At 35.3% G+C, this 71,895-nt stretch overlaps 5 protein-coding genes and 1 pseudogene across 17 annotated transcripts; 3 read left to right on the forward strand and 3 right to left on the reverse strand.

The window, feature by feature from the left end:
- Positions 1 to 5,149: 5,149 nt before the first annotated feature.
- LOC103964718 (probable inactive 2-oxoglutarate-dependent dioxygenase AOP2) lies at positions 5,150 to 12,144 on the reverse strand. The gene is made up of 4 exons (XM_048564310.1): positions 11,830 to 12,144; positions 6,684 to 6,795; positions 5,855 to 6,179; positions 5,150 to 5,547 (listed from the first exon to the last, which is right to left on the reverse strand). Exons 1-4 carry the CDS (start codon positions 12,089 to 12,091, stop codon positions 5,290 to 5,292), a joined length of 957 nt encoding a protein of 318 aa, XP_048420267.1. The 5' UTR covers positions 12,092 to 12,144; the 3' UTR covers positions 5,150 to 5,289.
- Positions 12,145 to 24,923: 12,779 nt separating this feature from the next.
- On the forward strand, positions 24,924 to 26,993 carry LOC103964716 (eukaryotic translation initiation factor 3 subunit G-A-like). The gene is made up of 2 exons (XM_009377683.3): positions 24,924 to 25,346; positions 26,303 to 26,993. Exons 1-2 carry the CDS (start codon positions 24,995 to 24,997, stop codon positions 26,830 to 26,832), a joined length of 882 nt encoding a protein of 293 aa, XP_009375958.1. The 5' UTR covers positions 24,924 to 24,994; the 3' UTR covers positions 26,833 to 26,993.
- Positions 26,994 to 30,088: 3,095 nt separating this feature from the next.
- On the forward strand, positions 30,089 to 34,539 carry LOC103964715 (methylsterol monooxygenase 2-2). 2 transcript variants are annotated; one of them, XM_048564795.1, is made up of 8 exons: positions 30,089 to 30,301; positions 31,057 to 31,126; positions 31,668 to 31,805; positions 32,743 to 32,888; positions 33,059 to 33,178; positions 33,307 to 33,519; positions 33,627 to 33,707; positions 34,223 to 34,539. In XM_048564795.1, exons 4-8 carry the CDS (start codon positions 32,824 to 32,826, stop codon positions 34,302 to 34,304), a joined length of 561 nt encoding a protein of 186 aa, XP_048420752.1. In that variant the 5' UTR covers positions 30,089 to 30,301; positions 31,057 to 31,126; positions 31,668 to 31,805; positions 32,743 to 32,823; the 3' UTR covers positions 34,305 to 34,539. The 2 variants fall into 2 exon arrangements, with proteins under 2 accessions (XP_048420752.1, XP_009375957.1); XM_009377682.3 differs by lacking the exon at positions 31,057 to 31,126.
- Positions 34,540 to 40,785: 6,246 nt separating this feature from the next.
- Positions 40,786 to 42,871, reverse strand: LOC103964713 (probable protein phosphatase 2C 24). Its single transcript, XM_009377681.3, has 4 exons — positions 42,203 to 42,871; positions 41,796 to 42,107; positions 41,566 to 41,671; positions 40,786 to 41,482 (listed from the first exon to the last, which is right to left on the reverse strand). The coding sequence occupies exons 1-4, from the start codon at positions 42,680 to 42,682 to the stop codon at positions 41,166 to 41,168; spliced, it is 1,215 nt and encodes a 404-aa protein (XP_009375956.1). The 5' UTR covers positions 42,683 to 42,871; the 3' UTR covers positions 40,786 to 41,165.
- A 19,210-nt stretch (positions 42,872 to 62,081) lies between these two features.
- LOC103964712 (receptor like protein 22) lies at positions 62,082 to 65,956 on the reverse strand. Of its 12 annotated transcripts, XR_007250917.1 has the most exons (9): positions 65,681 to 65,952; positions 65,266 to 65,403; positions 65,085 to 65,137; positions 64,436 to 64,545; positions 64,223 to 64,369; positions 63,484 to 63,695; positions 62,961 to 63,100; positions 62,793 to 62,855; positions 62,082 to 62,315 (listed from the first exon to the last, which is right to left on the reverse strand). XR_007250917.1 is itself a non-coding variant. In XM_048564312.1 (6 exons), exons 3-6 carry the CDS (start codon positions 65,093 to 65,095, stop codon positions 63,341 to 63,343), a joined length of 573 nt encoding a protein of 190 aa, XP_048420269.1. In that variant the 5' UTR covers positions 65,096 to 65,137; positions 65,232 to 65,403; positions 65,681 to 65,956; the 3' UTR covers positions 63,146 to 63,340. The 12 variants fall into 12 exon arrangements, 2 of the variants coding, with proteins under 2 accessions (XP_048420269.1, XP_048420268.1); XR_007250919.1 differs by having other exon boundaries at positions 64,223 to 64,545; XR_007250924.1 differs by lacking the exon at positions 64,436 to 64,545 and having other exon boundaries at positions 65,232 to 65,403.
- A 3,705-nt stretch (positions 65,957 to 69,661) lies between these two features.
- On the forward strand, positions 69,662 to 70,686 carry LOC108865353 (annotated as a pseudogene).
- The last annotated feature ends 1,209 nt before the right edge of the window (positions 70,687 to 71,895 follow it).

Here is a 71,895-nt window from a genome sequence, read left to right on the forward strand (position 1 = left end):
CAAGATTGTTGGATAAATATCAGCAATCAATGATAATTTTATGTATACTAATAAATAATAAATAAATAAATAACAGAGTATGAACAATGAAATAATATTAAACAGAAATATTGAAGATCGAGGCTTGCATATCGCAATATCCTTGAAACAAAAATTTTGTTCCTACTCAGTGCTTATAGTTCTATAGACGTTTACTTCACCAAGATTCAATGATCAAGTCAGAATTCCAGCACCAAAAAACTTGACTTCTGGCGAATTTATTTGTGGTACTCTCAGTATGCTTGGTATATAAGGATTGATGATTTTCAATGCTCTAAATGATATGCAGATGCATGTATTTATAGTGAACATATGTCTGTTCGCAACAGACAAGTTTTTGGGAGGCGACTGCTCAACGTAAGGGGTGTGTTGTTCCATTAGTTTCTCAGATATTTTCATACGCTCTTAGACTTCGTCTGAAAAGATGAGTTTGTTCATATAAAAAATAATTTAATTAATCATATATATTAATTATTAATTAATTATCAATTAATTAGTACACCCTAAAGCCTAGCCCCAAGGTTGAGCCCAATTTCATTCTCCATGGTCCATCACTCCAATCACTATCTATTAAGGGACAAAGCCTTATAAAGTGAGGAAACCTTTTGGGAATGGCCAATGTGGGACAATGAAATTTCTACTCAAAATTTTCACCAGTTACAACAGTATCTAAGCTCCCAACAAAAAATAATAATATCTAGTAAAATACATTGCAAACAAACTATCAAGATAATGAGTTGGAAATACCTATCTTACTAAGAACTGAAGGAGCAAGAGGATCAATAGAATAGATGAAGTCAATAGTACAAAGACGTGTGAGATGAAATTCAATCAAATTTTCCACAGGAAACATGAAGCTCGTTGAGCTAATTGTCATTCCAGATCACTGCATGATCCAAGAGCACTAATTGATAGTAGATCCAACATATAATATAGCTCTACTCTTCAACACATAGATCTTGAAGAGATCCAATCACCAAATTATAGAACTTGAAAATTAATTAATCAAACTAACCAACCAAATGAGCTCCAACTACACCCATCACATCGTTTTGTTTATACCCATAGCACCATCATGGCTACACTGTAACCTAATACGGCTATACTGATACAACTCAAAGCTCTAATCACGTCCAAAATTGCTCCAAATTCTTATGCAAGAGGTGTGTACTGTTAATACTGGGCACTTTTAGGCCCGTATAAGAGTATCAGACATGAAGGGAGCCATGAAGAAGCCCAAGGCAAAGTTATGAAGGCCAATAGCCCAAGAAGCTTGGGGTGGGACACACCCAAGCATGAGAGACCAACAACTCGTCACTCTTATGCATTAAATGCCGAGACAAGAGCATGTGGCAAACTAACAGCTTTATCGCACAAGCCTCTAAGGAAAGGTCTACTCAAATGTCATTCGTGCTACTTAGTGACTCGAAGTCAACTGGAGGGACCCAAGATGGGACACAAAGCAAGTCGAAAAGGTGCTTGGAGGGATTGGATTGGATAACCAAGACCGACTGAGAAAGATGGTGCACTTTACTCTGAGAACTTGAGTAGCTTCGACTGGACACCAATCACTTCACCACCGAATGTCAAGTTGGCAAGTGAAAAGATGCCAGTAAGCTAGTCTACATATGTGGCGCAACAAATGATAGTGGGAATAACCCAACGCAAGGGTTTCCTAATGGTCTATATAGTGAAGACCCCTAATACCGGGGCCAAACAACAAGACATAGAAATTATATGTATTAGACAGGTGCTATTTTAGTCTTGCAATCAATAGAATTTGTGCAACATGAAATTTGTTTAATCTAAATAGAGGAGGGATATTTGAATTCGAAACCTGAATAAAAGACCTTATGTATTTTAGTAAGAAATTTACCGTCGTGAATAAAAACCTTATGTGTAATCAATTACGTGCCCTGATTTTTTTTCATGATAAATGATTGGATCATAATTTTTTATCCTACGATCAATGAGATCATCATTTTGTTTTGGGAAAATTATAATCAAACATGGAATTTAGATGAAAAGTTTAGTATTGAGACAATTATATTATAAGAACAAAAGTTGTTTACGAGTTTTGATAGGATTACCACACTATATTCAAATAAAAAGTTAAAATCATGGCTTAAAACTATATTACTATGATATTTTCTTTCAATATAACTGGATCTTCCTCTAAATCGTATAGAACTTCATATATATGAACTGACAAAAACGAAATTAATATTTATATGGTAAAACATAAGGCTAGATATAAGGCTGGGTTTAAGATAAACAAAAATATATATGTAAGGACCAGCAAGTTTTGAATCCATGCTTGTTTGAAACTAACAAATTATACTCACCGACCCATGTTAATCTTGCACATAATTGATATACATTAGAAAAATTTTCGAATGGACCTGACCCCAAGTGGCTCCGTCACTGATCAGACTAGACCATCAGTTATTCAGGATATTTGGATGCGCTCTTGTAATTATTTCAATACTATTTCTTTGTGAAATGTTTCTAGAAAGGCTAACTTTAGACGGATACATAAAGTTTCTCGAAGTTTACTACATATCTTTATTTAGATTAATAAATTTAGGTCGGCAGGGAATAATTTATAGACCTATTAGTTGGACCTACATGTCAATAAAATGTGAAAAAGATTTCAATAATTTATCATGCCAATAATAAGAATATAAAACACACGTGAACTAAACTACTTATTGACATGCAATCGACATGGATGCATGAATTTCAAGCCTGTAGAATACCTATGCTAAGTCTAGAAGCTCGGAATCTTGCATTCACATGCTGGAGAAATTTTATTGTCAGGTATTATTGACATGTACTTAAAGGATGAGTATTTCTAAGTGAAAAACTATATTCTATAGTAAAATGATTTTCACACGGTTTTTTAGTTAGAATGATTTATGAGATTGACATAATTTTTTATTTGGTCCATGAGATTTAAAATTAATAGAATTGGATCCTGAGTTTGTTTATGGTCAAGCATTTTGGTCCTTATGTTAAAAAATTTCGTTAATAATGACAAAATGACAAAAATACCCTCAATTTTGTAAGACTATTTTGGCCCATTGTTTACTAATTTGAAAGTATTTTTGTTATTTTGGTCCTTGGTTAATAGAGATTTTACAAAAAGGATTTGGTATTACAAAAGGAATGTGCAGCAGAGCTTCTAAAATTGACAAGAAAAGGCTTTTTTATGATGGATCTATAACTTGAAAAAGGATAAACAAAACAAAGCTATCTAATTTTTTGGTGTCAAGTTCAGAGTTGAGTGTGTTGAGAGAGCTTTCTACTTGCAATCTTTGCTGCTTTTATAGACCTTTTAGCCCGGATGTCCAAACCTTCTCTTTTTTTAGTGTACTTCCCTCTCGGTGATGGCTTATGGAACAAAGTGAGTCAGCATTTGCTTTTTTATATTTACCTATCCTTGCCATGAAAAAGCACTTTTTATTGAGGGTGAGATGCCCTCTACCCCTTGTCACTTCCATCATAGCAAGTCCAGCAGGGCCTTTAGCCCGATGGACCGTGGATTGCACAGGAGCAAATTGCTGGGGTGATCAACTCCAGTCCATGCGGGCTTCAGTGTAGGAGGGGTCTTGAGCAATAGGCCTGGCACGAATCGGTGACCCGAAAGTCCGAGGTGGGCATTTACAACGCTGGAGTTGCTCTCATAGGCTTGTTGCCTATTAGCTGCCAAGTAATAGTATTAAATTCACCATGGGTTGCCTCCTTCACCAGCCGAAAGCCAATAAGTTTTTTGCAAACTTGGCCTTTACTGAATTGAGCCCAATATTAGTTATTCACTCAAATAGGTTTCAGTAATGGTGATTTTTGATCGAATCGAATTGGAAGCAGATTTTCTAACCAAAATATTTCAAATACTATAAGGTTGACTCATATTCCTATATATCCAGCGAGCCTAGATAGCTTCATGAGTTTGGCTAATTGTTAGATTGATTAGTTTGCTTGTATTTGGATCAATCTTTATTTGCAAATTAAAGTTCCATTAGAGACAGCATGGATTACTTATATTTGATGCTAGAACAGTGCATGTTAGAGCAATCTTTTGAGAAATGAGAATGACTGGTTTTAATTAGGATCTTTCCACTGATAATTAAATAATAGTATATATTTGATCCTAAAAAAGGCACACAGAAAACCATGCTAAGCAAAAGCACTAAAACAAGCGAAACCATTTTTACCAAAAAAAAAAAACAAGCGAAACCATGTCAAACGCAGGTCATCAGAAATAAATAAACACATTTCTTTTAACTTCTCATATACTTCTGTTGAATCGTGTTCGTTGATTTTATTTGATCCATTCAATTAGATGGCCAAATATTAAAGAGAGATGAGAGAAGTTAAAAGAGGTGTGTGAAAATCACATATAAATAAGTGGAGCAGGAAGACCTTATCTGCCCGCTGCAATTACTCTTAAAGCTAGAAATTGTTTTGCTATTGACGCTTCAATCCATCCAATAATCAACTTAACTGTTATTATTTTTTAAAAGGAATCAGCTAGTGGCGAAGCCACGACAGTCCATCCTTCTAGAGATTAGAAAGACTCTTATAGGCATTTCAGCTTTTTTCTAACCACATATTAGGTCACCATGGTCCATATTTCTATATGTATGTAGGTTAAGGATTTTATTATAATAAACCCTTTTTTGATGTCCATATAACATTTGTTAACAATTCAACATCAATATGACTCCATATACGAGAAAGACAGGTCAATTAAGAAAGAGTTCTTTTACAGGTAGGGACCAAAATGTTACTTGCTCTAAACTAGAAGGTGTAAATTGTAATTAACCCATTTCTAACACAACAGATATTGCGAGTTAGGAAATCAAACAAAACGATCAAATACAGTAATGAATGTTCTCAATCATCTGAACTATAAACTACTTGCGACTTGTGATAACTTTTTCCTACTGATTTCATTTGTACTGGTTTGGACTTTGTTTATTGGGTTGCCTTCTTTCCGGCCTTGCTTTTTTCTTTTGTGAACAATGATAGGAGAGGTTTAGAAAGCAAATAATTTATTTACACTTGCAGGAGGCTTTGTATGGTATGGGTGTATCCTTCAGTGACGTTTCATGCCAATACTACAATATATTACTATCCAGCATCAAAACAAAAAAGTATCAATACTACAATATATTACTATCCAGCATCAAAACAAAAAAGTATTATTATCCAGCATCAAGGTTGAGTCCTACTCAGTCTTGCATATTAGGCTGTAGAATTTGTAACACCACAAAAGGTCTTGAGAGGAGAGACTAAATTCCGGGCCTCACCTCGACTGTGAAACCTCATATACTCAAGACTAACCAATGGGTTATAGAGCAGTGGGTGCCTCTCGTCCACCAGTTCTTCTGGTACCTGTATTATTCCGTTGTTGAATGTAAACAACCCAAGTGAGTACCTCGTCTTATCTCCACAATGCTTCACTCGATGATGACATGCTTTTATTCTATCATTTCTCCATACCTAATCAAACCAAGTCAAAATAACAAAAACAAAATTGTTACTATTTGTAGCACGCCCACATCAAACAATGCGTAAATTAGTGTATTATCACCTAACTACCTGACATTTTTGTATTTTCCTCACATTTGTATATGAAATAGGTGTATGTTGAATTGGTCAGGTATATATTGTTGAAGACAAAAATATAGAAATAATAGAATAATTAAAAAACTAATAGGGAGTTAACTGAGCTAAGTAGCACTAGTATATATGGTAATTGAAAGCTAAGTACTTGATGGTATTTAATTATATGGCAATGGGAACAAACCTGCAATCCATCACCGGCCATGAACAAGAACTGTGAAGGTGCGGACTCAATGTTAATCCAGTCACCATCCTTGGTCTTAACCTCCAAACCACCAACGTCGTGTTGAACGACGATGGTGGTGAAGTTCTTGTCTGTATGGCTCGCAAATCTCAAGGTAGCACGATCAGCTTCCTCTGGTTTATTATACTTGAGGAATCTAAGAAGGTGGCTGTTGGCACTAGCAACAGACTCGTACTGCTTTTCTGCTCCATAGCTTTCAAATAGCATTTGTTCAACTTTGCGCTCCAACTCTGATAATAATTGGGCAAATGAATCTGTAGTTTCACTGCAGCAAAACAAGAAGAACAAAAAATTATAACTATGTATGATTCATTTTAAACGAAATTCAACGTTTGATTTATGTTTAATGGGTTGTGTTCTCTTTTTAGACATGTTTGACACTGCTTCAAGTAAAATTTATGCTTATGCTTTTATTAGAAGTGCTTTTTAGAAATACAGCTGGAAGTGTTTATTAATTGAACAAGCAACTTCTAAAAGCGCTTTTATAAGCGAGAATTATTTTCATGTTTTTCTGAAAGTTGCAGTCATAAATGTTTTCGCCGTCACGTAAGCGTCTTTATTTTTTTCTAGAAGCAATAATCCTAAATATGACTTTAGAAATAAGAAAATAATTTAGTTATGTTGGTAGACTAGGAATTAGACCATCATCTAGATAATAATCAACAGGATCAACAGATTCACAGTTTAGAATGTAGACAATTTGGCAAGAGAGCATTTTGTTTTTAATTTAACCAACATGTAAAATACAAAGAACACTACAACTGCTTACCAGAAATTGCTCTTTCCATCGGGCCACATGAGATTTTTGAACTTCTGAGTTTCTTGTGGGGATGTGACATTATCAATGGCGATACCTTCATAGAGTGGCATGAGGTGGTTGGGTCTGTTAGTGAAACTTGATTTCTCCTGGGTTTTCCACGAAGAGGAAGAACTTAACAGAAAATGAAAACAACAGAGATGGAAGAAGCTGAAACGAAAAACTTTCTCTCTTGTTCTCTCTTGCAAAAGTATTGCAGAGGAATAATTTGTACTATATGGAAAAAGTGAGCACTAACACTCCTTTACATTAACTGATGGCCTTAGCTTTAGGACCACACAAAACTCTACTTTTAATCTTAGTCACTCATCTAACTAAATACATGGATCACACACCACATGGCTCTCATGGCCTTACAACTTGTAATTTTACACTTGACAAATATGCTCAAGTGAATACACACATTAAACTCATCTTATTTCTAATACTCAATCAGCTAGAGACTTATAATTCAACACTCCCCTTTAAGTCTTGAGCTGATTTCACTCCAAGCATGCTCCTGAGATAATTAAACCGATCTTTAGCCAGAGGTTTTGTGAAAATATCTGCCATCTGTTCTTCTGTGGGACAGTAGATCAAATCAATGATTCCTTCTTGCAGTGCATCTTTAATGAAGTGATACCTTCTGTCTATATGTTTGGTCTTCTGATGAAAGACAGAATTCTTGGTGATTGCAATTGCTGAAGTGTTGTCACAGTGCAAAGGAGTTGCTTCAGTTTGAAGTTCCCCAAAATCCTCTAGAACAAATCTAAGCCAGATTGCTTGTGCAGTGGCATTTGATGCACTTATGTACTCTGCTTCTGCAGTGGATAATGCCACGCAACTTTGCTTAACTGAAGCCCAAGAAAAAACTCCACTTCCAAATGAAAATGCATATCCAGATGTGCTTTTGCTATCATCTGGTGATCCACTCCAGTCACTGTCGCAGTAGCCAATCAACATTGTCTCCTTGCCTTTTGTATACTCCAAACCATAGTCTAGAGTCCCTTTGATGTATCTGAGCACACGTTTGGCAGTTCCAAAATGTTTGCTGGTGGGACAGTGCATAAATCTGGCAAGCAAACTGGATGCATACATGATGTCAGGCCTAGTAGCTGTGAGATATAGAAGACTTCCCACAATGCTTCTGTACAGCTCTTCACTTACTGCTCCACTTCCATCATCTTTAGTTAATTTCTCAGTTGCCACAAGTGGTGTGATCACAGATTTGCACTCATTCAGACCAAACTTGCTTAGTAAAGAACTGGCATATTTTTTCTGATGAATGAAAATGCTAGAATTGGTCTGAATTACCCCCATTCCAAGAAAATGATGGAGAAGACCCAAATCTGTCATTTCATATTTTCTCTTCATATCTTCTTTGAATTCATCAAGCATCAGTCTATCACTTCCAGTATAAACTATGTCATCCACGTAAATAGAGACAATCAGAATGTCTTGCCCCCTTGCTTTGATGTACAGTGTTGGTTCACTCAAACTTTTCTCGAAACCACACTGTGAGAAGTAAGTATCGATTTCTCCATACCAAGCCCTTGGAGCCTGCTTTAATCCGTACAAGGCTTTATGCAATCGATAGACTTTATCTTCCTTTCCCTTGACTACATATCCTTCAGGCTGATCCACATAAACCTCTTCTTCCAATACCCCATTCAAAAAAGCTGATTTTACATCAAGTTGATATAATTTCCAACTCTTATGTGCTGCCAAAGCTACAAGGGTCCTGATAGTATCCAATCTTGCCACTGGAGCATACGTTTCATTGTAGTCTAGACCTGGCTTTTGAGCATAGCCCTTTGCAACTAATCTAGCTTTGTTTTTTAAAACTGATCCATCAAGATTCAACTTGGTCTTATAAACCCATTTAACTCCAATAACAGGCTTTTCAGTTGGTCTATCCACAAGTTTCCAGGTGCCATTCTTCTCAATCATAGCTAATTCATCTTCCATTGCCTTTAACCATGATTTATCTTGAGCTGCATCTACATAACTTTCTGGTTCCAGAATGCATGAGTTGCATTGAGCAAGAACATCATTCAAATTTCTCCATTTTAGAGGTGAGTGATCATAAGTTTCTGGAATCTGTGCAGACTCAGGAGTGCAACTTTCTTGTTCTTGTGCATGAGAAGAAGAACTAGGACTGAGAGAACATTCTTCAATCGCACTCATCTCATATGAATTCACACCAACTACATTTTCAGGTTGATCCTGAATGTAGGTTGCAGCAGCAGAATTTTGTGAATTTTCTTTCCAATTCCAGGTCATAGATTCATCAAAAACCACATCTCTTGACAAGATTAACTTATTGGTACATGGGTCAAATATTCTGTATCCCTTCTCACATGTAGCATAACCCACAAATACACCTTTAACACTCTTAGCATCTAGCTTCTGTCTTGTCTCAGTAGGTATATGAACATAGCACAGGGAACCAAAAATCTTGAGATGTGCAAGACCTGGTTTTCTGCCACTATAGGCTTCAAAAGGGGTTGTATTTCCTAGTGCCTTTGTAGGACACCTATTTAGAATATATACAGCTGTGTGTACAGCTTCAGCCCAAAGAACATATGGCATACCTCTATCATGAAGCATAGTCTTTGCCATTTCAACCACAGTTCGATTTTTTCTCTCCACTACTCCATTCTGTTGAGGAGTATAAGCCATGGTGAGTTGCCTTTGAATGCCCTCAATTTCACAGAATTTAGTGAACTCAGAAGATAAAAATTCTCCACCCCTGTCACTCCTTAGACTTTTAATTTTGAAACCACTCTGCAGCTCCACCATTGACTTGAATCTTTTGAAGTAATTTACTGCATCAGATTTGTATCTGAGAAAATACACCCAGATCATCCTTGTACAGTCATCAATGAGTAGCATGAAAAATTTGTTTCCAGCCAATGATGCATTCTGCATAGGACCACAGAGATCAACATGTATAAGTTCTAGAGGACAGCTTGCTCTCCAGGCTTGATCCTTTGGAAACCATTCTCTGTGCTGTTTTCCAAATTGACATCCTTGACATACATCCTTGGTTGCTTCTAGATATGGAAGACCATGCACCATATTCTTCTCACTGAGTTGCTGAAGCCCTCTGAAATTCAAGTGGCCTAATCTTCTGTGCCAAAACTGAGTAGAATGCTCCAAACTAGCCTTCAAAACCAACTGATTATCTTTCACCAGAGAAAGAGGATAGCATCGATTTTCCTTCTTCTTAACCTTGATGATAAGATTTTCAAGTGAAGGTCCATCATATATGTTGCACAAACCTCCTCCAAACACTAGATAATATCCATGCTCATCCATTTGCCCAACGCTCAATAAGTTCTCCTTTAAACCTGGCAGATGCATGACTTCCCTGATATACCTTTTACCTCTATTAGTGTCAATCTGCAAAGAACCCATTCCAGCCACATTCACTAACACACCAGTAGGCATTTGCACCTTTCCAGCAACATTTGTATTTATGTCAACAAGGAGATCAGCATTCCCTGTCATGTGGTTACTACAACCACTGTCAACATACCAATTTCCATTGATATTTGTTTCTGAAATTGCACTATTAGCATAAAACAGATTTCCTGACACTTCCACCTGATTTGCAGAATTTGCCTTTTGCACAATCTTCCCTACAGTGCATTCTCTAGCCCAATGACCAAACTTATCACAATTATAACACTTAGGTTTCCCCTTATATCGACATTCACCAAAATGATACTTAGAACACACTCTACACAGTGGTTTGACAATCTCTTGACTCATTGACTGTGACTGATATGTATTTGGTGCAGGACTAGTGAAAGGTTTCTGTTGGAAACGAGGTTTCGAATCCCATTTCTTTCCCTTAGCATTCCAATTCTTCTGGAATTTTGATGAGCCAGGTTGAACTCCACTTCTATTTTGCCCCTTTGGACTTACTGAGAATGATGCAAAAGCTTTCTCAGTGGTATCAACATTATGCAAGTCAAATCGTTGTTCTTGACTCTTCAAAATCGCAACAACTTCTTGCAACTCAACAGACTCTAGACACTTTGTGTTTTCTATAACTAAACAGATGGAATCATAAGGTTTACTTAGACTAATCAGAACCTTCTGCACAAGTCTCTCATTAGAAAGGGATTCACCAAATGTTCTCATCTGATTAATTAAATCATTCAATCTTGTAAGATAACTAGACAGAGATTCATCATCTCGCATTCTAGCATACTCAAATTCTCTTCTAAGATTCTGAAGTTTCACGGATCTAACCTGATCACCACCATGATATTCTCCATACAGTAGATCCCATGCCACCTTAGCTGAGTCGGCGTTGGCAATCCTAGGAAAAATCTGATCAGAAACCGCATTCTGTATAATACCTAGAGCCTTTGCATCTTGCATATATGCTGCAACCATTTTCTCATCGTCTTCTTCTCCCTCTGAGCTTCCTTCAGCCTTCTTCTTCTTTGACTCTGAGATCGTAACCCCTTTTTCAACCAATCTCCATAACCCATGAGATTTGAAAATCGTCATCATCTTAATCCTCCAGAACTCGTAGTTCTCACCGGAGAAGATCGGAGTTCTCACCTCAGAACTTCCAGACCCAGCCATCTCTTAGCTTAGACAAGACGAACACGGCAACTTCGCTTGAGCCGGAACGAGCTTAAGTGTAACTCAAAATGCTTCACAGTTTACGCCCAGATCTCAAACGATCGAACTAGGCTCTGAGGCCATGTTAGTGAAACTCGATTTCTCCTGGGTTTTCCACGAAGAGGAAGAACTTAACAGAAAATGAAAACAACAGAGATGGAAGAAGCTGAAACGAAAAACTTTCTCTCTTGTTCTCTCTTGCAAAAGTATTGCAGAGGAATAATTTGTACTATATGGAAAAAGTGAGCACTAACACTCCTTTACATTAACTGATGGCCTTAGCTTTAGGACCACACAAAACTCTACTTTTAATCTTAGTCACTCATCTAACTAAATACATGGATCACACACCACATGGCTCTCATGGCCTTACAACTTGTAATTTTACACTTGACAAATATGCTCAAGTGAATACACACATTAAACTCATCTTATTTCTAATACTCAATCAGCTAGAGACTTATAATTCAACAGGGTCCAATATACCCACGATATGGTTCATCACTAACGTTCTTCACTTTGTTTTCCAAAGGAACCTCAAACAAATCTTTGGCCTGCCCAAAGATATTGTTCAGAAGTTGTGCAGAAACTTGATCGTACTGCGCCACGAAACAACCGTACTCTTCGAGTGCATATCGAACTTGTTTGGAGGTGGACAGCCAAGAACTTGAGCCAGGCTTCAAGGCATCGATGGAGAAATTGATGGTAGGAAGCTTTGGAAGTGTTAAGGAACCCATTAGTTTCACTGGTACAAAAGATGCTGTGCAGTACTTTTCTGATCTCTACTAGGTGAGGAAACTGATGGGTGGCAAAGTGAGATGTTTCATGCTGCTTTTATAGTGGTCATGCAATTTGGGTCCCCTATAGTCGTAATAAATTAAAATGAATATTAGTACGTCGAGCATGTAAATATTCCGGTCATATTTTTTATTTTTATAACTTTATGTGGTCATCAGGTTTCATCATTTTGAATTTTTGAATTTCTTATGTTGTCCTATCATGTTAACTACATTTCACACTCTTTATTTTTTAGTGAATTTCAAAATAGATCACAAGGTTTTAATTTTCTTATATTGTCTCATAAGCATTAAGGTTTTAAAATTGTATCAATTTACACATTTTGATTGACTAAGGATTTGAATCTTCATTAAATTTATGACATGGTGAGCATAAAACCTGTAACTGGATCGACATGTAAACCACGTTGCACCACATAACCTAAAAACTCATCAATTTAATGAATAATAGATGTTCAAATAAAGGAAATGTGTGTTTAGATACAATTCAAAACCTTAGAGGGTAATGCGAAAAAATTGAAATCTTATGTTTAATTTAAAAATCACCTCAAACTTGAAGATATAAAATGTAATTAGTCTTTTCTGTTAAAAAAATGTAATTGGTCTTATTTTTTATTTGTCTAAAAGACATTAACTTTGTCGGTAATTCATATTATAATATTAATTTTCAAAATATAACAGTTTTTTTCCATTGGAACACATTACAACACTTAAACAACAATAACACACAATCTTTCCTTGACGAATGTGATTGTTAATTATGTAGTTGGTGGATTCTGTGACTATTAGTGTCCTGATATAAAACTCATTTCGATCACTTAATTCAATGGGTGGTCAAAATGCGCATGCGCCCTTCCTGTCTCGGTTACTGCCTCTTTCGTCAGGTATGACGTTTTAATTTAATTATTGGGATATTTGATATAGGCTTGCCGATTTTGAATTATTTAGACTAAATATATATGCTTTTTAGAAATTTGATTAAACATTTAAAAAAAAAACAAAACAAAATCATGCTATATGTATTAGAATTAATCATTTTCTATACCAAAATTGCATGACCTGTCACTACACTATAATTCCTAAAATCTCACTCCAAAAATATACACATCATACTGAAACAATTTTCTTATAATCTAACATTTTTATTACTTTCTCCTCCTTTAGAGATAATTGTTAAAAAAAGGTGATTGGTTCAATCTATTGTCACAATATCCCTACAATTTAGCAATGATTATCTATGATTTAAATATATATTTTTTCCAAAACGGGTTTAATTTTTTTTTTTAATTTTTATTTTACCAAATCAGTTTTTCTTTTAGTACATTAAGAGAAAGTAGGACTAACAACAATATAAACATAAATAAACAATGTGTACGAAATTGAACGTACCAAAATAAAAAATAATGTACCAAATCAAACGTCCCAAAACTGCAATAAATGTACCAATTAACGATTTTTACGAATTCAAATGTACCCATTGATTACATATATACAATGTATTGTACCTAATAATAGTTCGTCAACAACTCTAAGTAAAAAAACAACAAAGGAAAATAGTTTCACAAAAATATTGAAAAAATTACACATAACTTTTATGTTGGATCACCAACTATTTGGAAAAATAATCAATAAAAACAAAGCATTTTGGAAAAAGAGATAATGTTAATGTATGTAGAACAAAAAAAATTATGTTCGAAAAAATGTATTTGGAAAAAGAGAAAATATATTAGTAACTAATATCTCCACTAAATAAGAAAAACCCATCAAGCAATTAAAAGTTAAATTCTAAAAATATAATAATGACATGTAATTTAACTTAATAAAAAATGTTGAGGTGAATATTAATGAAAGCGCCTTAGTCAAATCTTAAAAATACTAAGGTGGGTATTGGTCAGCTTTAGACACGTCTAAAAACACGTGGGTCATGCAGGTTGGTGCTTCGAATGAGGTTAATGGGATTCAGGAATGGCTCTGGCTTCTGAGTCGACTTTCCAAAATAGGAAAGTTGGGTCTTCTGACTTCTGAAGGTCAAAATTTTCATTAATAGCACATTTTGGTCCAAATGACCAAAATGCGTTCCAAATTAAAACACTTTTAATTTCTTCGTTTCAACTCTGATTCACAAATAGATTTCACTGAAACGTTTGTAAGGTTGAGCTCTATCTAACCAACTCAATAGTTGACCCAAAAGGTCAAATAAAATTTAAAATGACAAAAATACTCGTCATTTCATTTTTCTCAAAACCTGACAATATAACAAACTAACTTCAACTAGATCTTTGAAATACTTCTATAAATGAAATAAAATACTTAAATTGAGGACGGGGTATCACATACGTCCTGCTTGTGAATGCGGTGTGCCAACTCGCTTCTGAACTCAGTCGAACGAATAAAATAGATGTGGTAGTGGTATTGAATACGTTGCTGACTTCTGCACCGAAGTGATTACGACCGATGAACAAACATGTCTTAGCCTTGGGTTCTAGAATATAGAGACAAGGTTACTAGGTCTTCATTGCGCCGAACAAGGGGTAACCGGGTATTTAATGAGATAACATTTTGAGACGAGAGAAATGAGAGTTCTTCGTCCACAGAGACTTAAATAGATAATCAACCAATCAGTTACATTGTTATTCACTGATCTTAACTGAAGGTGCTTTGAATCGCCTATTATACGGCTCCACTGCTATTAATGCAAATTAAAGATGTCGCCAGTTGTCAACACTTGTCTGAATTTTTTTTTCTCATGGATATGAGCAAGGTTTCTCGTAGAGCGTTTTGGGTTGTTTGTCCAGTTAAAGAAGGTTCTCTACGTTTAAAACCCTCCTTTATTTATAAGTAATCCGTGATGGTCAAGACAAAAAATATAAATTGATACAATTTCAAAATCTCTTAGCCCTAGTTTGGTACTGAGGTGATTCTGAAAAAATTAAAAAAATTAAAATTAAAAAAAAATAAAAAAAAGTGGCTATCAAAAAAAGCTGGGAGCTTTTTTATGTTTGGTAAACATTCAGCTTCAGTTTTTTTTTTCACAGTTTTAGGTGAAAAAAAGCCAAAAACACAAAGCTGCAAAACTCAGCTTTGAAAAACCAACTTTTTTTTACATCTGTTTCACATAAAAGTTTATCAAACACTATAATACTGTTTTTTTTTTTTGTTTCAAAAGCACTTTTACAAAAAAGTTTACCAAACCTTCTGTTACTTTATTTCACAACTGCTTATTCTAATAGCACAATAGAAGATTTTTCAAAGCATAGCAATACCAAACCAGCCCGTAGTGCAACGTGAGATAATTAAAACTTCACCACTTAATCTGAAAAGCACGTCAAACCCAAAAAATGTAAATGTAATTCGCATATTTTTTTATTATTTTTTTAATTTATGAAATTCATCGAAAGAAGAAAGATGTGCAGTGATATTAGACCAAGGAGGCAGATTGTCTACCCTTCTGTTACCATGCCCTTCTCATCCCCTTATATTTGTGCAGTCACGGTTAAACCACGTCAACATTTTATATTCCTATTACTTTTTGTCTTATTATCTCTATTAAAAAATTAATATAAAATGTTGACGTGGTTTAACCGTGACTGCACAAATAGAAGATGATGGGAAGGGGACGGTAACAGGATGGCAGACAATCCACCACCTTAGACCAAAACACAAAGAAGCACGTGGAGGCACTAGAAATTTGTATTTAATTAGTTAGTTTAGTACTTTCGATTCTTTGAGTGGAGATATTTTTCAGTGTGACCGATACACGACATGGTACACCACGTGTCATTAAACAAATGAAGGGATATGTGTGCTAAAAAGTTAATAACTTAAAAAAATAAAATTTCCCACCATTCCTATTAAAACACTTGGTATACCACTTCTGTTCCCGTCATAACTAAAAGTTTCTCCTTTGAGTGCCTGCTATTTTGTAGTTCAATTATTGTTTTGTTTAGGGTGAGGATTAATTTAAGGCTTTTTTTATTAGCATCTCATGTACCGTTGAATACACCCCACATTCAAATTTGATATTAAATAACTTATACACTCTACTATGCAATGCTAATTTTGAGCTTATTAAGTTTTAAAATAAAAAATAAAAAATTTCTGAATAAACCTTAAACCACTTTTAACGTATTATTTATCTATTTTTTTATCTTCCCAACAAATGCAAGCAAAATGATGAAACTGCCGGATTAGAACTTGAATGGAGTGCGAAGAAATTAACAATATTTCCTTATGTATGTCGTCTCACGGCATAACCCCAATTTAAAGAAATGATAATAGTAATAAAATGGCTAAACACAATCTCTGTTCTGCAATTCAACACCAATAAATAAATATGTTTATTTTTTCATACATCTGAAAATGCAATGAAACTACATCAACATTCAGCTACGTTTTTGCCAATCTGGGCAAAGTCCTAGTGCCATTCACATTACAAGAGACCCTCTGATTGTTCTCCTTTCCCTTGCTGCTTTTACCCTCGAATTTTTGTCATTAAACCTCAGCGAATTACCTCGCCTGCCACCCTCTCCAGATTCTCAGCAGCCTCATCTTCCTCCAATCTTGATTGTGACTGAGCATTATAAGATGTGAATAATGTGGGATGTATATATAAAACGTAAGGTGTATGTTGAAAATGGGGGTGGGAGGGTAATATGGGGAAGTAAATGAGGTATATTAAGATAAAATTTAATTGAAAAAGCAAATGCAAAATGTATGTGGAGTTTATTCAACAATATGTGAAGTGTACATGTAATAACCCTTAATTTAAACAATTATTACAAGTCGGATGGTGGGTTGAGAGATAGATCGAGTGGGCGTATAATATTCTTGCTAATGCTCTAATGGTGCATTTTGGTGGTTAACCTTATCCCACTGCCCATATCTGCAGCATGCATATATTCGGTGAATAATATAATAATTTGCTTCTTTCTTCTAGAAGTAGATTAACTTATGTACTAAAGTAATTAACAAGAATATGATAATTTCAAACTCATGAAAAGGACAGTTCTTTTACGTGTATGTACCAAAGTCCACCAACTCTGACCAAAAACAGTATTAGGGTTATCTTATGGCCTTCTAGAGACCTTTTTCGTCTTTCGGCTTGGAAAAAGTCCACCAACTCTGACCAAAGAAGTCCACTACAGTTTAACAGAGATTGAGGAAACCAAGTCCAACAAAAATAGTACCTGGACTAACAAAATTCTCTTTCTTATTTTTTTAACTTTTGCTAGAATTTATATTCAGTACCCGTTTGAAAGTATTTATAAAAAATGATTCAAAATATTTTTAGAAAAAATATTTTTGAGTTTCAAAAGTACTTGAAGTGTTTTTCAAGTTTCACTTGCATGTTTACCAAGAATGATTCTAAAAAAAAAAAATTCACAAAAAGCATTTTCACCAATTTTAAAGACACTTCTAAACGAGCCTTTAAAATTTTATCAAAACAAAAGAAACCGTAACTGTACTTTCTTATTGTATTTTTTTTTCAATTAATATTGTTTTTAAAAAGGAAATACGATATCAATTTCATGAAGAAAAAGGGTATTAAAATATACATATTCATGAAGAACAACTCTCAAAAGGGGTCCTTACAAGTTGCAACAGCATCTAAGCTCCGGAAAAAAATAATAGTATCTGGTAAAATACATTGCAACAAAACTATCAAGATAATGAGTTGGAAATACCTATCTCACTAAGAACTGAAAGAGAGAGAGGATCTATAGAATAGATGAAGTCAATAGTACAAAGACGTGTGAGATGAAACTCTCAATCCAATTTTGGACGGGAAACATGATGCTCAGCTCGTTGAGCTACTTGAAACTCTCAATCCAATTTTGGACTATATCAGGATGGTAGGTGAAAAAATGCCAGTAAGCTTACATATGTGGTGCAATAAATGCCAGTGGAAAGATCCCAACGCAAGGGTTTCCTGATGGCCTATATAGTGAAGACCCCCAATACCGGGGTCAGGCAACAAGAGACAGAGATTATATATATATTAGCGGGACGCTATTTTAGTCTTGCAATCAATAGAATTTGTGTAACGTGAAATTTGTTTAATCTAAATAGAGGAGGGGATTTGAATTCGAAACCTAAATAAAAGACCTATGCATTTTAGTAAGAAATTTACCGTCGTGAATAAAAACCTTATGTGTAATCGGTTACGTGCCTTTATTTTTTTTCCATGATAAATGATTGGATCATAATTTTTTATCCCATGATCAATGAGATCATCATTTTGTTTTGGGAAAATTTTAATCAAACAAGAGTGAAGGAACTTTAAAATTTATATGAAAAGTTTAGTATTGAGACAATTATACCATAAGAACAAAAAATTGTTTACAAGCTTTGATTAAAAAAAAAAAAAAAAAAAAGATTACCACACTATATTTGAATAAAAAGTTAAATTTATGGCTCAAAACTATTTTACTATAAGATTTTCTTTCAACATTAACTGGATCTTTCTCTAAATCGTATAGGCCTTATTTTATATGAACTGACAAAAAAGGAATTAATACTTAAATGGTAAAACATAAGGCTAGGTTAAGATAAACAAAATATGTAAAGACCAGCGAGCTTCAAACTCATGCTTGGTTGAAACTAACAAATTATATTCAGCGACCCCATGTTATTTATTGTCTAATCTTGCACACAATTAATATACACTAGAAAAATTTTCAAATGGACTTGGACCAACCGTGCGTGACCTCAATGTGGCTCCTTCACTGATCATATCAGACCATCAATTATTCAGGATATTTGGATGCTCTATCGCAATTAGTTGCATAATTTCTTTGTGAAATGTTTCTAGAAAGGCTAACTTTAGTTAGATTAATAAATTTAGGTCGGAAGGGAATAATTTATTGACCTGTTATTTGGACCTACACGTCAATCAAATGTGAAAAAGGGTTCAATAATTTATCATGCCAATAATTTATCAAGCTTCTAGAATACCTATGCTAAGTCTAGAAGCTCGGAATCTTGCATTAACATGCTAGGGAAATTTTATTGTCAGGTATTATTGAAATGTTAAAGGGTGAGTATTTCTAACTTCTAAGTGAAAAATTATATTCTATAGAAAAATGATTTTCACGTAATTTTTTAATTATTGATCTTTGAGATTGGCATAATTTTTTATTTGGTCCATGAGATTTAAAGTTGATAGAACTGATCATTGAATTTGTCCACCGTCAATCCTTTATTCCTTTTAGTCATTCTGTGAAAAATTTTCATTAAATAACGACATAATGACAAAAACACCCTCAATTTTTGTAAAATCATTTTGGCCCATTGTTTACTAATTTGAGAGTATTTTTGTCATTATAGTCTTTCTTTAAGAGAGATTTTTTTTTTCTTTCACGAAATGATCAAAATAATTGACGGTGGACAAACTCGAGGACCAATTGTATCGATTTCAAATCTTATGAACAAAAAAGAGAAGTTATACCAATCTCAGAGGCCATTTTGGCTAAAAAGACTTTTCACACTATATTTTCTCTTCTTAAACATTCTCTTGCCGTTAATTTGAATAGACAAAGGAGAATCAAATGATAGAAATTATAATATGTACTAAAAAGGTAAAATGAGTGTGGAGATCATCCCCCAACATATACTCGCACACGCAAAGGGCAGAACGACGGATGTAGAACTTGTGTTATGCAACAAGCCAATGTGCATGGAATCATCACACCAGGTAATTCTATTCATGGCACATTTTGGTTTCAGTAGAGGTGTTTTTGATCGAATCGAATTGGAAGCAGATTTTCCAAACCAAAATATTTCAAATACTAAAAGGTTGAATACGGGTCTAACTCCTTCTTCTTGCACTAAAGATCTTGTCATTTCCGAAGAAACTAGAGTTTACATCTCTTTTCCATTTCCATTGTGTTTCCACACCCCTTCGAGATCCCAAAAAATGGACAACTTCCTTTTTTAAGGAACACATACAAGATTCACCACTAGAAAAAGGATAATGGTAACCCCACCATTAACTACTTCATTTATGAATTTCATAGTAATATACATGTCCTACCGAGACATAATTTGTAACTTGCTATTCTCTTGCCTAGTAGGTAAAGATTTACCTTCATGGAAAGAAAAATTCATTTGGATCGATATGAGAATCCAACTATATTGCATTGCCAAAATCCAAGTTGAAATTTTGAAAGAGGTTGACCCCCTTTGCTTCTCTCATGTTACAATCCTTTTTCCTTATATCCAGCTAGCCAAGGTAACATCATGAGTTTGGCTAATTGCTATATTGAATGGTTTAGTTTTATTTGGATCAATCTTTATTTGCAAATTAGAGTTCCATTACAGCATGGATTACTTTTATTAGAAGACAAACTAATGAAAATGATTTGAAAACTTTGAGTTTTAATGATAAGAACAAAATAAAGGGTAAAGTGAATAGTACCATAATTAACTTTTTAGTGTAAAAATATGATTTTTTGTTAAAGTGAACAGTACCGAGAGTTTTTCGTTAAAATTCTCTTTATTAGATGCTACAGAACAGTGCATGTTAGAGCACTCTTTTGAGAATGACTGGTTTTAATTAGGGTCTTTCCACTGATAATTAAATAACAGTATATATTTGATCCTAAAAAAAAGGCGCACAGAACAACATGCTAAGCAAAAGCATTAAAACAAGCGAAATCATGTCAAACGCGGGTCATTAGAAAATGATAAACAACATTCTTTTTAAGTTCTCATATACTCTTATGGAATCATGTTCGTTGATTTTGTTGATTTATTCAATTTGATTGCTAAATATTAAGGAGAGATGAGAGTTAAAAGAGATGTGTAAAAATCTACATATCAATAAGTGGAGTGGGAAGACCATATCTGCCCATCACAATTACTCTTAAAGCTAGAAATTGTTTCGCTATTGACGCTTTAATCCGTCCAGCAATTAACTTAACTGTTTTTTTTCTTTATTTTGTTTTTTTTTTAAGGATCAGCTGGTGGTCAAGCCACTACAATCCATCATTCAAGGGATCATGAAGACTCACATATGTATTTCAGTTTTTTCTCGATCACATATTAGGTCACCATGGTCCATATCTCTATCTGTATGTAGGTTAAGGATTATATTATGAAAATATCCTTTTTTAATGTCCATATAACATTTGTTAACAATTCAACATCACTCCATACGCGAGAAGGATAGGTAAAGATAGGTCAATAAGTGCTACCTTAAAAAAAGCAAAATAACTTAACAATTGTTTTCACAGATGGCTTAAAAGTGTCAGAATCCCCAACTGAAAGATAAGAAAGTGTCTTCTTTTACAAGGTAGGGACCAAAATGTTACTTGTTCTAAACAAGAAGGTGTAAAGTGTAATCATCCCCATTTCTGACACAATTGATATTGAGAGTTAGGAAATTGAACAAAACGATCAAATGCTGTAATGAATGCTATTAATTAATTAATCATCTGAAGTACAAACCACTTGTGACTTCGGATAACTTTCTCCTATTCATTTGTAGCTGGTTTGGACTTTGTTTATTTGGTTGCCTTCCTTCAGGCTTTTTTCTTTTGGGAGCAATGATAGGAGAGGCTTGGAAAGCAAATAATATATTTACACTTGAAGGGTGACTTGTATGGTAAGGGTGTGTCGTTCGATGACGTCTCATGCCAATACTACAAGAACATGCATTGGTCTTTCTCCACATATTGTTGTATCATTAGCACAAGACGCTACTATGACGTTGTATTTATATCATACAAGTTGCTCTCTTGCACTTGGAACACAACCCTGGGAACCGGCACTATTTGTATCCACTTTGTCATCTACATACACCACCACAAAATTGAACACTCTCGGGCTTTCTCAGACAATCTTTTAGATCTCTTCTCCTTAGCATCTAATAAACATGTGCCATACTATCATTACTCATTAGCCAACACCCTATCAATAGTGATGAAAACACGTCTATATAATTTCACAGATACAACCTTACCTAGCTGCTATCAATCAACGAATAGCACCCATATTCTCCGTGATACATGCCTCCATAATCTTCCTTAGTAAGATTATATGTCCATTTCAACTTTCTAAAGAATCTTTTGGCTTTTTCTTTCATGATTTACATAACATAATCATGTTCATAACTTTAAATTTTTGTATTAGTACAACGCATTAAGAGTCTTTCTGTATTAGTACAACGCATCAAAAGTCTTATCCCACGTCCAAAATTGAAGCCTTTCATTATAGTTTAAAATGCGTCTTGATTTTTTTTTGGATGACAAAACGCGTTTTGGTTTCTTCTATTGTCAGTTAGTTTTGAATTAGATGCTTTAATACTACTTCACTTGTTTAACATAATTTACATATGAGGGACGAGCTGAGTGTATAAGTAATAATTGCGTATGTATTATTAAGTATAATCAAAGTAGGTAAAAGAAGCTTTGAACCAATTTGAAAAATGGAAGAATACGAAAGGAAAAGGTTATCGGTCATTACCATGATCGTGTTACACGTCATGATATAAAACTTGTTAAATAAGAAATGATCATGTACAACTAACACGTGCTTTCACAAACCATTCATTCATGCGTCTCTTATAATTTAGATGTTTTGATGCTAATATTCGTTAACCAAAATTAACATGAAGAGCAAAACCACTTGTTTCTGCATACCTACAGGCCGCAAACACAAAGATCATCAAGAGAAACTGCAGGATGATCGGTCGTCTCATTCCAGCTCTCGTCGAAGCCGCAAGAGTAGAGGACATCATGATGGTGCAACGGCTCCCGGTGGTGGTCAGGTTGATGGAGGCACCACCACGGCCGCTGCAGCCTCAAGCAGTGATGTTGGTAGCGCAGCTGTTGTAGTGATGACTGCTGCCCACCTGTCTATTATGGATGGCGGTGACAGTGGTAGTGGTCATGGTGGTGGCGACGGCGGTGGTGGCGACGGTGGTTGATGACACTGTAAAGTTGGTGCTTTCTTTTTGCACTTTTGTTCAATTATTGTCTACAATTACATCGCTATTTAATTTTTTTTTTGTAAGGAAATTGGGAGGTATCCTTTTGTGTTTGTTGTACTAGGATTGTTTACTGCGTGCGATTGTGAAGTTTTGCATTTGAATGAATGGATTTTCATTTTCTCTGTCTGCAAACCTTTTTTATTGTTGTTCATCATGCATGGTGCCTTCGGTAGCAAATTAATCTGTCTCAAAAGCTTTGTTAGGCTGATCTGCAAACCATCAGTTGGTTGCAATTATCGAAGTCTGACGCAGTGTGACAAAGAGAAGATCAATCAATGTTAATTTTAAAAAACGAGAAATTCAAAATTTATTGATTCATAATTGATAAGATAACAAACCTAAAGCCAAAGAGTCTTATATACTGTGTATCTTAACCCTAGAAGCCCTTGGAGTCGATGATTTTTATTTTAACAAACGATATATCTACATGAAGGGAGAGGGATAGTCTCACAATGGGTTAGCAATTATGTTATTCAAATTCGTTTTTAGCGAGAATCAAACCAAAGACCTCTCACTTACAAGTGAAGAAGAGTACCACTAGACCGTAGTACTAAGTGGCAAGTCCATGATTAGAATGAAAAAATTAACAAAATAATGACGTCCTTAAAACTTAGAACTCTAATAAAACACTAAAAACGACAGAATTTGGCTAGAAAGCCCATATATCACAACAAAACAATGTGCTTAATGCGCGTCGTCGTCACTTTAACAACATACCATGGCCCAAATTTGACACATAGCAGTGTGGTTGTTGCCCGATTTGCGCCTTTCAACTTGATCCTCAATCCATTCCGCCATATGATCTACATCAAAACTAGATTTCACTATTATACTATTTTGATCACTTATGATAGTTAAGATATGAATATGTATTGCACTTTAGACCATCTCCAATGGTGACCTAAAACCTAAAAATATTTAGCCTAGAAAATTTAGGTTTTAGCCCAAAAACAGCTTTTCTACTCCAACCCTTCTGGCTTAAAATTTTAGCACCAGATTATCAAAGAATGAATTAAGGCTATTTTTTTTTAAATTAACTTTTTTTATAAAAAAAAAATTTATGTAGACTATCCTAAATTAATTTTATGAACATTTTAACCTAAAATATTTAAATTCCAATAAATTTTGAAAAATCACTAAATCAATACATGAAAATCAAGATAAACCACATAAACTTAATACCAATGACATTTAATAAACCACATAAACTTAAAAAATAAAAAAGACAATAAATATATAAATATAAAAAAAAATTGAACGTGGACCGTTGGATTAACCAACGGTCCAATTAAACTGGTCGTTGGATGAAGAAAAGTAGCTGTTGGGCTACAGTGTTGTTGACACGCAAGGGGGACAGCCCCACGTGGGTGGGCCTCAGCTGGAAAGGTCCTTGGCGCGTGTAGCGCGTTGGGCGAGTGGGTTTTGGGGTGTGGGCTTCACAGCCCAGATTTCACTCTCATCCGCGGGTCCCACTTGAATTTGTGGGCTAAATTGTGGCTGGTATTTGCCTTCCTTTTGGGTTTCAGGTTTTAGGTTTAGTTTAGGTTTTGGGTTGGAGTGGATTTGGAGGGAAAAAAAAGGAAAAATTTAGGTTTTAGGTCACCATTGAAGATGGTATTAGAAAGGCCTCCCAGAAGAAATAAAACCAAGCTCACCAGCCCAAAACAAACACTAACGTAATTAAAGGCCCAACAAAACTCAATCCACCAGCGACCAACAACACATGCATAAACCCAACCAAAACGGTTTTGCCTTCATCTCTCGGCACACACTCTCTCTCTCACAAAGCCCTAATCTTTAACCCTGAAAAAATCCCCAAGTCTCTTCGTCTCCTTCCCCCCGCACGTACAGCGATGGCTCTAGTGAGACCCGGATCCGGAAACCAACCCCCAAAGCTCCGATGGGGAGAGCTCGAGGAGGACGACGGCGAAGACCTCGACTTTCTCCTGCCGCCGAGGCAGGTGATTGGGCCCGACGAGGACGGGATCAAGAGGGTGATCGAATACAAGTTCAACGAGGATGGAAATAAGGTCAAGATCACGACCATTACCCGGGTTCGGAGACTCGCCCAGGCCCGGCTCAGTAAGCGGGCCGTGGAGCGCCGCTCCTGGCCCAAGTTCGGCGACGCCGTGCACGAGGACGTCGGTGCTAGGCTCACCATGGTCTCCACCGAAGAGATCTTCCTCGAGCGCCCCAGGGCTCCTGGTAAGCTTTTGAATTCTTCTTTTCAGGTTTTCGGTATTAGGGTTTTTAATTTCGGATTTTGAGGAAGATTATATGGAATTTGTGTGAAGAACTACATTTGGCTAATTTGGAATATTTCCCATGAGATTTTGGTCATATATTTCTCTGTTGGTATTTGGGATAGACATCTATTAATCCTTTAGATTAAAATTTGACTAAATAAATTTTTGCAATTGGAATAAATGAAGCTAAAATTGAATTGAATTTGTTTTATTTTGTTGTTTGGAGGAAGGAGAGAGTGGAATTTTAAATGGTCGATACGAATAACCTAACCATTACTACGCATTTTCGTTTTATTTCCCTTGCTTTTATCTTGTTTAATGGAAATGTCTGTTTGAGGCAATTTCTATGTTTAAATGAACAAATGCTGGCTTGGTACATGAGTCCGTAGACTGTCTAGCTGACCACCGGGATTGGTTTAAATCTTATAACTTCATACGGACATGCGTGTATGTCTAGTTATACGATGTAGATTTCTAACCCGAGATTGTGAGTATGTTTAGTTGAAATCTTATAACGTCATCTGGTTCCGTGCTCAAATCCCCTAATTAGGTTTGTGGAGAGGTTAAAGGTTGTTTTAGTCAAGTGGCCTACTGTTATTATGGTTACTTTCTCGGATATGATGTAGTTCAAATTTGTTGGATCAGTTTGATTTTTGAAGTTACCTTCACTAGCCATGTGATTTTGTTTTGTGGATGATGCATTGTTAACATGGAGTAAAATAGAGGAACTATTTGTTGTTGCCCTCATATATTGCATTGCATCTGCGGCTTCTCTGTTATGTCTTTTGTCAGAGATTTGTTTGATTTTCTCTTGATATAGAATAGATTTATTTGTTATCGATCGATGCCAATTGGTCATGGTAATTGGTATGTTGGGTTTTCTGATTATTATTTTCTGTATATGACTGTGAACAGGTAGCAAAGCAGAAGAACCAAAGGCTGGAGGAGACCCTCTGTCTCAACTCACAAAAGGAGGGGCTGCTCTCAAACTTTGTAGGACTTGTGGTAAGAAGGGTGATCACTGGACTTCACATTGCCCGTATAAGGATCTCGCCCCACCGACTGAAGGATTTATTGATAAACCTCCTACAACAGAAGCAGTGCCTGGAACTCCTAGCACAGGTAAGTATGTTCCTCCAGTCCAGAGAGGAGGTGGAGACAGAGTTGGAAGTGATATGAGACGAAGGAATGATGAGAACTCTGTTCGTGTCACCAACCTTTCAGAGGACACTCGTGAGCCTGACTTGCTTGAACTTTTCCGGCCTTTTGGTGCTGTTAGCCGTGTTTACGTTGCTTTGGATAAGAATACTTCCGTTAGCAGAGGATTTGGTTTCGTCAACTTTGTGAACAGGGAAGATGCCCAGAGAGCAATCAACAAACTGAACGGGTACGGTTATGACAATCTCATCCTCAGGGTTGAATGGGCCACACCGAGGACAAATTAGAGTTTTCCATAAAGATATTCACATTAGGAATGTCTTGCAGGGTTTTGGTCCTATAATGTTCTGTTCAGATGCTTTGTTTAAACCTATGTTCAGGATTTTGTTGCTCTTGCTTGTAAGAGTACTAAATGAGTAATTAATATTAGTTGCTTTCAGCTTAAAAATTGGTATGCCTGAAAATTTTGATTGTCTTTGAAACATTTTGGAGATATGCCTGGAGAATTTAGGTTTACGCTGCAACGAAAATTGTTGCTTCTGCTGAATAAAATCGAGGGTTCGAGTTTCGTACACAATTCTTGCATTAGTGAACAAACATTCCATGCAAAAAAAGGAGAATACAAGAAACTCAATAGCGTATCATTATTTTTTCACAATAGGCTCATGCTATCAACATTTTTCTTAGTTATTCTGTAAGCACCAGGTGCCGATTTCTTGTTAGGATATGAGTGTGCTGGAGGAAGAAGCGCAAACAGGGAACTGGATCCCAGAAGAGGCAATGGGTCGGAAGCTCGGGGGAGGACTCATGGCCGAGGTAGAAGACAAGAGACATTCGGACAGACGGAGTTGGATTTCCGCTCGATCGGAGCTTGCAGAATCTGCCGGACTTGTTATGTATGGCACGACAGGCAATTTGCTGTACCAGGAGTCTTCCATGGTCAGTTGCCCACCGGCCTTATACCGAAGTATCGCCCTGTAAACGAAGGGTATGAGGCCCTCCATCCGAAAAGCGTATGAGAGCCGGAGAGGTGAACTTTCCTTCCGTGGGGGAAAGACTTGGGAGTGGTTATAAGCAAGAGGAGGGATGGATTATGGATAGTGTCCGGTAGAATGTCATTTTCTTCACGCCTAAAAGTGACCCAGTGAGGTAAAATGAAAGCTCATCTCGCCCACTGTTGGAATGTGGTTGGTGCATTGGTGGATATTCTTTCCACTTCCAATCAAGTGTTCATGAGACTTAAAACTTAGGGTGTCAATTTGGTATATTGTTTCAGTAATCAACACATTGATCTGTAGTGAATTTGCACAAACAAGCGATTAATTAAAAATCCCTAAAACAACTACCACAAGCACAAGTGCACCAGTACAAATTTGTCAAAAGACCGATATATGCAACAAAACCTATACCAGGGCACACATCGATCTTCGCTGATGAGCGAGGCCACACAACATCATCGCTAGAGGATGAGACCACATAGAGTAACCTCTGAAAGATGAGACCATAGAATCATCGCTCAAAGACGAGACTACATCATCGGCCAAACACTGAACAAACTCAAATCTCTTCAGCAAAGACTAAATATTGGTAAAAGCACGGATAAAAAACATGAGTCTCTTCTGTATTTCTGTACGCAAAGACATTTATTTCTTTATAGCTTACTCCACATGCTGAGCTGCTGTCTCACTATATAAGTAGTTAGCATTATAGTTGATGAATTGTCCAACAGTGAACTGTGAATGATGGGGACAGGGGACTATTATATTATCAATATCTATTAGATATATATGCTCTGTGAAATTAGGTTTAAAATTTTCAGAATCTTTGTTTGATACTGTGTCCTCCGGCCTTTTTAACAAAAGATTTTTCAGTGTGCTCTAGGGTCGTTTGAGTTATTGAATTCTCACCAATGTTTGCGTTACTCAAGTCGACATTCTCGCTTCCACTTCGTCCGCCGCCGCTTGCGCAGTTGCTTTCCTAAAAAAAAAAATGATCTAATACATAAAGTGAAATAATACAATTGCTTGGAAACTTAAAAATAGATATACATCTTTTCTTAAAATGGGTCATTATGCAAAATATGGACCTATAATCTAAAGTTTCAATTTCTTCATGGCGGTACTATCCACATACTTCTTTTTATCTTCTAGGCTTCTACACACTTTTTTAACTTTTCGGTCGTCAGGTGGAATGAATTGAAAATGATCAAATAATACAAATTAATAAGAAATGGTGAGAAATATAAAAAGAAGTGCGTGGATACCATCACCTTGGTACCCTCCCTTTGTTCTTCTTTTAGTGAAAAGTTCAATTTCTCTTGTCAATTATTCATGTATTTTATACAGATGACTTAATCGGTTCATAAACATATTTTTTTTCACAAATTATAAATTTTGAATAAATATTTTTTGGCATCAACAAAGTAGAAAATTCGAACTTAAATACTTTTTTAACATCTGTACTGATGAACTACTAGACGTTTGTCGAACTTAAAATCTTAGAGAGTTAATTTCAGTCACCGTATCGATTAACCCCTACACATTTAAAAATTAAGAATAGACGTCTAGACTTGTTTAGGCGGCTACCTAGACATGCATAGGCACCCACTTAGATCTTGACTCTCATTTAGACAAAAAATACATCACTTTCATTTGGCTTTTTTTTTTTTTTTTTATATAAATTATAAGAGACTTGTTGAATACTTGGATAAACACTTATCATATTATATTTCCCCATGTTTTTATTATGTTTATTACTTTGTAATTTATATGTCATTCTATTTTAATTTATGCATTCTAATAGAATTTTATTTTTATATGATATATAATAAGTTTACTTAAATCCGCCTAGGCGCTAAGCCTCAGTTCACCGCCCGATTAGTGCTTAACATCTTTTAGAATCTTGATTTCAACACACATTTGTTCTCCACATTCACACGCTATACTTATTTCTGATGGTTAGATCAAATAAAGTACATAAAAATAAACCAACGAATAAGATAAATTAGCAAAAAAATTTATACAATAAAAATTAAATTTGATTATTTAAAGCAAGTTAATTTAAGTTGATTGACTAAGAGATAAGTGGCAGAATTATATGAAATTTGGCGAAGCTGCCTTACCGCCACTAATTACTGCAAGCCAAGTGATTCTTCCCCAATTAAAAATTAACTCCTCAATGGGTAATATATATCTACACTAAGAGAAGGTGGTGTGTTTAGCTTCACAATAAACTAGCAATAATATAGTTCAAATTTTCCTTTAGTAAAAATCGAACTTAAGATCTCTCATTTACAATAGTACTAAGTTGTCTTAATGGGTAAATATTAAAAATTCAAAATTTTCATATGCAAAGAGATGCAAAGAGGGTAAATTGGGTAAACCACAGAAAGAATCAGAGGAGGAGCAAAACTCCAAAGTGGCAGATAGACGTTGTTTTCAAAAAATAAATTTATAAAAAATAATAATAATAATAATAATAAAATAAAATAAGTGGCAGATTAGACGTGCGCACTCTGAACTCCGCTCGTCAGCTCAGCTAAGGTTATCGTATATAAATCCAACAGGGCCCAAATATACAAAGAGCTCTCCAGATTCATATTTGCGAGAGACAGTCTGTCTCATCTCGCCTGTGGGCTGCTTCTTGTAACTCTCCTTTTTCTTCTTCCTCTGCATTTCTTGGGTTCTCAGATATCTGCTTCTTCTGCCCCCCAGAAGCTGCTTTTCCATGGCTTCCATTGTTGAATCTGGCTGGAGGGTACTTTTTCTAACAACCCTTTTGGTTTTATAGCTCAAAGATTTCACTTGGGGTTTATTTATTTATTTGTTTTTTGGACCAAGATTTGATCTTTTTGTTGGGCATTGGTTGCTTTTGAATTGGAATTGCTGTGTTTGTTTTTACCCGTGTGTGTGAATTTGGTGATAATGCTGGCATGTGGATTATGATTGGTGTGATAGGTTTTTTTTTTTTTGGGTGTGATTGGTGTAATGATTTGATCTGTATGGTGCATTTGAGTATTGTGGTTATTGAATTTAGTAATGAGATAGCTGGGTTGTTCTTTTTTGGATTTCTTTTGAGGAATATAGATTAGGGATAGTGGGGCAGTATTAGGTGTTGAAAGTTGATTTTTGGTGAGGATTTTGGAGATATTTTATTAAGATTATGTTTCTTCGCAAAGAAGCGGGTTGGTGTAATTTGTGGTCAAACATTGTGATCATATATTCGAAGCAATGTAATTAGATTCAAGTGTTATTATTTGTTTGTGCGATAACGCAATGATTTGATGTGCCTAGTGCATTTGATTGTCGTTACTGTTTTCATGGTGGCGGGGTTATTTGGTTTTTGGTTCTCTTTCAGTGGTCAATTTCTGTCCTTTTTCCGTTATAGTGACATTAGGGAAGCATTAGATGTTCAAGATTAATGCTGCGGTCGATTTGGAGGCGCTTTGTTAAATTGTTAGGATTATGTTCCTTCAAACATAAGTGAGTTTCACGTAGTTTGTGGTCAAACAGTGTTAGCCCATGATGCTTGGATGTGAAGTAATACAGATTGAAGCGGACAGAGAACTTACTGTACCTGGAGGTATGTGGACAGAGAACTGATACATGGGCAGAGAATTCAAAAGGAGACTCTGTTTCTGTATCTGATTGATCTTGTAATTAGCTGCTATTGAGATCTGACTCAGAAAGTTCTGTTAATCCTTCTTTTTTTTTTTTTTTTTTCCTTTCCTGTGGTTGGTGGTGGTTTTGTTTTGTTTTTTGTTTTTTTTTTTTTGTGTGTGTGTGTGGGGGGATTGAGAAATAAACTTTTTTTTTTCATAGGCGCTGATACATTTTAGGTAGACGGTCCTAAAAATCGTCCAACCTGTATGTCATGCAAGTTCAAACTTCATTAGTTTTTGTAGTATATATTGGGCTACCGAACACATGGATTGGGAACTGAGTCTAGGTTGTGCGCATGAAAACTATAAGCGTTCCCAAATGAAAGGAAAATGTAACTGATTTCTCGTGAGCAGCTCCTGTGGTCTGCGATGATGAATTTTCCTACTTCATGCACCTAATGGTCTCTACTGGTATCTGATATTTTCGTACTTTTTTGAGATTCTTCTATTTTGACTGTGCAGTATCTGATCACAAATTTCAACGACTTTCAACTGGCATGTCTAGGAAGTTTCTTTCTCCATGAAAGTGTTTTCTTCTTATCTGGACTCCCTTTTATATATCTTGAGAGGGCAGGATGGCTGAGCAAGTACAAGATTCAGGTTCATCTCTCTTCACTGAGCTCTTAGATATGATTCTTTAGAAGATGAAATTTCTTTCCTTTTCTCTAAGATTCATCTGGCTAGTGGCATTTGTAGGACATGTTTTTCCAGCTCTGTTTAATATAGCTTCCTTAAGGAAGTATTTAGTTTGCAATTATTTGGAGATTGTAGGGGCAAATGTGGTCTGAACTGTAATTTTAGCTGAAGTCTAAATGATTGGGGATGGTTGGGGTTGCGTGAGGTTAGAATTGAAGGTGATGGAACAGCGTAATTGGGTGGAGTTTATGTTGTAGGAAGAAGTATGAGACCAAAGCTTCTTACTGGGCCTTATTGCGGCTGTCTCAGCTTTTGTCTCTTTGGGGAAGGGCTTAGGGGGCAAGTGATGCTCTAAAGGTAGCCCTTTATACAAAGGGTGCAGGTCTTAAGAAAATATTGACATTTTATATATGTGAATCTGTGATTAAGAGAAACGATTATGGTTAACAGGTGTAATTTTTAGAAGGTGGAAGGGGAGGCATTGTATATATTTTGTTTTAGGCATTTAGCTTACAGTGGTCTATGGGTGGGGTATAATGGCCTATCTCTTTCTTTGATTGGGGTGACTCAGTTTATAGCTAGTTTGGTGAGTGAGCTATTGGGTTCAAATAGTCGAATTGCCACGAAGAAAAATAAAAGTTATGTGTGTTTTGTCTTTGTGGTGGAGTGGAGGAGCTCATGTTCTCTAGTGGAGGTAATGGCACATATGTTGAGAAAGATGTTTGAATGAACTAGATAGGCTATTGCTACTAATTTTGCATATTCATAATAGTTTTCCTTCTCTGTAATGTTTCTTTGTTATCTTCCATTCATACAGCTAGTGTACGAAGGTTCTGTCCCCATGGCGTTTCAATAAAATCTTATCAAAATAGTGCCATGACTTTATTCTAGTTTTGTGCAGACAAAAAATAACAGCCCTGCAGCCCAGGAGAAATGTATTACTCGCCTAGTCCTGTATCATCTTTGTGTCAATCTGCCAGTTATGATTGCTTCATATCCTGTCTTCAAATTCATGGGCATGCGGAGTAGTCTTCCATTGCCGTCCTGGTATTTTCAGGTTCTTTATATGCTAGAGCATATTTTCTCAGACATCATGGAGTTTGATGCCATTATCATATGACCCATTTAGAATTAACAAAGACCCTAAACTTTTCCGTTTCTGAACAATTTAGACTTTTAAAATGCTTAGTTCCGTAATTCTGCATTTGGTTTGGCAGGAAAGTTGTTTCCACTCAGATCATTTTCTACTTCATCCTCGAGGATTTTGTATTCTATTGGGGACATAGGGTTCTGCATACAAAATGGCTGTACAAGCATGTGCACAGTATCCATCATGAGTAAGTGAGAGTTATAAGTAACTTACTCAGTGCTAAGAGTTTTGAATGGTGTTATTTATGAGTTGAATCTTTGCTTACTCAGTGCTAAGAGTTTTGAATGGTGTTATTTATGAGTTGAATCTTTGCAGGTATGCTACACCATTTGGACTGACTTCTGAATATGCTCACCCAGCCGAGATATTATTCCTTGGCTTTGCCACCATTATTGGTCCTGCCATTACTGGGCCCCACCTAATTACTCTGTGGTTATGGATGGTACTTAGAGTGCTGGAGACTGTCGAGGCACATTGTGGTTACCATTTCCCATGGAGCCTCTCAAACTTTTTACCTTTGTATGGAGGGTGAGTGTGCTTTTTCACGGCTTGGTCATTTTTAGCAACGTGAATACAATGTATTTTTCTCTGTTTGGTCATTTGAAGCTGAAAATGTTTCTGCTTTCATCGTACAGCGCTGATTTTCACGACTACCATCACCGTTTGCTTTACACCAAGTCTGGCAATTATTCATCAACTTTTGTTTACATGGACAGGTAAAGTTTTACCATGTGCTGCTTAAGTGTCTCTGAACTAATTAGTGAAAAGGAGATGGATCAGTTACGAAGGAATTTCGTTACCTTTTCTTTTACATCTGATTGTTCAATAGTTTAAATAAGTATTTTAACAAGGATAAGTGTTACTAATCTAACAAGAAACCAAATTTTGTTCATTTTAAGAATGTTATTGTTATGACTGACAAGCTCTGTTGCATACTTGTATTTTGCACTTTCCTAATATACCGTCAGTGGTTTGCTTTAAAAATGTTTTATATTACAAGATGAACTGGCTCTCGATTTCTTTTTCGTTGTACATATTTGTGTGGATGGATCTTGTTGGCTCAAAGTCTTACCAACGTTTAAACATTGAGACCAGTGATGCTTCCAGACTCTGGAACTATGACTGGTTTTAACCCAAATGATCAGTCATGTTTTATATCACAAATTAAACCAACAGATGCCATAATGCAGCTGAAAGTACGCTAACCATCTCTTTCTACTATACTTTTCAGGTTATTTGGAACTGATACAGGTTACAGAAAGCTGAAAGCGCTGAAGAAAGCCGGATTAGAAGATGACGGCAAGGAAATGTGATGTGGGAGCCAGAATTTTTATGAACCAACTGGACATGAGTAAATCGGTTCTTTGATTTATCGGCAGTACTGAAGATGTTTGTGTCTGCCCCCGCCTCATCGTGTATTCAACCGCATTTTTGTGTTTGATTTCTTTCTGATTTAGAGCTTATGTTAGTGTGGAATCAGTGGAAATGCTTGATGGACATTTGTGCGCTCCTATTTCTTACATGAATGAAGAAGTTGCCCTTTTATTCTTTCCTCTTCTTTCGGTTCAATTAGGAGCCTCCAAGAAATATGATTATTGAATCATTCAATGATACTGTTGAGAATTTTTTGAGCAACAGACGCAAATTTTGATGAAAAGATTTCCAATTTTGCGTGTTTAAGAGAACGAGCTATTGTTTCGCCTAGAAATTCTACTGTAACATAAATACGTAATACATTTATTTTTAACAACATTAGTTATAAAGTATTTATCCCTAGAATCATTCTTTCAACGACATGACACAAATGACTTTTTATTTTTAAAAGACGTCAATTTTCAATTAGGCCATGTTATATCATGACAATAAATAAAATTCACAGACAATATTTGAAACAAGTTGGATTATATCTTTCCTAACATGTATTCACTCTACATTATCAAGAGTTACAGATAAGGCCACAAAATCCTAATAGACAATAATAAAGAAATACTAAATAAATATAAGCATCATGTATAAAGATATTCTTCAAAATTTTATGGCAGGTTGAACTTTACACAAGCATTGTTAAATTTTTTTATATATTTGACAACAAATTACATAATGTTACACATTTGTTTACTAACAATACCATTTTACTTTCAGATTTTTAGCACAATGAACATTGTTCCAATCTGCAATTTGGATGTCTTTCAATCTGCTAAAAATAAAATAAAAATTAGAGTTCACGTGTGCAGAATTTGGAGATTCAAACGTTTGAACTCGACAACCAGTTCTCCAACTTGCACATCATAATTAGTTGATGCAATCGTAACCAAATCATTCTCTCATACTATTTTTATCTATTAACTTAATACCTTTCTTCCTGAGCCGTGCTTTTAAACCCTCACAATCCATCCTCAAGTGCTCAGAATAATTGCAATGAAAACATCTTTTAAAGTGAGGCTTGTTAGGTTTAAGGTCAGAACTAGTGGTGGCAACATTACCCTTATTACGTTTGGCAGAACTGTTTGCATTCTTCTTGGTTCCAGAAGTTCAACCGGACTTGAAATTCTTTGTTTTGGCTTCCACTTTTCTGAGTTTTGAATATCAGCAACCTTTTTCTGAGTTTTGAATATCTGAACGAGATTCACTCTCACTTTTTTTACTTCTTCATCACCTCCTCCTCTTGGCAACAAATGGAAATGAGTTCATTAACACTCCAAGTCTCATTTTGAGTGTTTTAGCTCACTCGTAACTACTCATAGCATTGAGGTTGTTGACAAGGTTAACCAACTTGAGGAAATGCAATCTAACACTCTTAAATTTTAGGTAGATGAGCCATGGGCCCACTCCAACAACATCGATACTATTCCCACTTGGCCACTTGCTCAATCCGTCAGGTGTGAGGTTTTAATACAAAAAGCTTCGGTGTTAGTTAGAGTGAGGTAATTCTATTTAAAGGGCTTATTCTTAAGCTCTGTGGCCGATGTGGAACAGAGGAATTCTAACAAACACTTCCAATGTCATCATGCTTGGCATGGATGAGTTCTGATAGGCAGACACCAGTCTCGACGTTATTTGACCTCTTGCACTTTTCTTCAATTTTCACCATAAACTCATTTGCCACACCGCAGCTTGGAATGCCAACTCTTATGTGATCCTCCATAGCATTTTGCATGATCAAAAGCGACGTTTGATTTGCTCTATGCCATTTGACAAATTCCTTTCGCTGTTGACTATTGCTATCAGTATTCAGATCCTGAAGGTTGTGGCTGTTTGAAGGTAATATGAAACTCCAACATGCCCAAATGCATCTCGATTTGCCGCTTCCAAGTTTTGAAATTGTCCTCATCCAACTTTTCAATATTAATGAGATTGAGTAGATGTACAACATGATTTGCAAATCCACAAGTTTGTGAAAATTAAGAGAATAATAGCTACATTGTCACACTAAAGTTATATAACCAGTCACACCTTTGAGCAACTATATATATATATATATGAATAAATTACAAGTCTTTGCATAGCCAAGTGTACAACGCAAGAATAAGCAGAAAAGGACATCTTTAGGCAATAACTTTTTACAGAATTTCATCTCAATCATGTCAGTATACATTAGTTTATAATGAACCCAATAGACAAATTTTTTTTTGGAAATAAATATACCTATTTATGTATATAAACTACAAACGGATTTCATGAGAGACTTTTGGAGGAAAAGAATAAATAAACTACTTTGATAATTCATTTAAACAATCCAGAGAGGAATAAAAAAATCAGTCATTTAAGTTATAGGTAAATAACTCATTCATTAGTCGATTTCGACAAAACAAAATTAGGTTTCCATTTTTATTCATTTCAACAAACAACCAATTCATTATCTTGATGACTAGCCAGAACTCATTGTCCAGTTATCAAGATAATTTTGACCAGACGAAAAGAACTGAGAGTTAATATGAATCTAGATTTGTATAGAATAATCACCGAATAAATGTAAAAAAAACAAAACGAACAAAATTATCGAAAATAAATGCAGCAACATTTAAACAATATGATTCTGATCTTTAAACGAGTTTAAAGTTTTGATTGACTGACTCTGACACCACATAAAGCATTGCATAGACACCCTAAGCACTATCGAAATTAGTAAAGCCATTAACCACGCTCTATGAATTAGAACGTCTATCAGAAGTTAACCCTAATCAATATTAGTTCGTACCTGCAGAAGACTCAACAAGAATGAGTTCAAACTTTGTGTTGGAAAAAAGCTTTTTAACCAAAATGATCTCAGAGATTTGCATAACACATCATTTTGGTCTCTAAGATTGAAAATCAATAGAAATGGTTCTTAAGATTGTCCACCATCTATTATTCTGGTCATTCAGTTAAAAACTCCGTTAAGTGTCCCGAAGCTCTTGGCCGGAAGTTTGGGTAACTTTCAAAGCTTTGTAACTCAATCGTTTCTTAACCAAATTTGACCCATAATATATCAAAATGAAGATAGAAAAGTGTAGAACAAGATTTACCTATTTGGAAGCCCAATGATTGCCGGAGTTGGCTAGAAAATAGTCTGAAAGGTGACTGGTCTGCGGAAAAACTAGAAAACTCCCCGGAAACTGGGTAAACTTTAAACGTTCATAACTTCTTCAATACTCAACGAAATTGAGTGATTCAAAAAGTAAAATCATAATTTTCAACAAGAAAAAGAGAATGGTAAGTTTCTTGATTGTTAATTCTCCGTGGTTTAGCTGAAAAACGGCTCAAAAGTGGCTAACTCGAGACCAAGAAAACCACTTTCGAGCTGTTTTCGGCCAAAACGAGGCAATTTAGCCATCAAAAAAGGTACCATTCTCTTCATCTCGTCGAGAAGTATGATTTTTATTTTTAAATCACTCGATTTCGTTGAGTATTGAAGTAGTTATGAACGTTTAAAGTTTACCCAGTTTCCGGCGAGTTTTTCAAGTTTTCCTACGGACCAGTCACATTTCAGGCTATTTTACGGTGATCTCCGGCAACCTTTAGGCTTCTAAATAGGTATAATCTTGTTCTACACTTTCCTATCTTCATTTTGATATATTATGGATCGAATTTGGTACAGAAACGATTGAGTTACGAGGTTTTGAAAATTGCCCAAACTTTCGGCCAAGAGCTCTAGGACACTTAATGGAGTTTTTAACTTAAGGACCAAAATAATTAACGGTGGACAATCTCAGTGACCATTTCTATTGATTTTCAATCTCAAGGACTAATGACACACCCCGACCAAAATCAGGGCATGCTGGCCGTCACGTGAGGGTGACGTAACCATGTGCACAGTGCGTAAGCTAAGAATAATAATAAAAGTACGAATAAATCAAAATCAAACTACACACAGAGTAGCTAACAAACATGTGCAAGCGTAAGCGTGAAAAACAATACTCAGTGCACAGAAAACCTAATGCAGTCCAGAGGAACAAACACTAGCTAAACACACCCAGAAGTGGTCCTACACTGGTGATAATCTATCAGATATGTCGTGGATTCCTCGTAAGCCACCAAAAGAGCAACCCAAACTAGAACCTGGAAGGGCACAAAACAGAAAGTGTGAGTGGGCAAAAACAAAGCTTTTCAAAATCATTTCATTAACAAAAGTTCTAACCCATCACCGTAAAACCTGTATTGTTTCCCAGAAAATAGAATATACACATATATCAAAAACATGCTCAAAAAATGCCATGTTGAATGCCTCTACATAAACTGTAAGTAACCCAGGTAATGTCAATCAATGCAATGTAATATGTCAGTCGGAGTCACCTAACGTGACCTGTACGGCTGAATCTAGAGCTCAAATCCCCAACTCACTAACGATACCTGCACACGAGTCGAAACCACCTAAAGTGGTCTGTACGACAGGATTGGGTGTAAATAAATACGCTCAAGTACTACGATCACGTGAAGACTGTGCGAATAATCGCTGTTCACCTACGAGTCGGAACCACCTATAGTGGTCTGTACAACAAGACTGTGCACCTAACTTGGATCCAAGATGAGCGTGTGGTGCGAGAGGTGAACATCACGTGAAGGACTGTGCCCTACTCTGGGCGGGAGCACTAACACTAGGGGTGCAAGTTATGAGCTCTCAATGCATCTCACATAACCACTAATTCACAATCATAAACCATAAACTTACCTGGCACTTACCTGTGCGTCTGTAGCACCAACGTACATATATACAACTACTAATGCATAAATAAATAGGCAACGTAATGCATGACATTTAAAATATATAAACATTCCATATCATTTTCTGGGAAAAACCACGAGTATAGGGGTATATATGGAAAACCAAAAGCCCACTCATTGGTATATGGATGGTCGTAACCCCCTTGCCTCGAGTGACTACGCTCGTCCTCGGGATAGGTCTCACCTATATGCGAAACAACTATAAAAACGTTAATTTAAAGTACATAATCAAAATTAGGTAATAACTTCTCATACAATGCTCAAATGGGGTGTGTGAATACACCAACGTGATCTACTCAATCTCACAAACATCCCCATATTTTTAAAATAATTTTCTGACGTCACACGCCCCCCCCCCACGCTCCGGCCACGTGTGGCAACCCTAACGGCATTAGGGAATATTCCGTTAAAACTAACAGATTTCATTAAAGTTAACCTAATGCCGTTAAGAATATTCTGTCCAAACTGATGGAACATTCCGTCTTCTTCTCCGGCACACCTCCGGTGCCGTCGTTGTAGCCAAAAAAGGGAAAAATTTTCAAACCTTCGTTTCTCACTTGTTTTTCAACCAAATTTCATGAAATTGGTACCAAAATGGAGCTTACAATAAGTAGAACAAAACTTTACCACTTCCAAGCCCTGAAATTCACGGGATCTCGCTGTAGAAACTTTGCAAAATCCGGCCAAACTTGCAACTCACGATCCCGATGTCCAAATCCTTCCAATGAACCACCCCAAGCTTCCTAAGGACCTCACTAAGCTTCATACAAGCTTCAAATTCCCTGAAACACAACATTTCATGTGTGCATGAACAGTGACCAAAATCGGGGTTCTCTGGTTCAACGTGAAATCAAAGGATTTCCTACTTGAAATTGGTATTGTTGAACTTGTATGGTCCTCACGAACACAAAGGTATGGTTTTTCACCTCGATCTGCAACATTTTCGAAGGTTTTGGGTCTTGTCCGTACAAAGAAGAAGAAGAAGAGAGAGAGAGAGAGTGCTACGTAGACTAAACTATAAAAGAAAGTATTTTAGAGATTTGATTTGATTTGATCTACTTTTCCTTGTCTTGTGTGCAAAAATTTAATTTACTTAGTTATTTTGTTTTATTATGTGAGTAATGCTACGTAGACTAAACTAAATGATGTGTCACCAATAATAACGTTAATAACACTTAAGTAAGAATCCAATCATTTGCTTTCATGTCATTTAGTTTACATAATTTAGTCTACACGTTTAATCTCCCTAACATTGCCCTTTATTATGTAGGTTTCATTATTCTCAAGGAGTTAGGTTTACTTTTTAATTTGGTTTGTGTTTTGTACTCTTATACCTCCTTATGAAGAAGAATAAAATTAAAATTGTATTTGAAAATTATGACAATGTAAAAGAATACTAAATTTATTCCTCAACCGTTTAATTTTCTCTCTTGAATCTTCTTTTTTCTGAGTTCCTTACGACTCTTGCTAAAAGAAAAAGTGCGCATTTGAACAACGTTAACTGCGAAGAACTATCAAAGACACTGCACATATTGACTATAAACACTCAACAGTTATACCTAATAGGTTATAACCATCTATTAACATAAAATAAGCTCGATTAATTTGTCTTTCATAAATTCAAAACTATTATCTGTTCAATTATTTACACGTCAAAACACATATACATCAACCATAATTTGGTCTCACGCATTAAGAGTAAAACGCTCAACGTAACTTCTAGCTTCTGTCGGTTATAGGAAAACAGACTCCATTGAAACCGACTACAAACACCAGGCAAAGAAACTTTCGATTCAGTCGGCTTTATTTCCTTAATTTGCCGAACAAACCTCTTTCTTCCCCTTTTTTTTTTTTTCTTAAAAATGTTCCAAAAAAAAAAAAAAAAAGCAAGCTAGACTTTAAACTTTCGACTCCAAAATAATTAAATAAAAAAATAAAATAAAAGGCTCCAGGCAACAAGTAGCGCAGACTGTCTACGTGTTGAGTCTCAGGTTCACCACGACGACGCTCACGTTGTCAGTGCTCTGCCTGGCCAATGCCAACTTTGTCAGCAGCATCGACGCATCGGAACACGCCTTGTCCAACGCCGCCGCCTCCGGCCCTGCGCGCTCGGCGGCAGCAGCGGCCCGTTCTCTTCTCAGGCACATTCTCGCCACCCCGCACGCCGTGTCGTTCGACACCACGTCCCAGAGCCCGTCGCTTGCCAGGATCAGACACTCGTCCTCCACAGTTCGATCCGTGATCGTCACCTCTGGATCGCAGCTCACGTACGGCTTCAAGTAGTTGTCGCCTGCAAAAGAAACGACAATTATATACTGTCGTAAGAAGGCCGTCCCACCAAGGTTTTTGCTTTTTTTTACAGTTTTCACGTACCTAGGGCTCTTGACATTGCCAAAACTCCGAGAACCCGGGGGCCATCCCAGTATATGACCCGCCCACCCGCCTCCTGGATCCGACTCAACTCATCGGGGCGATCCGGCTGTTACAGTAACAAGAATAAAAAATAATTGACGCAGGTCCATCGAAATAAAGTGGACTCGCATAAATTCCACAGCAACCATACAGAACATAAACAATGCGATGAAGCCAATTGACCAATTGACCTTGTGATCAACAGAGAGGGGAATGGCCTTGCCGTCGCGGCAGAGCACAGCTCTCGAGTCGCCGCAATTGGCCACGACGATCTTATCCGCAGAGACAATTGCTACGACGGCGGTGGATCCGACAGCCTCGGACTCCGGAGTTTGAAGCTCGCAACGGCAATTGCTCACTCCGACGCCGCCTTCGCGGCTCCACGCCACCACCTCCTTGTCCATCCGCACGAAGCTCCGCTCCATCGCCGTCTTCCACTCCTCCATGTTCTCCACTTCCTCCTTCACCAGCTCATGCATCCGCTCTCTGCATTTCGTCGCCACCTGTGAAAAATACATAACGACGAAATTAATTTCGAACGACAATTAATTCAAAAGTCGTTTCAGCGAAAAAGAGACTCTGGAGTCGTTTTAAGTACGTGAGAGCAACCGTGGCCGTCGTAGACACCGAAATAATGCAATTGAGCGGTGGCGTCTCGGATGCGCCGGCAAAACAAGGGGTGTACAGACACAGCGTCCTCCATATCTCGACGGCGGCCGCAGACGGAGGCCAGTCCGTACTTCGGGAGCTCTCTCAAACCTTCAGGGACGTTCGATGACGAGGACGCTCGGAACTTCGTTGACTTCTTTTGACTCGGGGGGAATTTCTCTTCTTCGGAAGAACCGGAGCACTGCAGGGCGTTTTCCAACTCGTGAGAAGCCGACGACGTCGTACGTGAAGCGGCTTTCTTCCGCTTCTCGGAATTTTCCGGTGACTCCGGCGCCGGTGGGGCCACTCCGGAGACGAATTTGCAACGTCGGATATCCATCCTCCTCCGCCTCGCAGCTCGTGAACTCGCCTCGCAGGGATTTGAAGACGCGTCGCTTTCACTCACTACTCCGTAGCAGATCTCCGCCATTTCAAAGTTGCCAATTCATGAATGCTGGATAGTCGGAAAAAATTTTATTTTATTTTTTAAAAAATATATTGAGAAAATGTTGCAATAGTAGGCTCACGCGCTCATGAGTGAAGCTTATAAAGACGGAGGTTCGGTGGGTTCCCGGGCCCAACCCCAGCTTTTTATGATTGATAAATTTTTTATTGTGCTGGAAACACTACTTGATATAATAAGTTATCAAGTCAGCTCATTTATCTATATATTGATTGATCGTTATAGGCCTCTTAAATATTCTATTTACCTATTTTCTTTGGTGTTATTTATGTGCAATGCAATTTTACTGCTGTTTTCTTTATTATTAATAGGAATTCTCTTGTTAAGACCTTATGAATTGATTAAAACCTCATATTCATACTAAAATCACGATGATTCAATAAAACCCTTTCAGACTAAGTCTAAGTCCCAAAATTCCCTAAGTAAGAACCAATGAATTATTTATATTATGACACTTGTTATATACTAAATCGTGTTTCTGACCGCTTGAAAAAAATCTCCCTTTACGTAGGGAGACATGCAACTCCGGCTTCTCTCTTGCCCGAAGTCGTCTGGGGTAGGCCGGGCTGGGAAAAATGGTGCGTGACGTAGTGCTCTTCTGTCTAAATAGATTCGTAAATTCTTGACCGTCGATCTTGTTATATAGGTTTTATCTCGTCCGTCAAGACCAAACACGTGTACCTAACTTTGCGGGAGGGCTGAGATACGTGGGCGAATCAAAATCCGACAGTCAAGAAGGGAAGTGAGCTTGACACGCATGTGGTCCACTGCGCGGTCCCCCTGGAGCTTTCAATCCTTTTTCCGTTCGACATTTCAGTACGTGTAGCCATGTGTCCTCTTCCATCACGAAATAGGGTTTTGTTTGATTAAAGTTAGTGATGACGCATTTTTTATCCCAAATAGTGGTTCATGTTTTTCTTTTTATATTTCAAACTCATCGACATCTAAACACTTTAGTTTTGCGTCTCCAACATTCTTGTTAATTTTTAAATTTTTAATTATTGATATTCTTTAAATATCAGTTTTAAAAATAGTTTTTTCTTTAGAATGCAAAAAATTCCGTAAAAAAAGTGTAAAAGCAAATACGAGAGAAAAGGATCGGCGATTTCTGGGTCGGGTGCCGGAGCGGTGCGACAGCTGGTTAGAGAGAGAGAGAGAGGATGTCAACTGTCAAGGAAGGTGGGTGGCACTGGGCAGGGACAACAGTAGCGCTGCCTCTCCTCTACCCCCAACCTCACCTCTTTTACATTTTCAAAACCTAATTCGTGAAGGGGCAGACCTTTCTAGTTCCATGTTCGGATGGCTTCTCTGCCCTCCCACTTCTTATACATTCTCATCCTCTCTTATTTTATGCGATCACGGTTAAGCTACGTCAACATTTTATATTAATTTTTTTATAAAGATAATAAGACAAAAAACAATGGTAATATAAAATATTAACGTGGCTTAACCGTGATCGCATAAATAGGAGGGGATGAGAGTGTATGAAAAGTGGGAGGGCAGAGAAGTCAGGTCCTCCATGTTCGTCGTCCCCCCAACTTGCGGCAGAGTCATAGCCGACCCCATCCCCACCATCAGTGGTGGATCCAGGAAATAATATTATGGAGGTCAATAAGAATAGCGCGCGCAGCGCACAATTTTTTTTTTACCAAAAATAGCATGTATATCGCCATTTCATCGAGTTTTGGTAAGCCTGAAGTTATTTGGAAAGACATAATGCACACCTGTTAATGCTTCATTTGCGAGGGTAACTAACATGTTCTAAGGCTGCTCCCATATGATTGTGTAACAAAGAAACACATTTATCTTGAACACACTAATAATGTTTGATATCATTACATCCCATTAATATGTTTGTTAAAAAATGATGATGTTGGAGGGCATGTATGAAACCAACTCTAATCTTCAAAAGGGCAGCATCCAAGGTATCCATAGACATTCATCGAAGTTCGGAAGATCAGCAACCAAGGTATCTATAGACGTTCATAGAAGTTCGGGGATCAGCTAACCCCCCCTACCCCTCAATGCATCCGCCCTGCCCACCATATCCTACGGTCCATGATCACCGTTGTCTTCTCCCTGTCATTGTCTTCTTCCCTAACTTTCTTCTCTACGCTTTCCTCAGAGCCGCCATGGCCAATGACTAGCCCCTTATCCCTGTCATGCTCCAATGATTTTCTTGTACACATTTTTTTTATGGTAACGACAGAAAGATTACATTTGGAATCAAAGTTTAGAAAATTAAATGATATAGAAGTTGATGAGTGGTTTATTATTTAAATATTGATAAACGTTTTTATTTTTATTAGTAATATATTATTTAATTTATAAATTTAGTCTTCATAACATTTTTTTTTTTTTTATGTTTCTAAATTCAGCGTTTAATAATAATGCATTTAGTGATTGTTATTTGTTTAGCTTAATGTGGGAGTGGAATCTACGTGTGAAATAAGGGCCAACAAAAGAACGGCAATAGGACAGTCAAATTTTTAAATTAAAATTTATAACCAATTGATGTGGATGGTTCTTTTTTTTTCACTAAACAACTGATATTATTTATATTAAAAAGATAACCTTAGTTTCACAATAGTTTAACAATTGATGTAAATTTTAATAATTAAATTATTATTTAAATGTTTAATACGTTTATTTTTATTGATAACATATTATTTAATTTGTAAATTTAATTAGTTGTCGCAATAATTGAAACAATATCATAAATAAAATTATAAAATAACATTTTTATTTAACATATTAAATACAGCTACAAATAATTTTAAAATATAATTAACACATAAACCATCCAATATGATTTTCAAGTTTTACATTTGAGGCTTGTTTACGTAACCGTAATCAAAATAGGAGGAATTGGAATGAGGAAGAATTGGATTGAGGAGGAATTGAAATGAAGAGGAATCAGAATCAGATTCATGTTGAATCTATTTACTAAATGTTCAGAAATCAGAATATAAATGAAACTGAATTCATAGAAGTTGTTTACTAATTTAGTTGAATCGGAATAAAAAGCGACATGATTACTAAAATACCCTTTTTGTCTTATTTATTATATATTTATTTTTAAAAACATTTAACTACTTATTTTTAGTTATTTAGTTAAATTAAAGAGTTAAATGTCCACAATTGTATAAAAGCTAAAGAAATAACCCAGCCACATTCATCTTCCTCCCTGCAGAAGAAAAAACCCAAAAACAGAAAGCACTGAGCCGTCAAGACCAGACATGCGAGCAATTTGACCCTAGATCTCGAGGTCGCAATCATCAAAGCGATGTCGCAGAAGGAGGGGCCGGCGAGCGAGAAGCACGTCCGTGAGATACGGATGTTGACGTCATCGTCCCGAAGGTACATCCGTGCATACTTGTCGGCGGTGTCGAAGTGGTCGATCCATCCCCTCCTGAACAACGGAGATTCGGTGTTCGGGGATGAGATCTTGTATGGGACTAGTAGATCTCCTGAACCTATAGGCTTTCCAATTCTCTCACCCAACTGGAATTCAAGCTCGTGAGATTAATTTGTTGGGTTATATGGCAGATTGATAAAAGGGCATAATAGGACAAGCAAATGTATTCCCGATTCCCTCACCCTCCCGGAATTCAATTACCACATTCATAGAGGGAGTCCAATTCCTCCAATCCCAAGAATTGAATTTCATTTTGTGTGGGTCCCATGCATTTTTTATTCCTTCCAATTTTAATAAACACATGTATAATATGTAATCAGAATCGGATTTCTTATTCTCATTCCGATTACGGGTCGGTAAACATGCCCTTGAGTCATACTTTTATTTCATTGTAGTTTAATTCAATATTTTAATTTTTCCGTTACTTCTATGCATGTTGGTATATGTGGTCCAATCAGATGGCTCTACGTAGAGGAGATTTTATTGAGGGGTGGGACCAGGTGTGTACGTCGTTGACCCTTCCAGGATATCAAGAGACAACGATTGTCAATACTCGTGTCGCATTCTCGTCTCTCTCGTTCATCCAAAGCCGGGAACACGTTTCAAGCGTTTGGAACGTTTATATCTTCTTGTATAGAAAAGTATAAAATCTTTGTTAAAATATATATATATATATATATATATATATATATATATTAAATCTCTTTCCCTTGAACTTTGACAGTAACATGTTTGTGTGTTTGGGAATCTATAAATGTCTCTCGCAAGCTAAATCTTAACTAAGTCCAACACTGAAATATTCATTGTAGAAAGAGAAATGCTAACTGACTCTTAAAGTGGGACGGTTTATGAACTCTCGTTATCTCACCGTTTAACATTATTCACTTTATTTTATAATATAAAGTTTCAGATAACCGTTAAGAGACATATTTTTGATAGAATATTCTTAACATTTTTCTTTGTACAAAACTATTTATCTCCTAAGAGTTTTCAATGGTTTGTACATTTTGTTAGACCAGGTTGTTTACTTAAATTAACTATCAAGAACATGAGTTTGTTGTAATAGAAAAGAAAAAGAATTATATTATGGAGTAATGTTTGTCTTATTGAATATTAGATTAATTTAGAGCGATTCTCGGTACTGTTATAAAAATTTCCACCTTGCACCGTTAGGTCTTGTCTAGATGCTAGGTGATTAGATATTGGCCCGGTTAATCCTTAGGCGTTTAAAAATTAAAAAGAGCATTTAGACCGACTTATGCATCCATCTAGCCCAGTTAGACACTTGCCTACCCTATACCCGTTTAGGTACCCGCTTAGGCCATGACTCTCACATAAACATAAAATCAATAGCTTTTATTTTGTATTTTTTTTAATAAATTATAACAGACTGGTTAAATACTTGGATAAATACTCTTTATATGCTTGTTCCTCATGTTTTCAATGTATTTTAATACTATACATTCTACTTTCATTTTATTTTGCAATTTATGTATCTCAATACAATTATATATTATTTAAGTATAAATAAGCACTTATTTATACTATATGTTCCGCTTAGTCTGCCTAGGTTTCCGCTTAAGTCCCGTCTGACTGTCTACGCGCTAGACCCCAACTCGCCGCCCAAGCGCCTAGCATCTTTTAAAACTTTGCTTGGTATCCAACTGCAACAATTATATCTCCTTCTTAATAGTGTTAGAGAAAGGGAATTTATTTACATATCAGTTAATAAATATGTCGTTTTTCGTAGAACAACAAAGTCTTATTTCACTAAGTAGAGTCAGCTGTATGAATCTAGAACACACTCAGTTTTGCGCCAAGCAGTCTTCCGAAATATGTTGCTTCCATAAAATGGAAAAATACAAAATTTAATAAAACAAATCCAAGCGTTTTTTCAGAAGAACAAGGAGGAAATTTCATTAAAACAGATGTCAAAATAGGATGAATTTGGATGAGCACCACAATTCCAAATGCTGGAGTATCATGCCAAATACAGAATAAACAACAAAGATAAAACCAAGGAATAAACAGTAAAGAAAAATCAATACTAATCTCTGCGCCCGAAGAAATGGACATCTCAAGCTCGTAATACTAGTGTCGGATCTAGAACACATGTGTTTGCAAATCGCCTTAAATTCGAGACAAACAGATCGACACCAAAGGGAAGGGCATACCACGCAGCTTAGAACAATTTAGGGTGAGACAGCCCCTATTAGAAAAATGTTAAAAGGAAGACAAAACTCTAAAAACGAATGGGGGAGAGCAAAAACGATGTTGAGTAAACTCCTTAATTCCTTAAAGCTTACAAAAGATCTCGGAGAAAAACCCCCAAGACCGAAAACGATGGCTGTGATTTGTTTAATTGGATGAGGTGTTCGAATGACCTGATAGAGAGCGTATATCGTGGCACAAAACAATAGTCTCTAGAAGTATTTTGCTATTGTTATATATACGTTATTAGCAACTTGAGTCTTACAGCGTGGATTCAACCTCCATCGATAATTAATTTAATAAAATTTATCGTTTGACAAAAAAAATATTTTGTATAATGTCATTTATTCTTAATTGACATGTACATACTAATAAATTTAACTTTTATTAATTTTATAATTATATACTTAACACATATCAATTAATAATAAAAAATCTTTAAAAGTTCAGAATATTTAAACTCTATTAGCAACACCTCTGCGAGTGAATGAAAACTGTTATACACCATGTGTATATTTATTATTGATATATCCTAAGTTGAAAAGCTATATTTTGTAAAAGCACTTGTAATCCTTTAAGAGATCTCGATATTGGAATCAGGGCCGGCCCTGAGTATTTAGGGACCTTGTTCAAAACTTAGATGGAGGCCCTTCATTTTTTTTAATGTTAAATTTTTTTAGTATTATTTTTTTTTCAATTTTTTCATCTATAAAACTAAAATATTACAAGTTACTACAACGAAAATAAGTTGTTTGATCGCCCATGTGTTTTTGTTATCTCCTTTTTAAGTTCACAAATTTGCAAAAACTTAAAATAGCAAAATAATATCACAGGGATTCGAACCCAGCACAACGGATATAAGGAAAAAGAGCTAAACCGCTAGCACTAGAACCACATATAACATTGGCTTTTGCATGTACTCTATTTTATATGCATCTGTATACATGTAATGAAAATTTGGGGGCCCTTCTGAATCGGGGGCCCTGTGTGGTGGCGCTTGTTGCACACCCTCAGGGCCGGCTCTAATTGGAATATGATTTTTTCAGCTTCAAATTTTTTAATTTGTTCTTATTTGAAAGGCTATGATTAAACGACGAACGAGAAAGAAAAAGAAGAAAATGAAAGACTAGGGACTGTGGGGAAGGAGACTTCGAGTACAGAATCATACTCTCTTAATATCAACATAAGTAATTTTAGAGAGATTAAATTGTAAAAAAAAAAAATTTAAATTAAACAATATAAAAATTAATTAGACTATTACTTAATTATTGATTGAGTACTTATTTTTTTAATAATACATCATTTAATTTATAAATTTTACCTACCAATTTAATCTCTTAGCATTACTCTTTAACATTATCACCAAACATGAATTGTTTAACACATGGTGAAGCATCGTAGGATGACGTGGAGAAGGACATAACCTTGTAATAAAGGAGTAGGATTCTCTTTTTTTTTTTTTTTTTTCCTTCTCTTCCCTCTTATATTAACATCTTATATTAATTTTTTATATAAAAAGAAAGATAAAATAAAAAATGTGAGATGAAGGAATAGAAGGAAATAGAAAGATAAGCTAGAGAATTCTAGTCTTGTAACAAATCTTCAAGTTAATCTCCACGTATAAAACCTCGCTGTCAACCAGTTGTACTTAAATATGCCACGTGATAAAGATGCCAAACTCTACGTACTAACCCTAGTAAGTCTGATGGTTTCCTTCAGGCAACGGAAACGGCCCGGTCCGATCCTATCCGGTCTGGTTATATCAGAACCCTCTCTCCGACATTGAAATCACTAAACCCTAATAAAGCAAAACCCTACTCGGAGGGTTCTTTCTTTCTTGCCACGTTGGGGATTTGGACGGAGGACACGTCACACGTGGCAAGAGAGTCTAAAATGGGGCGTCATGCATGCAATGGTTTCAGTACGTTGCTGCTGTGTTCGGACACGTATGTCGGTGATGGTGAAGGAGTTTTGCGAGGGTTTTTGGGTTACGTGGTTGGTGGAAAGACGAGTCACACGCGGAGGGTTCTGGGAAGGGAGGCAGATTGTCTGCCCTCATAATATGGTGCCTTTCCTATGTCCTCTTATGTTTTACGATCACGGTTAAATCATGTCAACATTTTATATTGATTTTTTTTATAGAGATAATAAAACAAAAAACAATAAGAATATAAAATGTTGACATGGCTAAACCGTAACCGCACAAATAGGAAGGCATGGAGAGGGCACCATAACAGGAGGGCAAACAATCTACCTCCTTTAGGAAGCCGTAGCTTTTAGGGCTCGGGTTGCATAACATTTGGCATTGTCTATGTCATGTGCGCAGAAAGCGAGAGGGACCCGGCTTCTCTACCTTCCCAGTTCACATATACTCTCATCCCCTCTTATTTTGTGCAGTCACGATTAAGTCACGTCAACATTTTATATTGATTTTTTTTTATAAAGATATAATAAGACAAAAAGCAATAGAAATATAAAATGTTGGCGTAACTTAACCGTGACCGCACAAATAGGAGGGAATGAAAGTGTATGGGAATTAGGAGGGCAGAGAAGCCAGGTCTGAGCGAGAGAGAGAAGGAGAGCGAAGCTTTAGGTGCATATATCTGTTTCTGCAAAGGAACTAGAGTGTCGACACATTTGCAACTCTTCCTCGTTGCTTATAAGTGAGGATCTTATATTTGAATCTCGTCAATAATGAATTTGATATTAAAGTAGGTTATCTATTATGTGGCTTAACCGAACTTTCATTCCTTTAGTGTAAAAATATCGATGTACTAAAAAGGAAAAAATCTCTATTTGGCATAGCCTAATACGAGTGACTAATCAGGAATATAAATTTGTTTGCATCTATATTTTTTCTTTTGACAAACAATATGACACTGAGGATGTAGAGGAGTGAACTAAACCTCACAATAGGCTAATAATAATATTGTTCAATCTAATAGATTAAACTTAAATCCTCTCCTCTCACTTATAAGCGAAGAAGAATACCACTAGATTGTAGTATTAAGTAAAAAGTTGCGTGTAAAATTTTAATATTTAAAAAGCAGTAATGTTGGACTAAATTTATAAATTAAATTTGCAAACTAAATAAGGTGTCATCAATAAAAAATAAGCACATTAAATAACAGTTAAATATAATTTAATGCACCAGTTAAGCCAACAACCTTTTTTGGCATTAGGGACGGATCCACCTTAGGACAACGTGGGTCAACTGCCCTTCTCAATCTCATAAATTCTCCATGGAAAGTGCCAAGTGTTGCCCTTGAAAACATGAGATGCCCTTGAAAGTTGTCATCTAACTGCTCGGTAAATTATCTTTCCAAACAGTTTACCGGATAGTTGCCAACCTGATACCTTTGTATGATTGCTATGGGCATATAATAGGCTCCGTCATCATAGGTTAGCATATGTCCGAATGTTTGCTCCAAAGTAATTCACTCGACATGCTTTTTTGAAAGCTGTAAGTTTCTGTCAACAGGCATGTAATATAAATTGGCAAATGACTTTAATTAAGCTTCCAAAACTCGATAAAATGCCAAGCATGCATTGCCGTCCAATAATTTGGCATTGAATATTTTTAGCACTAAACGTTCGAGTTTTTCACAGCTTTGGCGGAACGACCACTTTAGCTTTCTATTTTTGGAATGTTAAGAGTTGATCTGTGTTTATCGCTACTTCAGTTTTGATTAAATATTACATAATAAATTATATGCCAAAGACAAAAAATCTCTATAAAAATCAGTTACAAGCTTACGTAGAGAGTCAATATTTTTGTATATAGTCATTGACTATACAGGGGCAGACGGGCCGCCTTTTATTAATTTAGCCTTCGTGCACATACTTACGTATGTACAAAAAATATTTTTTGAATCACGGCATGCTACATGTTATTACATATTTTTTGAATCACATTATTACTAGCAAATTGTGAGGTTAAATCCACCTCCTCCCTCTTAGTATGGATAATATCTTTTGTTCAAGAAAAAAAAATTCGTGACAACTAATTGAATCACATTATTATGCAAGTGTGAAATTTTTTTTTTTATAATCGGCACTATGCCTCTTAAGATGTTTTGAATGTGTTTAAAAATAGAGAAAATAAGATTTAATAACCAACTTATTGAATCACATTATTGTTAGCCCATTGTGAGGTACTAATTAAAAAATAAATAAATAAATAAACGCACCCAAAAATTTACTTATAAAAACACTGTTTATATGAGAAAATACCTATGCCTTATTTGATGCATTATTTTGAATTGCTTTTGGACATTTTTGTTTTGGGGGCATTTATGTCCCATTCTTTTTGGTGAAGCCCATGATCTCAAATGTGGTTATTGGCTTTATATAGTAGTATAGATTATTTGTTTCTTGAGTTTATATAGGGCAACAAGTAATACTTAGGCACATAGTGTTAGGCGGTCAATAATACATAGCAAAAAATGATTATAACAGAGATAAGAATAATTCGTTAGATGTGTAAGCACACGAAAAATGACAGTATTAAAAATAAGGATATCCAAGGCCAAATAGGAGTGACTGCAATTGAAAATAATTAAGATGAGAGAAAATCGGTTTAAGTGGTTTGAAAATGGGAGCCGAAGACCTATAGATACTCCGTTTAAATGCAATTACGAGCCAGAGGCTCAGATAAAAAGAGTAGAGCAAGACTTAGGAAGTTTTAGAAAGAGACTTTAAGAAAATACATGAAGTACCTAGAGCTAATTGAAAAACTTAGTATAAAACTAAGTGCAACGACATTTTAAAATTCATACAATCGACCGCACTTGATTAAATAAGACTTTGTTGTTTGCTGTATTTCTTTATTGGGTTTGATACGATGCACTATATAGTTTATACACATCATGACCATTAGAATTTATCAAGACATTGACCAAAATAGATAGTAGAACCGATTACAACCAAATAGACTTGCGTTTCTGTTTGAAGCATGTTACATGCAATTAGGTTTGGTCAGAACAAGTGGTGTCTTCAATCAAAAATTAATTTTATAGAATTTTCAAATGTGAAAGATATTAAAGGATTTGGAGGGGTTTCATAGTGTAATTCGGCATGATCCTCTTAAGATTTCAAAGGAATTCATTCATACTTTACATAGAACATTAACCTAAAACTCCATCAAACTCCTCGTATTTTCAACTCTTTTAAAACCCTTCAAAACTCAATTGAATACACCCATAGATAGAACATTTTTACCAAATTTTTTTGTTTGTGGTGCTTCTAAAAAAGAGCTTCAAGAAAAAAGTTTATGAGCATAAGTATTTTCAAACAAGCCATTTTGCAGTGTTTTTAAAATGGTCAACAGAACTTATAGCTAACTAAAAACGCTTCTAATAACTTTTGACGTAAAGAATAGAAGTTCTTTTAGGTGAAGTGATTCTAATATCAGAGCTTTCAATAAAACCACTGATGACCTGCGACAAATTTTTTTTTTGTTGAATCGCATTTTCCTATTGATCTCAGCCCAGTTGCCCAAGGTCATACGTGAGTGTTCGAGAGTGTCCAAGCATCGATTAAAGCACATGTGCACGTTGACAAACTAAAGATATCACTAATTACGGATACATGATACTTCATCATGATTGTCTAATGTTGCATGTGCGTTAAGAGCGCATATTGTTTTAAATGTCTTTAGCTCAATCATTAGCGCATATTGTTTTAAATGTCTCTAGCTCAATCATTCACCTTCTAAATTATACATCATTTTTCGTGACGATCCATCTTTTTTGCAAAACTCAAATCCTTTTTCCTTTTCAAATTCCCTTTTCAAATTCCTCCGAAACACCCATATAATTCATTCATATTCTCAAATTTTATCGCTTGCATGACGTAACTCTGAAAATTTATGTACTTTATTTGTCTCAACTGTCCAAATATAACAAATGTTCCTTTTTTTGTACTGTCTTTTCATATTTACCTCCAAATAAGCTCTCTTTATTCATAGGTGACCGAGAGTCTGCCATAGTCTCACTTGTTGGTACGTACATAATGACTAGGGGCCATTCACAACATGCTTCTTTAGAAAGCACTTATAAACATAAGAGTTTTTAGTAAACGTGCTTTTGTTAGAATAAAATCGGTATTGGTTGGAAAAATAAGTCTAACTGTTCTATTTTAATAACATCAAAAAACAATAAATAATTTATGCAACCAAATACCAAATTTAATGCATGCTCGTAATGGAAAACAATGTCAAATGCACATGAATATGTTTTTTTTTATTTTTTGAACAAACATTATCTACATTAAGAAGGTGGGGGGAGTGAGCTAAGTCTCACAATTACTTAGCAACAATGTGGTTCAAATTCACCTTAAAACCGGAAATACTGTCGAGGCATGTTAGATATTATGTATTTAAGACAATTTTTAAGGCCCACGATGGTGCTTATGGTTGATTAGCACTTGTTTCCCAAGATACAACGATCACGTCTTTATAATAATACCACTCCACATAGCAAGGTTCCATTGAATCACGATTGTGTTAAACTCTCTCAGACTCACTTAATCTCTAAGCATGATCTGACTCATTTGCACTTGTAATGACTTAGTGTGATGAGGTCTTTAGATAAATGTGGAAGTGACTCTTCATAATAGTTATGTATTTCCTTGAAGAGTTAATAATTGCATATCTTTAATTAAAAAGCAAGGGTTGCACCTACAACCTGTTCGTGAAATCACAACACCATATATATTTTCCATTAAATAAAATAATCAAATTCACTATGAATTGAATTTTCCAACAACCCTTCACATGAATGGAAATGAACTCAACACTATGCAAATGACAATGCAGACACTGGAAAGAATTCATTAATGAAAGATACTGCATCAGGATAGGTAGCTTTTGGCCTTGAACCTTCCATAATGAGTTACTATCGAATTTACTTGGTTAATTAGTGGGCACGTGTTTGTGTAAACCAAGACAATATTAATCACACAATAAATTTCGTAACACTTCATGGTTGGACTTTTATGATGAGTGCTCTAGAGAATTAAGCCCTTTAGAAAATTATCATAGAAACGGCTCCATTCCTGACTTAAGAGTGGTGACTTCCCATTAAGAGTATTTCCCCACTTAAACCTGTAAGTATTCCAAGCTATAGGAATCACTAAAAGCATAAAACTTAATCTAATCTTGATGGCAGATAACATTGTTATCATCAAGGGACATGGGGATGAGAGTATACAGATCTTTGCAGTGTTATTCAGAGTTGTCATAATTCAGTTGTCTCTTTTTTATCCTATATCTTTGAATCTCCCATCAACTAGATTGGGTTTCCACTATATATATGTACATGACTACTCTAATTATGGGGTTTTAACTCATTTCCCTCGATGATCCACTAGGTTGACAATCTGTAACATATAACCATCACAAACTTCATATCCATGCATGGAAATTAATTTCGTCCAAGATTAGTTGTTTTCTAATGTTAGTCTTCCAAACATAATTGGGACTTACTAAGTAATTTGCTAACACTTGCAAAATCCCCCATATTTAAGATATTTGTAGGAAAGTCTCTATTCTTTCAGTACCTTAAGCATTACTCATTCTATTTTGGCCAAAAAAATTCTATGAGATAATTAGTGAGCTAATCAACTATATTTTTATTCTGTCTTTCAAAAAGAAAGTTACGTTTTCTGTTCTTCTTACTTAAGTATATATAAACACTCAAAACATAACTAAGCTACACCCCCACAATTCCCTCATATTGTAACTGCTTTCAATGCTATTAACATATCATTCTTTATACTTAACAAGTAGGTTAACTATGAAGATATGTTCCATTTATCTTCACTTGTTAGGGATTTTTCCTTAGGACTTATCTAGTTCCCATGATTACCTCACTCTAGAGTACTTAATCCTTTCAAGAAGACATCTACCCTCATAATGCAGTGGTCATCTTTCCAAGATAATGCTAACTCATACAAATGAGTTCGAACTCCTTCTATATATGGTCGTTACCAAATGCTAATGCCTCATTTTTATCAAAGGTATAAGTGCTTTATGAAAAACACTTGAATTACTTCCTGAAAAAAAAAAAAAAAAACATATATAGAACTTCAAACTCTTTTTGTAACATATAAGCATATTGTTAAAGCTGCGTTTGGTAATTTTAAAACCACTTAGAGACAAATTCTAACTAGAGTGTACACTACATCTTTCAAATATTACATGTTATATATGAATCTACATGCACCAAATAAGTTGAATGAACAGAAACAATGACCAAACTAAGTTAAGAAACAAGCAAGCATAAAGGACACACAATATGATGTGGCTCACTCCCAATATTGGACTATGTCCTCGGGCTTTGTGAATCTGTGATGATTCTACTAACCGAAAAAATTTTCAATGTGACCGGAACGCGAGGTGGTACACCATGTGTCACTATACAAATAGTGAGATATGTGTGTTAAAAAGTTAATAACTTAAAAAATACAATTTTCCACCACTTATATAAAAACATATAGTACACCATCTGTGTTCCGATCATAATGAAATTTTTTTCCTACTAAGCAAACATGAAAGGCAATTACACTTACAAAGATGAAATAGCATCTTCGAACCTTCTCAATAATCATTCTATTAAGTACATAGATTGTCAACTGTAGAACGCAATGCTCGCACCTTCAATAGAACGGTCACCAAACCTACAAGACAGAAGAAAAACCCCTTGACATTCAAGACTCGGTATTTCTTCCCCCTCCTAAGTAGTGCATTTACTAACTTAATTGCAATGGAGCCTTTGCAAAAGGATGATTATACTCTTTTAGCAAGAAAAATTGACGTTCAGTATTAATCCTCACAAAATTTTCCTTCCATGTCTAAGTGACGAAAATGATTAGCGAAAGACAATGAGTTATCAGTGCCATTTGGGGCAAATGTCAAATAGAACTGTCCAGTGACGGATAATGACATGATACCTCATCCATCATTTATCAAAATCAAGATTATTATGTATTTTGGCTACGGAATTAGGTTTTGTTTTGCAACTAATTCAACTCAACGCTTGTCGAAATTTCCACCCTCCCTCTAAACCATTTCCCGGAAACAAATTAATCGTATACACACAAAAAAAAAAAAAAAAAAAAAAAAAAAAAAAAAAATCAGTACATTTTAGGGATAAAGATGCATGGTGCCAATTCATTGATATTTGATAAAAAAAAAATGAAAAGAGAATTATTAGTTAGGGGTGAAATTTTTGTCGTTATACTATATTATATTATTGCAATTAGGGGTGGGTTTGAAAAACCAAAAACTAAAAAAAACAAAGAAACCAGACCAAAAATCGAACCAAGACTAAAAAAACCGAACCATAGCTACCAAACCCAACCGAACGGAATTTGGTTAGTTCGGTTTTGCTTTAGTATAAGATTTCAATTTTTTTCATTCAAAAATTTCAGATTTCAAAAAACCGAGAAAAAAAATAAACCGAACTGAATCAAAATTTTGGTTTGATTTTGATTTTGGCAAAAAAATCTAACCGTTTCGAACAGAATCCAGTCCTAATTGCAGTACCGCATCATATCAATTTTGTGTCGAATATTAATGATACGATAATTGTATCAAATCGAATCATTTGGTATGGTATTAATATCCAAAAATCGATACTGATAGTATAACCATACTAGACTATATATATATATATATATATATATAGAGTCTCATTAAACGTAGTCCCCGCGTGAAACAAACACCGGATTTCAGTCCAGTTTAGTCCAAGGAAGTTTAGTGAAGCCAAACAAACGGGCCCTTAAAGAAAATGATCTTCATTTCTTTATAAAAATAGGGATTAGTTGTGAGGTCAACACCACATCGAACTTTAACGATCCGAACTATTCATTTTTTAACTTGTACCTCATAGATCATTCTTGTAAAATATTAGCCAAATCAGAAATATTTAAAATATCTAATTGGGTTTAAAGAAATGAACGAATACTTTATTATACAAAAAAAAAAAACAATGAAATTTGATCTTGATAATAAAATAAATAAATGATTTCAGATTGAATTAAATTTTTTGTAAGGATGGTTTAGATCTTTGAAATTCGATATAGAGTGGGCTCAACACCTAATCCCTTTTCTTTCCCTTTTTTTTTTTCAAGAAATGGGGATCCTTTGCGTAAAAGACATGTATACATATATGTTATATTAACCAGTCCATCGTTCCTAAAATTGTTTGGACAATACTACATTTATTCGAGTGCATTTACTTTAACGAGATTTGTTGCTAGAATTTAGTAGCTTAAAATTGTCTGACAATATAACATTATTTCGAACAAAACTTAAAACGGTATAAATTATAAGTTTGAACTAAAGACACTATGCAACAATTGTCAGGCCTTGAGATTGCTGGCAATTGGTGGCATCGGGCCTGACTTTAAGTAATAGAAGACTGGGCCCACCACGTGCACCAAAGTGAGCCGAACATTTCCAATTTGGGTGTTCCACAACCGTTGGATTTCCATCGATTTGTTAATCCAGATCGTTAGATTTCCAACGGTAAAGGAAATTTGGAAAAAGATGCTGATGTGCCACGTGGCGCTTTGTGGCGCATCTGATTTCAAATAATTGAAAATTTCAACAGCCAGAATTAATCCAATGGATAAAAATCCAAAAAAAAATCTAAAAACCTTAATATTACTAACGGATAATGATACGTGGCTAGACGAAAATGGTTGAAAATTTCATCAAAAATTTAAGACGATAATAACATGTAGAGGAATAAGACCAATAATATTTAAAAATAAAAATATATTATTTACCATTGCGTCCATCTCTCTCCTTTTTCACACTTTCTATATATCATGTTGATTTCTAAAAAAGCAGCCCTGCTTCACTGGCAACCTTGTCTACCTCCTCTCCCTCTAGTCAAACTGCCTTACAGTGCAATGTTCCTCAGTCCCCGTCCATTATTCAAAAGTGCAAGACTTTGTTCCAGAAAAATCTCAGTCAATTATTTTAGTAAGCTTTTGCAACTCCTCTGTTGTTTTTCTGCATCAACGCGAACTCATGTCAGTACACATGCAAATTACCCTACTTCACATATATATCCAAATAATAATAATAATAATAATATTATTATTATTATCTGAAGGTAATTTGATTATTTACAATATAAAGGATTATATATACATGACCCATATTTTCTTCATTTATTTTTGAGGTCACATTTCACGAACTACAAAAGCCTCAAAATTCGACAAACAAGATGATGTATGAAGGATTTATTTTAGATTAAGATCACATAGGAGAAGATCGCAGATAAGGATAGGAGATGTATATGCGTGCAAAACTATATATTTTGTGGGGGCATAGTTTACATGTTCCCTTTGCCAAGTTTCTTCTCTGATCTGCTTGTCCTCCAACCCACATGAATATATGGGTATATATGTTTATCTTTCTTGTCATTTTCTCCACATGGAGTGTTACCATTTGGTTCTGGCAATTTGGATTTTTTTTTTAAGTGAAAAAATGTTATATATAACAGTGATTTCAATATACTATAACAAAATCAAAATAAGAGCAAAAACAGAATAAGTTATCGTTGTTTATCTCTTACTTGATATTTAAGCCCGCAAGTTTTAGGTAATTCATTATATGAGTGATATATGATGATAACCTATCTCGTTATATATATATATATATGCAGTCTTTAAGGGAAGGGATCCCCATCTCTTTTAAAAAATGGGGACATCCTCTTGACCGTTAGATTTGGCTTTAATGAAATCCTGTAGTTGATATTCTGTATCTTGTGATTTAATCTCAGCCATAGAATTTCATTAAAGTCAAATCTAATGATGATCAAGAGGGTGTCTCTATTTTTTTTTTTGAAAAATAGGATCTATTCCCTTAAAGGGCCTGATATATATATATATATATATATATATATATATATATATATATATATATGTAGGAGTTCAAATTGAGATTCTCTTTTTATATGGGAAGAAATAATCAGTAGACTAAAAGCTAGTTGGCGTAGGAGAAAGTTATCCAAGCACTAATGTCATGTTCATTTTTGAGCTCAAATGAAAAAAGTTTTACCTAGGGTTACGACATAAACTATTGACATTACATTTATTCTTCGCGTTAGGTTACAGTTTAAACATGTCAAGTAGGTTTTGCGTGACATTCACTTATGCAAGTGGATTCCAATTATATGTGATAGGTAAACATGGTACATGTAACATTACTTTTTCATCATTTGAGACGCTTTCATGCCTTCATGAGTTAGAGATCACCGACCAATATCATGAGATCAATCTTGATGTAATTCTCCTTCAATGTAGGCCATGCAATTGCATTAATTTGTCTCAACAAATAGCAGTTTACAAGTATGACTGGATTTCTTCACTTCCAATTAACCACACAATCAAAGCTAAGCTGGAGACGAAATTGTCCATATCACCAAGCAAGTTCCACCATAATTGTCTATACAAACCATGTGGGACAACACCATCAGCTTAAAATTGTGTTGGAACGCGGAGAATAACTTATTACATGGCATGGATATGCGGCTATGTGACGTTTCATGTTAAGAAAATAAGGACATGTAGACACAAATTTACGCATGTTTTTATTTCATTAGCACGGGAAGCAATCGTAGCAGTGTATCAAAGGCTTTAAAATTAAAGATTAAAAAAATATGTACCAATGAATTAGATTTGTAATAATTGCAACGAGGAGGACATGATAGAATACTATCTTTCTTTGGCCAAATTATATTTATACCCTTGTAGTTCTTAAGATGTTTCGCTCAAAAGGGATAACTAGTTTCAGTATTTGCAATTGAAGTCGTGTAATTTGCGGAAGTTTCAATTAAGGACAATCCATTATATCATGAAACGAGATTTGATGTTCTGGTCACAATATAAAATAACATATGAAATGGCAAATTGACCATTAATTAATTTGGAGTGTGGTAATTAGTACATAAATACTACTTTGGAAGGGCATAACAGACTATTCCTAGTTGAAATCGTAAACTTACTATAAGTCTACAAGGCCTCAAGTGCCAAAGTTAAAACTACAAGTCCTTAAGTTAAAGAAATGTGAAACTACAAGGACTACAATTTAATTTGGCCTTTTACATTTCTCATTTTTGAATTTAAAGGTTACTATTTTTATGGGGTGACAATGAAATATATATTTCGTTTTATAAAAAATGATGATGGAATAAGTGAAACTTTAAAAATAATTTAGAAATGATTTCATAACAATTTAATGTTTGTTTTGAAAATGCAGTCTCAACACTACTACAACAAATCACAACTAATTATAACAACTACCCTAAAACCTGTTCTGGTGTGATTGATGTCCAAAAGCAACCAATAAGCATGCATTACACCTTTCACTTCTCCCTAATATAACTTCTATAGGATAAACCATCATTTTTTGCTTTAGCTAATATAAGGGGCAGATCCGTGATGCACGTTTTTTGTGAGATCTACTTCGTAATGTATTTTAACGATCCAACTCATCTATCTTTTAGAACATCATTCATAGATCATTGAAAGGGTAAGGTTAATCATAATCATTATCAACAGTCACCGTCCTTGTTTCTAATATATATATAGCATGCGTATCCAATGTAGTATTAACAAGCAAAGATGCCAGCGCTTTGCTGCAAGTTTTGAAACCGTACCCACATTTTAAAACACCATCTCCAAATAATTTAGAAACCGATCAAAGCAGTTAAACCCAAATGGTAGAAATAAGTCTTCACTTTGCATGTATGTTCTGTTGAATTTACATTAAGAGATTACGTACAACTAAAATGGCAGCTTTCTAAGTACAAATCAGAGAGTAAATAAATTGTTCCCATCATCAATTTGCACCTGATTATACTAACTTTATATTAACAACCTATGTACAACAAAAATGATTCACATGCTTTACTTCTCAGGACTTAATTTCTTACTTCACATTCTTCTCTTGTCCTGCATTCGGAAACAGTTTGAAACTTCCTTTTAAAACTGTAAAGACAGAAATTTAATCAACTAAATACAAATATATTGAAACACTGAAAAGTAGAAACAATATTGAAACATAAAGAGTTCATGGAAAGATCAAACGGTGAACAAATCATGATTTTTTTATTTATTTAGAAAACATACTAACAAATAACTAAATGAGTACCGGCTGAAGTCCTCAAACCATTGTTGTAGAAATAAAGAGAAATATTTTAGAATAAAGTTGGGATAATTACGTAATGAAATAACTGATTGATTTGGAAGCCATTAAATCCACAATCTAGCCTCTTTTTCAACACCATATATCTCAAGCATACATGATTGATTAATAACAGACTCCATGCGATGTGCAAAACACTTTAAACGTTATTAGCATAGAGTTGATCAGCAATTACACAGTGGGTGGACAATCCTTGGTTTAACTAAAGACTTGGAGACGCTTACCTTGATTGAAATATTTTCCTTGCGCTTTTTCAAGATGTCTAGAAGCACCCGGGTCCAAAGTCTCTAAACTCAAACACCATAAAACACATCATTGAAAAAAAATCACAACTTAAAAATGGTTGAAAATTTAAAACTTGGTAAGCAAATCTAAGAGGGCTAACAAATTACCTGCACTTGCAGCAGAGACTGGCAAATCCGCTGAACCGCAAAGATCAGCCTTTCCTTCATTCGTGTGTATTGGATGTTCTGCACGAATGATTCCCGCAAACCTTGAACCCCATTGCCCCAAATTCAAACTCTCCAAAACCCTAAAAGCAAATAAAACAGAGCAATCAAACCTAAATATTTAAACCCCTTTTGACCAACACCCATAAATTAAAACATAAAACCCAGCATTAACCTGGTAATTTTTTTTTTTTTAATTTTTCTTCTCATTACTCATTTACAAAATATATTAAAATTCATATAAACTAATAAAACCCAAAATTTTTTTATGAACTTACAACAAACAATTTTTTTTTTTTTTTCTGCAACCAAGGAGCTAATTTTTAAGCCAGAGGTTCTGAATCCCAGATACAGAAAAACGTTTTGGGCAAAAGACCAGTAAAGTTATTGTAAGAAAGCCTCAGGTTTTGCAAGTTCGGAAACAAATCGAACACATCAGGCAACGACCCGTATAAATTCACATTACCTGCAGCGAAAGTGACCAAGCTGGAAGCTTCAGTGAGCTCCGAGGGGAAAACCCAAATGTCGAGATTGATGTTCTGGCTCATGCTCAAAATCTGCAAGCTCGAGAGGCCTGTGAAGTAGCCGGCGGGAATGGAGGTGAAGTTGTTCGCGTCGAGGTAGACTTCTTGAAGGGAGGTTGGCCAAAGAAGGAAAGGCGCCGCAAAGAGAGTTGCTCTGGAGAGAGAGAGAAAGTGGTGAGCTGAGAGAGAGAGAGTTGATAATAGAATGATTAACCCCTTTGCTACAATTGCAGAATCAAACAAGAAAATTATTATTACCATTTCAAAAATCTCATTTTACTTTAAATTTTCTATATAAGAAAGAAAAATATATTTTTAAAAAGTGTAAAATGAGATTTTTAAAGTACGAATAACACTTTCATCCAACAATAGCATCTATAACCTAATTTAAAATTTGTGGTTGACTTCAAAGAATGAACTACTTTATAACTGATCAGATTCTTTATGAATACTTCTTGAAGTGCTTACCGTTATCGAGGCCTTACGCTACAAAAAAAACATCCAAAGTAAAACTCTTTTACAGAATCTAACACTAACTTATCACAGCTCGATGATCACTCAGAACATTAAACGGAAAAAAAATAAAAAATAAAAATTTACCATTATAAATTATCATCCGTTTCATTTTCTTAAATCCACTGAAAAATGTAAAAAAATTAAAATGAAATTAAAAAAATGAACCTGATGGTCGCCGCTGCTGCTGTCGATGATGAGGAGGTCGAGATCATGTGGTAAACTTCCTGCCTTGCAAGTTGGGCGATTCGCGGGCCGAGGTGGGCTGTCAAGGACTTAGCTCAGGCTCAGCAACGTCAAAGCGCAAGAGCATAACTAATGCAAGTTAGAATGTACCAATCAAATAATGGGTTTAAGGATGCATTTCAGAACACTACATACCAAAAATGTCTATTCGAAGTTGAGCATAGATCGGAGAGAAGAAACCATCCACAAAGTGAATAAAACACCATGTGATATAGAAAGTGATCGCTATTGGAAATACGATCACACTGCAAAAGAGCAAAGAGTGAGCAGGTAATATGATATATATATATATATATGAGAGCAAAAAGCAGCCTCAAAGAAGGAGAACGAAGCTTTGATCTCATTAACTACTACATAATGGATGCATCAAAAAAAAAAAAAAAAAAAAAAAAAAATCCACCCATATATGACATTAGCCTAAAATTATATGAAATGGGCTCAGTCTAAAACTTGTAATAAGCTAAGTTGTACATTTCTTGAATTCATCTAGCAAAAGGCTAGTTCTTTGTCTTAGCTAACTTGTAATATACTTCTACTTTCAGAAAGAGAGAAAAATAGATTATAAATACATGCCAACAATCTAAGTTTAAGTTCCTATCACTACTAAAGCATTCCATCTTTCAACTCTAAATCTTAAGAATAATCTGAAATCCACCAACTTTAAAGATATTTGACCCTCCCCACAACATAGAATTGAAGGTTTACACAGAGTATCAAACAAAAAATAGTATTACATATGAACATGATTTGAACGAAATAGGAGTCAGAAGATAAAAATGCCCACCATCCTGTCATGAACTTTTTTGATACCCAACTTCTAACAACTTTGGAAAACGTCTGCACAGAGATAAAAAGAGATTAGAATGATTGTTACGAAGATTAAGAAAAAGGAGCGCAAACACTCAAAGCATTGGAAGACTTATGCCCCAACTTAGGCCACCAAAAAGTAACAAACTTTGACGCACTGTAACTGTTTCTTCTTCTCCTTCCGATTCATAGTGTATTATGCGTCTTGCCCAATTGTATTACGTTGAAAAGCTGGACTGGGCATTCATGTGGCTTCCCTTTCTCGGGCCAAAACCAAACAACAGCTTGCTGACCCTCTGCAATTAAAATACAACAAACAAAAAAAAATCAAAATAATAAGTTCAAATTTAAAATCTCATCTGGGTACGTTGGGTTTGATATTTTATCAAATGTTGTTTCTGAGTTGTGTTTATTTTCACAACGAATAATAATCCTTAATACCAGACCTAAATTTCTTGTTCGGATTTTATCTGATTTTTTATACCATATAACTTGCCAATTTCCATTGTGTTTGAGAAGATAAACTGCTTTTGTAAAGAACTTTAGAATTCTAAATTAGGATAAATTGCTTACCTTTAGCAAAATGGATTCTACTGCTATTCTTCACAGGCGACGATGAATGTTTAGGTGCCGCTGTTGGTTGGGATTGTGCTAGTTGTTGCACACGCGGCGTTGAGGTGGACCGATGGGTTGTCGTGGACGAAGAGAGCTCTGTGTTGTTGACTGGTTATGTGGCGCGATTCTGCGAATTCATGGATTTGGATGAATCAATGATGGCGGTGGTTTGGGAAAACTATTTGGAGAAACAATTTACAGTCTCACACGGTAGGGAAGCAACCAGAGAAAAAGGAAGAATCCAGAAATGAAATAAAAGACCAAAGACTAAAGCAGGGCTAAAGATGGAATTTCATTGTACAATAAACAATGACGACAAAAACAAAGAAGGGGTAAACATGAAATAACACTATAGAATAAACAGTGTTTTAGGCAATTTTTTCTTTTAGTGTATACTAGAAAAGCTGCCCGCACAATACTGCGGGGGTTTAAAAAACTATGTAGATAGTTTTAGATATATTTTTACATACATGTAAAAATATATTTACAACCTAAGTCTTCAATTTCTTTGTCATGGTGAAGTCCTCAGTATCTTCAAAACCCTGACTAAAAGGCACCAAAATACTGCTTACAGGGAACTTAGAAATATGAGGAAATTTGCAAATTAGCTAAACAATGCTCTTATTTATCCAATCAAAGCCAAATTGAAATGATGCAGAACTAACACTACAAAAGTCGTTAAAGAAACTAAACTATGGGTAGAATGTTTCTAAAATTTATATTTTATACAAAAATTAATCTTCTTAAAAAAGCAAAAAACACAAATTTGAAGGGAGAAAATATATAAAATTTGGGTAAAAGGTCACAAACACAAAAGTCATTTAATATGCATGAATTATATATGCCAAAAATTAGATGATGGTAGATGATATACTAACTGGAATCTTGAACTTCAAATATTATTTATATTCAGCAAACACAAATACAAAATGGCAAGTAAAAGAGTCTCTAATTTTTAATATAGCATACCAATTTAGTAAAAATATACTCCGGCATGGCCAGCTCAAAAGAAAGAGATTCCTCGACTCTCAATTTGTTATAGTGAAACAATTTCCTGCATATTTCCATATATCCCTTTGTCAATGTATCCATTATATCCATGAACTACATTAATTGATAACCATTGGATCGTCATTGTAAAGGACCAATGAATATTTGTTTCATGTATGTGTGTAGATATAGAGATCGACTAATCCAAAATTAAGACATGTATGAAATATTTGAGCTTTACCTGATTACTAAAGAAACAAATGGCTCAAAAATAGGATTTGAAATCAGGTATGAACTCATATTTGAACTTGAATTTGATCGATGCTTGCTACCTCTTCCTCTGAGCTCTAAGCTGGCAATTAAAGAAAATACTATAAATTTTGAGACATGCCATTCAAATTCTAAACAAAAGACTAAACTTTCAAACATGCAATCCGTTTGACGACAACAACAACAAAGCCTTTTCCCATTAAATGAGGTCGGCTGTAGAATAAACAGTGTTTTAGGCAATTTTCTCTTTTAGTGTGTATATATTTTTAATCTTTAATCTTTAATATTAGAAAGCCAGAAGTAAGTTTTGGTGTCTCAAGACTTCACCAAAAATAACTGGACACAAAAGCCCCTGAAAAAAAAAAATACAACTACCCATAAAAAAAAATACCCAGGGTATTTCCGTAAACACATATTTATTTTATTTTGTTTTAGATAATAACAGAAAACACAAAAAAAATAAAAAGTGGTGTCAAAACTGAAACCACACAAAAAAACTGCCACAAAAAACTGAAATCTACGGCATGAGAGGGGAGGATGAAAACGCACGACGCGATCGTGCTTTTCAATATAAAAAAAAAAAATTGATCGTGCTTCTCTACACCTAGAATCCACATACCAGTATTTAAAGAAGAAGGGTCGGCAGTACATGCCCCGTTTTGAAGATAGTAACTAATTACTCCATCAATTTTCTTGGTATTTCTTCATTCAATTTTTCTGTATGTATGTGTTTGTATATTTATTTAATTTTTATGTAATTTAATTTTGATTTTAGCATCAAGGGGAGGCTATGATGAAGGGACTGATAACTCTACAAGATGTCGAAATGGCTACTGCCGATGCTGATGGTTACTCCTCCTCTCAATCTCTCCGTTGAATTTGCTATTGCTATTGTATCTTTAATCGTGTACACCAAATTAAACAACGCATTGTTTCTGGCTAAAGCCTTGCAAGTATCTAAAACTGATTCAGTTTGTTTCTCTTGGACCGAATGCAAGACTTCTCATGACTTTTTTTTTCATGCAGAAGTTCGTTTCTTTTTTATTTGATAGCAGGTGGGATCTTAGATAGGATAAATGTCAAAGCAATGTGGAAGGAGATGACAGGTTAATTCAAAAGTTTTTTGTATCTCTTTAAATTAATAAGAGGTGTGCCTGATTATGTAAATGTGTAATTATCGTTGAATCGAATCATAATACAATCAGTTTAATAAATTTCTTATTTTTATTTTCTTCATCTTTCTTTTCTTTATCTCCTACTTATTTTTGCTTTCCAAGTTTATTGCTAGGTTAAATATTTGTACTAAATTATTTTATGCTGCATTTGGAAATATAAGTAGATTTTTTCAACGTGTGTACATATTACAAATTCAAAAGAAGAAGATGACGAGATTATTGAAATCAGTGGTCAGTGGGCATTCAAAAACTACATTTGATTTCTCCTTTTTTTTGGTAGTTTTTTGTTCATTTACTCGGTAAAGGGATGATATTAGGGATACCAGTGAGTGGAGATTCCTCTACAAAGAACCAGATAATCATCTCAGTTTGACTTAGAGGTTAGATTTTGGTTAACAATAGAATTTGGTGGTTTGCTTCTTAGTGTTGACTTAGAGGCATTGATTATTTTGCTTTGTCCGAATCAGGTATTTTGAATTTTATTTATCGCTAATACTGTTCAAGAATTTTGTTATTTTAAAAATTATGTGAAGAGGCTTATTGAAATATTGGATATTACATCCTAAACCAATGTAAATTCTTGAATCTTTAAGCAATTAAGCCCTGTGCAAAGCTATAGCATCTGCTTTGTCAGTACCCCTTTTCTTGCATCACTTTTCCACTTATCCTAACTTCTAAATGTCATCTTGATTTGCTATATTTTATGACAAAAATCAATTATCCATTTCTTGGCTTCGCACCTCGCAGGCTTCATAGGCTTCATAGGCTTACTCAATAGGTGATCAATTTATCAAAGTTGCAGAGTTTAATTATTTGGTTGTTTCTTTGTAATACCTCTTTAGAATAAATCCCCAACATATTCATCGATGCTCTCCCTCTTCATCGTAAAGAAGTGGTCAATTGCATTTTCTTGTACCATTTGGTTTCCATTGAAGCTTACAATTTATCACTTTGAATTAATCGTATCATGTTAATTGTCTTGCTTCCATTTTATAGTTGTAGAGATTGATAACTTCTATGCATTTGCAGGTAGTCGTGAAGAATGCAATTATAGAACAATATTATGAGATATTGCTAAATACCTTACAACTAAACTCAAGCATGTGGCCTATATTAGCAGTCCACTTGATTTAGTGATATATGAAAGGTCTTATTAACGTATCTGTATTTGTTTCACAAAATGAAAAATGTAGATATTGTATGTTAGTGATTTTCACAAACATTTAATTATTATTTTTTTGAAAAGTGATTTTCACGCACCAATTTTTTTTATCTTACCCAAAGTTTCTGGCACTTTCAAATCTTCTAAGTGAACATATCAAAAAATTCTTACATTATTTTTGTTGTTGATAATGATCGGTATCATTAATTCGGAAAAAAAAAAAAACTACGTATGTCGCATGTAGCGCGCCGTGATTAAAAATAAGTTTAAGCGCATGCAGAAATACTAGTATATATAATTTGCATAGTATGTAGCACTCTGAGAAAAATGACATGTACTACAACAACAACACAAGAACTACTAAGTTTTATTCCATTAAGTATATTTAACTGTATAAGTTTTAAAATGTCACTAAACCAATTTTATGACAAATTTTTCGTTGACCTCATGTAATCCATTTTTTACAATCTCTTTCCAAGTGTTCCTGCGTTCTCCTCTGCCCCATTTGAACTAACCCAAGAAACATAAATGATTTTTTGAAAAAAAAAACCCCAACAAGTAGAAAAAAAAGAGGCAAAATTCAAAACCCATTTCATTCAATTTTGTCCCACATTTTGATTTCGATGAGATTCGAATCAAAACCCAAATGGGGTTTCTGGGTCTGAATCAAAATCCTTGATTGAAGACAAAAAAAACGAAAAAAGGGAGATTTTTATGGAGAGAGGCCAACCTGCTGCGCCGAGCAGCTTAGAGATAAAGGCGGTGAGTCCACGGCGGAGCGACAACGTTGTGCACCCGGCGGGACAGCCTCCGGAGATGACGACGCCGCGGCGGTCGTTCAGCGACTACAGTCCGTTGAAAAGGTGGGTGTCATGGCTGGTGCCGTCGATCGTGGTGGCCAACATTGTGGACTTTGTGGTGACCATGTTCGTGAACGACTGCCCCAAGAACTCTGACACTTGCATTGGTCGGTTCCTCGGCCGCCTCTCCTTTCAGCCATTCATGGAAAACCACGTAAGCTTTCACTCTTTTATTTGTTGGGGTTTGGAGTTTTGGATTGAAATTTGTGTTTTGGGATTTATTGGGTATTTACATGTAGAAATTTGGAAAATTTTAGTTGTGGATTGTGGGGAAACACTGGAGTGGCGGTGAACCGATTTATGTAAATTGATCTCGTTTGTGTGTTTTTGGTGAAACTATGATGGAAGGGTTGGATAGTTGGATTGGTTTTGTTGTGAAATTAGAGTGGGATCAATCAAGGTTGAGACTTTTTTAGGGAAGAGTAAGATCTGGTTTGGTACGGTGATTTTGAAAAAAACTGGTATAAAAAAAAGTTGGGAGCTGTTTTTGTGTTTGGTAAACATTCAGCTTCAGTTGTTTTTCACAGTTTTTTGTGAAAAAAAAGCTAAAAACAAGAAGCTACAAAACCCAGCTTTGAAAAACCGGTTTATTTTCACATTTGTTTTATATAAAAGTTTACTAAACACTATAATACTCTTTTTTTTTTTTTTTTTTTTTTTTTTTTTTTTTTTTTTTTCCAAAAGCACTTTTACAAAAAAGTTTACCAAACACTTTATTGATTTATTTTACAGTTGTTTATTCTTAGAGCACAGCAGAAGAAGCTTTTTTTCAAAGTATAGTAATAGCAAACCAGCCCTAATTGTGAAAGTTATGTTTTTACCATTTTTTGGAAAATTTTATGACATGGTGGATTTAGAATTTTGGTTATATTACATATATTTGTAAAGAAAATAGTTGAACTGCATGAAGCTTGATGTAATTCTGCTTTTAATCAATGTTGGACTTGGGAACCCTAGTGAATGTAGAGGCGAATCTACGATTAGTTGAGAAACTTAAAGGAGCTTGACGGGGAATGAGGGTTTATGTATTTAGTGACATTCAGGCAATGCTTGATGTCTATTTGATGTCGGCATATCGGAAATGCTTGAACAAAGAAGAAAGGTGCTTGAAGAGCTGCAAGTAGTGAACTGCTTGGCTTGATTAGATTGCTTTGTTAACCAAAATGTCCCCTGTAATATGTTACAGGGTTAAAGTTTTACAGTAGTGTTCTTTAGCGATTTAGTTTCAAAATTTTCGTTCGACTTTCCTTGCCCTGTGAGGTCAATGGTAGAATGATTATGGAAAAATGAAATTGTTTGTCCTAATATCTCTGGTAAGAGCGGGTATGCGTCCTTCAAGGACTTGTTTGTCATTCTTTAAAGCTGTTTAATGTGCTCGTTTCAGTATGTATAACTGCTAAAAGTCTATAACTGCTAAATGTAGCACTACAAGGGCGAGGGAGCTATCATCTGTATGGAAATAAGAGCTATAGACATGCCCCATAAGGGTCAATAGGTCTCAGCTGCACATCTAAGTATCTAACTTGTTTCTCATGTGTTTTCATCCTGAAGGTTAGAAAAGATGGGTGCTCTAGACATGCAGAGAGTGGTTTATCGACACCAGGGATGGCGGCTGATCTCATGTATGTGGTTACATGCTGGAGTTTTCCACGTGCTTGCCAATATGCTGAGTCTTGTATTCATTGGAATTCGGCTTAAGCAAGAATTTGGTTTTGG

Source organism: the organism of the source record quoted next, unplaced genomic scaffold (genome assembly GCF_019419815.1).
Source record: "Pyrus x bretschneideri cultivar Hongxiangsu unplaced genomic scaffold, Pyrus_bretschneideri_v1 Contig39, whole genome shotgun sequence".
NCBI classification, from domain to species: Eukaryota; Viridiplantae; Streptophyta; class Magnoliopsida; order Rosales; family Rosaceae; genus Pyrus; species Pyrus x bretschneideri.

Bases quoted from the DNA above. Each gene is read 5' to 3' on its own strand.
- LOC103964718 (XM_048564310.1), bottom strand. From the start codon at position 12,091: ATGGGTTCCTTAACACTTCCAAAGCTTCCTACCATCAATTTCTCCATC. The intron at 6,180-6,683 runs GTAAGCAGTTGT...GTTTTGCTGCAG, and splicing joins GATGGAAAGAGCAATTTCTG to TGAAACTACAGATTCATTTG. The intron at 5,548-5,854 runs GTTTGTTCCCAT...TGGTTTGATTAG, and splicing joins TGGCCGGTGATGGATTGCAG to GTATGGAGAAATGATAGAAT.
- LOC103964716 (XM_009377683.3), top strand. From the start codon at position 24,995: ATGGCTCTAGTGAGACCCGGATCCGGAAACCAACCCCCAAAGCTCCGA. The intron at 25,347-26,302 runs GTAAGCTTTTGA...GACTGTGAACAG, and splicing joins CGAGCGCCCCAGGGCTCCTG to GTAGCAAAGCAGAAGAACCA.
- LOC103964715 (XM_009377682.3), top strand. From the start codon at position 30,272: ATGGCTTCCATTGTTGAATCTGGCTGGAGG. The intron at 30,302-31,667 runs GTACTTTTTCTA...TTGACTGTGCAG, and splicing joins TTGTTGAATCTGGCTGGAGG to TATCTGATCACAAATTTCAA. The intron at 31,806-32,742 runs GTTCATCTCTCT...AGTTTTGTGCAG, and splicing joins TGAGCAAGTACAAGATTCAG to ACAAAAAATAACAGCCCTGC.
- LOC103964713 (XM_009377681.3), bottom strand. From the start codon at position 42,682: ATGGCGGAGATCTGCTACGGAGTAGTGAGTGAAAGCGACGCGTCTTCA. The intron at 41,672-41,795 runs GTCAATTGGTCA...TTACTGTAACAG, and splicing joins CCCTCTCTGTTGATCACAAG to CCGGATCGCCCCGATGAGTT. The intron at 41,483-41,565 runs GTACGTGAAAAC...TTTCTTTTGCAG, and splicing joins GGCAATGTCAAGAGCCCTAG to GCGACAACTACTTGAAGCCG.
- LOC103964712 (XM_048564312.1), bottom strand. The intron at 64,320-64,435 runs GTATGTAGTGTT...AGTCCTTGACAG, and splicing joins ACTTCGAATAGACATTTTTG to CCCACCTCGGCCCGCGAATC. The intron at 63,696-64,222 runs GTTCATTTTTTT...CTCTCTCTCCAG, and splicing joins GCAGCAGCGGCGACCATCAG to AGCAACTCTCTTTGCGGCGC.